At 46.2% G+C, this 55,000-nt stretch overlaps 1 protein-coding gene across 1 annotated transcript; it reads left to right on the top strand.

The window, feature by feature from the left end:
* Positions 1–13,819: 13,819 nt before the first annotated feature.
* LOC146186007 (cytochrome P450 3A24-like) lies at positions 13,820–43,939 on the top strand. Its single transcript, XM_084605610.1, has 14 exons — positions 13,820–13,887; positions 21,832–21,928; positions 22,103–22,155; positions 26,861–26,957; positions 27,450–27,566; positions 30,058–30,146; positions 30,927–31,072; positions 33,564–33,682; positions 33,901–34,042; positions 35,010–35,170; positions 36,721–36,812; positions 38,372–38,515; positions 39,601–39,763; positions 43,785–43,939. The coding sequence occupies exons 1-14, from the start codon at positions 13,820–13,822 to the stop codon at positions 43,869–43,871; spliced, it is 1,575 nt and encodes a 524-aa protein (XP_084461736.1). The 3' UTR covers positions 43,872–43,939.
* Positions 43,940–55,000: the final 11,061 nt, after the last annotated feature.

The following is a 55,000-nucleotide window of genomic DNA, read 5'->3' on the forward strand; positions in this document are numbered from 1 at the left end:
CTGAATCACCTTTGACCTCTGACTTTTGACCTTTCTGATGTCTTTTCAAATATTGTTCTGGAGAGCGATGAAAATGGAGAGCTTTGTGATTGATCGCATTATATACATCACAATGCACTATCACGTGATCGAAACAACCATGACGTCAGCTGCGGCTGGGCAATATGAGCGCGGAGCAATCTCTACTAGACTCAGAGCCATACATGGGAGACGGCGGATACAAGAGTGCCCTTCGAGCTCTGCAACGATGTCGTTTAGTGCTTGCTCAGTGGGAATCCTGCATAGATCTTGTCTTCACCAAAGGAACACCACAGTGAGAATTCCTTAGCCAAGTTGAAACAATCACTCACAATTTCTATGACCATAAGGCTACGTACATTGCGCTTAGCCGGAATGAAAATCCAAACCAAGATTAAGGAAAATAACAAGCTGAAATCTTGTCTAAATAAACAGTTCTATCAAGCGTAACCATGTTGTGGCGTTCTCGCTGGACATCTATGTTTAACTGTGCTAAACCTCTGCTAATCTGTATTGGGGGTATTTCACATAATATGGAAACTTACGGCTGTATACTAATAGTATGTGTGAGATAATACAGGCACGAATTATATTATTGTAGATAAAACGAGTACCAAAGTACACTCGGACGATGATCCTCAGGGGTCGCCGCTGACGAGAGCCGCGGACAGGAACCGTTAACATATTTTGTCTTACCCCTAAAGGCGCATCTTACCCGTAAAGCAATCGGTGTGTTGTGATAAATTATACTTTCCCTAGCATTCGTGTTTAGGTAAAGGCGAATATATATGTTGGTTGCTGGGTAAAGCTCTCAACAGTTATCAATTTTTGTAGTGAAATGCTTCATATTTTTGCGGCACATAATTTCTCCAATCGTTTTCGTTCATTTTCATAACCTGTCTTGCCTTGAGAGCAAAATAAAATCGCTGAGTCAAAGATAAAGAGTTCTCCAAGCATTGTTACCTGGAGCCCTTGGCCCCCTGTGAATTGCTTACATATTTTTTTTTTCTAGGCGCGTACCGAAACCCCTTCGTTTTATCAAGGAAAATTTATGAAATCTAAAGCTCTCGCTTTATTGCGTTATTCCACTAACGACTCTACAGTAGTTGCAGAACGTTTCTGGGATTGAGATTCCCGGCAAAATATTAATTTCTTCTAGGTGGGGCCAGGTAGAACAATAGAATGATAAATACACGAGAAAATATGGGTGCTCCAATCCACTCGGTCTGCTACTATCCGGCTTGATACTGGGTCAACGCAGAAATATTGTTTCTGTGAATTCGCATTCCTTGACTGCATATGCTATGAAATGTGTCATCGGCACCAATGCATCTTAATACCGAAACAATTGATGCAGCTGCAGTTGTCTGATGCAGCTGCACGTTCCTAAAAGCAAAACTAGGGAATGCGGCCAATGAAATAATATTCAAAAGATTGCTCCTCGCTTAATGTGATTAAGGGCATATCGCATCTGAGCGAGGCGCTACAGCCTGCGCTCATCGAAGGTACTTGCAATGCAGGGGAAGTGAACCAGCTGCGCTACAGATTGTTTGCAGCAGACACCTCGTCTCTCTCGTATATGCATTACTTTTTCCCTGATAGCTGAATCATCCGCCAAGTTTTTAGGTGGTCTTCTGCAGCGTGACATCGGAAAACCAACCACCAAAGCCGAATACAAAACCAAACAAAGCAAACAATCGCCCCCACAGAAACACATCAACCGCACAGGTGGCCTCCCGGGCGCACTTTCAAAAACAACCGCTTGGCAGCTTTTAGTTGCGCCCCTATTTTTTTAAGTCAGTTGATAGTCATGACGCCGGAATTGCAGCACTTGGATTTGACACGAGGCGGCCAGCACCAGGCGTACTGACGACAGCTGGAGCGACGTCGAGGAGTAAGACGGATCACTTCTGTTCTTTGTCAGTGTATTGGTTAAGTATAATCAGGTACATGCCGGGAGGGTAATTTAACCTACTCTTCCGGCAGCCGGTTATGAAAGCCGGGAGGCATGATTTGCAAAGGCTTATTTTGGAGGCTAAATTTGATTACAAGTAGTGTAATCCTCATCGACATAACCAGCTTGGAAAACCCCCCTGCGGGGGGTTTTCCGACCTTATCTTAACCTTCCCGTTAACTAGGTCCTGTACCAGCTATTTCCAAATGATCACCGCGAACTTTCTAATTTCCTCCACCCGCGTAAATTTCTTCCAAATTCTGCTAAGCTTGCCTTCCCTCGCAATCTTTTCGGTCGCCCTAAGACACATCTGTTATTTTCCTTCGCATAAGATGGCCCGTCTGACCCATATATTCTACTTGATTTCTAAAAGCGTGGAACTGGCTCCCTTTGGGTCCCTGATCGATTCGGCAAGCCTCCTGTTCATTAACATTGATTTCTTGTTTAAGTTGATTTGATTTTGTTAGCTTCCAGAACTAGTTTCGTTAGCTTAGCCTTCGCGTTTCTGCCACACGGGTGAGTCGCTATATAATTTCCTTTGAGGGGTATTGGTAACCTGCCATTCAGTACCTGATAGTACTTTCTGAATGCGCTCCATCCCAGTCTAATTCTTCTGGTGATTTCCCTTTCGTAATCCGGACCCGCGGTCTTTACCTGTCTGAAGTATACGCACTCCCTTAACACTTACAGCGCCTCACAGCCTATCGAAATCAAGTGCCCCTCTCCGAGGTCATTGAAGATTACTTTATTCGTCCGCGTATTAGTTTCAAGAGCTACGGTTAAGTTTAACTAGTTTTTCTGTACAATTCGAAAAAACAAACGAATGAAGAATGTAATGTCTGAATGTATTTTTCAGGTTCTACATTTCTACATTTCTGCTGCCTTAAATCAATAGAAACAGGATTTAGTGCATTTGCACTGAATTTAAAATTTTCTAAACTGCTTCTAGTTATTATAACTAAGCGAAGCTAAGATGGCCAAACTAGATAAGGTGTAAGCGCCGAGGAATTAGTGAACGTGGAGGAAACAAGTTTTGATTTAGTTGCGGGCAAGCTACTGAACGCGTGGCTAAACACGTCAGACGACGATAAGTCCGCGTCAACGGTATGTGTAGATGCCATAGAAAAAGCTAGAAACTGAAACAGCGCATATTGAAAAACATAGAAGAGGACTTGTCTAAATGGATAAAAATGGGCCACTCTGGCACTGAAAGCGAGAATGGGAGGGCAGTCCATGTTGAAGACTGCTCTTGTTCCTGTGGCTTTTGATTTCCATATCTACTGATGGCTCATCTGTTACTCTGTTTATCAGCCCTTCCGCATATCCATTTTATATACTACCACAGTATTCGGCATTTACTAAGCGAAAGCGTGATTCGGCTCGCAATACGTCCGTAATGACGGCTAGACACTGTTGCTTACAGGTGCATGTCTACTCGACGTTTTTTGCGTGGAATCGTTCGACCTCAAATGCAAGTTGTGTGCCACTTAAGCGAAAAACTTTTTCTATATTTTAAGCCGGTTGCGCATCCACCTGTTTACGAAGGAGCAATAACTGCAAAAAGCCCATATGATTGTGAGCGCCAGCATGGAGAAAAATTCGTTTGTTCATACAGCGTAGAAACGGCCTTTCTCATTGTCCCTGCTTTTTTCGATGCAACCAGTACACTAGATATTCGGTTACTCTATCCAAAAGCTTGGCGGCCATTATTAGCAATAAAAATAGTCCAATTTGTTCCTACGTGATACCGCTGCCGGCCGGGAGCAGAATTCGTCGGCATACATGACTGGCTGCGGAGCTTTTCCTATGTTCATTATAGGCTGTTAAGAATCGTCGATTTCAAATTACTACCATCAGAACTATACACAGTGACCACTGCATTCGCTGAAACTTGCGAAAGCTCTCCGCGTCGTCGCTACAATCCCGCACAGGAACTCGGCGCAGTCGTGAGATCTAGTCATCGCGGATGGGCGCCGGCGTCAACTGAAATCTGATCTATGTTTACCACTTTGTGTCGTAAGTCGTGTTGCATGAAATGAAGGGTCGTATAGCTTGTTTGTAATTCGGTTAAAATAAGAGAGAAAATATGCAGGTCGTAGTATCATCGACGTGAAGGTTTTCTTCGGTATAGGTGCTGCCGCGATTGCTCCTGAAGGTCAGTTCAAAGTACGTCATGTTATTGGGCTGCGTCGTCGCTAGAATTCGCTGACATTGTTCCTAGCTTCATACCTCACTAATGATTGTTGTAACGATGAGTTTCGGTAGCGAGAAAACCCTTTAACAACACTTTGGAGCTAAAATAAAATACATTTTGAGCGTTTCTTGTATTCAATGCTGCGCTGTCGGTGGCCTTATATACAGAAGTATATGAAGTTCTTTTCACCACGAGGAAATGTGTTTCTAAACATCTTTGTGCTAACAGGCCGGATGTGAAGTTTGCGAATTGCGGAGCATCATTTCGCAGCTGCCCTCTGCGCATCGGCTGTGCTGTGTTCGCCGAGATTTTCTCAGTTAATTTATTGTTGCAGTCGAGACGGCCGGTGGGTTTGTCGTCGACGGCTGGACGGTGCACACACGGAACAAAAAACGCGTCCTCCTACTTGGGCTGGCTATTTAAATCGTTGTGGTGACGCTGAGGTACAGATGATCGTGGCCCCCCGCATGGTTATGATACGCAAAACTTTTCCTCCCATTATTTTGGATCGCTGATAATTGGTACTCATACCTTTCAGGCACTCGCCGGGTCCTAGTGGACCTCCGCAGGGGCCCTGGTCCTACTGGCTGCTGTGTGGAAGTCTGTTCGCTTACTGATCCCTCTCCCGAAGCACCGCCGACTGCACGGACGTGCCGGTGTCTAATGTACCTTCACTCGGTGAAATTTCGGGCACCATCTCGCTTTGAGGATCTGCGTTCGCAGACAGCGGCATCTCGGACCACGGAATCCTTGAAGATTCCACTTCACATCTTATATGTGATCTGCGTGACAAAACTGAGGAACTCCGCCTACCCGTACCAGGAAAGTCACTTTTGACACCTTCTTAACAATTTTGAAGCGGAAAAGCTTCACTACGAGGGTCGCAGCCAAGCTTCGCGTGGGCCGTATGCTGCAAAAGCCATATTCTGCACATGCGCGAAACCGAGTGACGTCACGCACAGCGCAGGTGGCCGCCGTCGCCGCCGCCGACTGCGCGCAGCCCCCTCGCCAAGCTCTGCCGGCGTTGCCTAGCACCGCTTAAGAGGTGTGCGACTCCTCCTCATTAAAAGAAATAATAAAAGATTAGTCTATCTGGGAATCGCACCGCCATCACTTGGATCCCCAGCCGAGCGCTTCACCGCTGTGCCACGTCCCGGGTCGTGAAACGCTCTTCATAATTCCGCTTGTCTACCGTGAGGATGATAGCGGGATTCCGCGAGTGACAGATACTGCGATTGGCGCGCAATTTGAAAGTACAAAAGACTAAAAGAGTTAAGTAAGTCGATTAGAGTGACGTCAAGGATGTGAAGTAACCCATCTGCCGTGAGCTATGAGGACCAAGCGGGAACGAGTGCGCTCCAACGCCGCCGGGCAGCGCTTCTTGTCTTCCGCGAGTGACAGATGCTGTGCCTTCCCTTTCCTGTAAACGAATTACAAAACACCAGTGAACTTAGACGTGCTTGACATGAAAGCCAAGGAGAGTTTAGCTGCTGGCGAATGGCGCAGATGACTGGAGAAATCAACTTCTTCTGATCCCGAGGTAGTCACTGCATTTTGATACGTATATCCAGGCATTACAGAGTTAAGCCATCTTTCTTTTTTTTTTTTTCTAAGCCACCAGTTTACCCTTTCGTATAGCTTTCGTATAGTTTACCCTTTCGTATATAAGTATAGCTCTTCGCCTGTCGTAAACTCGTGGCTGTTTCCCCTTCTCGCATCTGCAGTGAACTTATTTTTCTCACTTCTGTTTTTCCACACTGTTATTTTGCATTGTTTCAGCATGGACAGTTTGGTTCATATTTTTCGTTCAAGACAATTTCCAGGGCGCTGATTCTGTGGATGAGTGAGACGTTGTCCTGTATAAAAGCAGAAAATTATCAGTGCGGTGTTGCAAGGACCGCCTTCAGCCGGCTCTCTCATCTTCGAGTTGCAATTTCAAGATAACCCTCTTTGTGGTCTGCACAAGTCTTTCCCCTGCACCGTTGGATTGAGGGTGATATGGTGGCGTTAAAATTGACTTTACACTATTCTGCTCAAAGAATTGTCGAAGTTCACTGGATCTGAATTGCAGGCCGTTGTCTGTCACCACAACATTGGGTAGGTCATAAGCCGCAAAACTGCCCCCTACCGTCTCCACCATGGCCAAGGCTGATGTGTCATGCGTTACTTTTATGCCGAACCATTTAGAGTAGGTGTCTACCAGCAGCAGCACCGATTTCCCTCCTACTTGCGCAAAATCCAAATGAACCATTTCCCAAGGATTTGCAACTATTGGCCAAGCTTGAATCGGTACTGACTGCGCAGAATTCTGCCCACTTTGACAGACCTCACATGTTCGTACTATGTCCTCCAAATCTGTATCAAGATTTGGCCACCAAATCCATCTTCGAGCCAGCATTTTTATTTTTGTCATTCCTGGGTGGCTCTCATGAATAAATGACAGAACACTTGGCCTCAGGGCTGTCGAGATAACCACATTGTTCCACAACAAACAACCGAGCTCTATCGAAAGCTCACGTCGATGATTAAAATAAGGGCGGTATTGCTGCTCTGTTTCTTGCGGCCAAGCCCGCCACGTCATGTCATGTAGACTACTGCCCTGAGAAACATTATCCCTGCTCGTTTCTTCAGCTACTCCCTCGGCTGTTAAGGGAACCTCCGATAGTGACGAGAAAACTTATTTCTCGTTCGTCGCGAATAGTTGTTTCCAACGGAAGCCTTGATAAACCGTCTGCGTGGCCTACTTGTTTACCCTTCTTGTTCTTGATCACATAATGATATGAGGTCAAGAAATTTTTCCATCGCTGCACTTTTGCAATCGCTACTTGACTGACATATCTCCTCAGATCAAACAACTGCGTTAGCGGCTGATAATCAGTCACTGTTTTTAACTGCCTACCGAGCAAGTACTTGTGAAACTTTTTAATGCCAAAGATTATGGCTAAAGCTTCGCTATCAATTTGTGCATAGTTTCTTTCGGTCGCTGTAAGCGTGCGGGACGCGAAAGCGATCGGCCTCTTATCATGAACCTGAGCACCGCTCCGAGGCCATAAGCCGATGCGTCACACGTCAGGCGGAGCGGTTTGTTTCCATCGTACAAGGCTACCACTGACTTCTCGCTTAGAAGTAACTTGTATTTCTGAAAACTGCTCTCACACTCTTTTTTCCATTCCCACGAACAGTCTTTTCTGAAGAGCTTGGTTCCAAGGTCGTCGCGGTTTGAGAAAGGAACCTAGCGTAAAAATTCACCAGTCCCAGGAAAGCCTTTAGCACGGAGGCGCTAGTCGGGGTTGGAGCCTTCAATAAGGCTTCTACTTTATTTTTTGTGGGATGAATGCCTGCTGCATCATTTTCATGACCTAGGTAGCGGACGCGGTGTTTCAGAAATTGACATTTATCGGCGTTGGCACGTATGTCACGCGTTCGTAGTCTCTGTAGCATCTGTTCAGTACGTCTCAGGCACTCGTGTTTGGTGTTTCCTGTTCTCAGAACATCATCGAGATAGCACACTGTGCCCTCGAAGCCAACGAATATCCGATCTATTACCGATTTGAGAATGGCAGGGGCGCTCGCGACACCAAACGGTAAACGCGTAAAGCGAAAAAGGCCGAGGTGTGTGTTTATCGTCGGCAACTCTTGCGGAGGGCTATCCATTTCAAGTTGCAAGTACGCCTTCGATAAAACCAGTAGACTGAAACAAGTCCCCCCTGCCAATGACGCAAACACATCTTCCGGCAACGGCAGCGGGTAATGAGCTACGGTTATACAGGGATTTAGGGACACACCGTAGTCGCCACATAGCCTGATGGCTTCTATGCCACTTTTCAAGACTGCTACAACAGGCGTTGCCCATTGGCTTTCGCTTACCGGGTACAACACACCTACTGCTTCCAATTCCTTCAACTCTTTTTCAACTTTGTCATTCAGGGCGTACGGCACTGGCCTGGCTTTACAGAATACAGGTTGTGTTCCCTGCTTCAAAACAATCGAGCCCACGAATCCTTTTATAGTTCCAATTGGGCCCCTTAATACTTCCTTGTACTTGTCTAGCAGCCCTTCCTGTTTAGTGATTCCGTTCACTCGGAAAACCGGTGACAAGTTTAGGCGAATGTGATTCAACAAGTCTCGGCCAGGCAGTGCCGGTACCATGCGCCTTTGCTTATTTGCAGCTGCCACTAGCGGCAGTCTAAAAGAAGTGCCCTCATGAGTTAGTCACAGTGACCCTGCCCTTCAATGGCACACTTGAGCCGTTGCATGTTCCTAATCGAAATGGCACACGCTATGGCAAATGTCCAAAATGTTTCACAAATTCATATTCAGTAATAATAGGTACGGTACCGCTGAGCCTGTATCTAGTTACATAGGAATAGTTTGCCCGATTACGTTCATGTCAACTTTGCACGGATGCATTCTTTCTCCTAGCACGCACAATTCTAAACTAGACCCCTCCTCCAAGGTGAAATTGTTTTGACTTGTAACACACATGCTAGCTAAATGACCTGTCCGAGAACAATTGTAGCACCTTGCCTTGATGTGCCGACAGTCCTGCTGGTGGTGGTGACCCCCACAACGAAAGCACGACGATATCCTGTCCTTGTCAGCGGACACTTTCCTTTCGCCCACCGACCAGTGTCGCCGATTTTGGCTGGTCGACAGCTTAGTCCCTGCACTGTCGCCATGTTGCCACCTGACCTCCTCCTGCGGTTCCTCCTGTCACGCTGGGTCCTGGTAGCATCTCCCTCGCGTGGCTCTCGGCGACTTCCATAGGCTAGGCGATAACGCACGCTTTATCCCACGTTAAGCTTCTGTGGTCTTCAGCAGCCAGAAGCTTGCACCGAATAGCCTCGCAGCTCACACGCACAAGCTGGTCCCTGAGTGCCTCAGACAAAAACGTTCCAAACGAGCAGTTTGTCGCCAATCGCTGCAGTTCTGTACGCTGAAGTCATCGACTGTCTCCCATGGTCCCTGAGTGTGTTTATGGAAGTCATACCGCTCTGTGACTACCGAACGCTTCGGCACGTAATGATTCAGAAGCGCCTGTTTTATCTCTTGATAAGTATTCTTTTCGGGAGTGTCCGGGAACATCAAGTTCAGCAAAGTGGTATATGCGCCTTCACCCAGTGCAAGTGATAAGCACGTCCGTCTTGCTTTGCTCGTCCAGCTTATTCACTCTCGCGAACGCCTCGAATCACTCAAGGTCGATAGGCATGTTACCTGTCGTGGGCCAGAATTCCGACAGACGCACAATGAACGGTGCTGATTCTTGGGCGGCGTTCATAACGGCTGCTGCGTTTTGCTGCTTGAATTAGGACCGGCAGGTTCGTAGTATCCTCGTCGTCATTGTTAGGGTCAAGACGCTGGCGAGTACGGGTTTATTGTTGACGGATTGAGGGCACACATACGCAAAAACCAAGAACGCATCCCCCTACATGGGCAGGCAATTTATACCATTGTGGTGGCGCTGAGGTACAGATGACAGTAGCCCCCTGTTATTGATATAAACAGCGCGAACACGAAAACAAGGGACAAGAAACACGAAAGCCACAGTACATGCGCTGACTCACAACTAAGCCTAAGCCGTTTACTGCAAGGCCCAAAAAAACAAACATGAAGAAAAACGAAACAGTCACGTGAAAAACCCCTGGGTTCACCTGCTGCATAAAAATTACTTTAAAAAATCACTTAAAAAAGACACTTCTTTCCTTGAAAGAGCAAGAGACGTCTTGCTGATACACTTATTGTCCGTTGAAATAAAATACGCTTCCACTATCTCTCTCGTTATCTTCTCTTTGTGGCGATATAAAATCTTAACACTGTCAAACTTAGGAGTGCATTTCTTCTTCTTCTCCTTCTTCATTATTTCACATGACTGGCAATGGGATACTAGAAACGTTTTGTCCTTTCCAATTTCCAAGTTGTTACAGTGTTCCTGTAGTCTCTTATTTATACACCGTCCGGTTTGTCCTATATAACTGGCCCCACAAGAGAGTGGAAGTCTATACACAACACCTGTCTTGCATCCAACATAGGGGTTTCTATGTTTCACCCCACATTCCTTCTTCTTCTCTTCTCTTTCCCTTTGAACAGCCGGGCAGATCCTCTTCATCTTGCAAGACAGGTGTTGTGTATAGACTTCCACTCTCTTGTGGGGCCAGTTATATAGGACAAACCGGACGGTGTATAAATAAGAGACTACAGGAACACTGTAACAACTTGGAAATTGGAAAGGACAAAACGTTTCTAGTATCCCATTGCCAGTCATGTGAAATAATGAAGAAGGAGAAAAAGAAATGCACTCCTAAGTTTGACAGTGTTAAGATTTTATATCGCCACAAAGAGAAGATAACGAGAGAGATAGTGGAAGCGTATTTTATTTCAACGGACAATAAGTGTATCAGCAAGACGTCTCTTGCTCTTTCAAGGAAAGAAGTGTCTTTTTTAAGTGATTTTTTAAAGTAATTTTTATGCAGCAGGTGAACCCAGGGGTTTTTCACGTGACTGTTTCGTTTTTCTTCATGTTTGTTTTTTTGGGCCTTGCAGTAAACGGCTTAGGCTTAGTTGTGAGTCAGCGCATGTACTGTGGCTTTCGTGTTTCTTGTCCCTTGTTTTCGTGTTCGCGCTGTTTATATCAATAATGAATAAGTACCAACTCGCCCAACAAAGTATCTTAGTAGCCCCCTGCTGGCTATAATATAGAACATTTATTAACTTAATGAAACGCTCGCTTTACTTTCTTAACAAAACGGCAGACCTGGCTTTCCGTTTACTGCGGTAATAGATTAAAAATTGTTTGACACTGCTTAAGTTTATGAGGGTTTATCTGGCGACCTTCCGCAACCCTTATTGGAAGAAGGATCGAGCTATAGCTTCCACTGTGCATGCGGGTTGAAGTGTATATGTATTAAGCCTGGGCAGCACGTTGTTTATAAATTAGCAAGTAGACCAGTCCCTTTGGGGAAGAGATCTTGCAAATAATTCCAGGTTAGCAGTGCGTTGTCTACAAAAAACTTAGTGTGTAGCGCTTTTAGCACCATATATCCGCCGAGTACCCGAAATAAAGCAGACAACAAAACAGAAATGCTCCACAGATATCCTGAGGGAAGCTGGCTTCACTGAAATGGGCTGCGAGAATTCAGCTTGCATGCAACTTTTGCTTCATCTTTTTTGAAACATTCACCTTCCGGCCAGTAATCAGAGTGTTAACGGACTCTGGCGGTGAAACATCTTATAGACTGCTGAGGTTTCGCGATGTATAAAAATGTAACACCATTGCAGTTGAATTGTTTTTTATTTCAGCCATATATGCATATAAAAGCTCAACTGGTCATCTTCTGTCATATTTAGGTCATGACATCTGTTCAAGGAATACTGAGGTTTTCGCGATGTATTAAATGTAAGAGGATTGTTGCGGTTTATTGTTTTTTTTTTCAGCCAAAAAGGCCATAAACACAGCTCTACAGATAATTTTGGTTCACACTGCAGTCATGGCTGCGTCTGAAGAATTCTTGTTTTCTGTGTGTGTGCAAGTAGAAGCAGGTCTTATAGCACATAAATACACGATCCATTAAAATGAATGATAGAGATTGAATGTGGATTCCATATGAGATGTTTATATGGAAGCCACTCTGAGCCATAGATGAGTTCATAGATTTTGCGTGAAATCAACACGTCCGAATACTAGTTGTGCATGTCTGTTTTGCAAGAACCTCAGTTGTACAGGTTTCGCTCAGATATAAAGTGATAAGGGGACTTACAGCACTTTGAAAATCACAGAAGAAACAATATACGAGCGGATTGGTCCTCTCCCTTCACCCACCTCACACGAGGTGCCCTAGTTGCCGCGTTGAGATCCACGTTGCCGGTCTGATGATTTTCAACGGCTCAACTGATCAGGGTCTTAAAATGCAAGGCCTTGAAATACCTAGAGTAGCAGAATATAAATATCTGGGGGTATGGGTAAACGAAGGATTGGCATACATTGAAAAGCATGAGCAATCACTTAAGGCCAAAGGGCGAAGGAATGCCGGGATAATGAAGCATAAGGCATTGTGGGGATACAATAGGTATGAGGTTTTGAGGGGTATTTGGAAAGGAATTATGGTGCCCGGACTTACTTTCAGAAATGCGGTTTTGTGCCTAAAATCAGAGGTACAGTCGACATTAGAAACAAATCAGAGATCCGTTGGACGATTAGCACTAGGTACCCACGGCAAAACTACAAATGAGGCGGTACAGGGAGATATGGGCTGGGCTTCTTTCGAAGTACGGGAAGCTCAGAGTAAAATATTATATGAGGAACGCCTGAGGAAATTGGACAGTAACAGATGGGCAGCTAAAGTATTTAAATACCTGTACCTAAAAAGCGTTGACTCACAATGGAGGAAAAGAACTAGGAAACTAACTAGTAAGTATGCTAGTAACAAGGACGGAGAAATAAAGAGCATTAAGCAACAGGTGAAAAACGCAGAAGGTAAACATTGGATAAATTCGATGGAAAAGAAACAGAGTGTGGAATTATACCGAAAGTGAAAAATGCAGATCAGGAAGGAAGATTTCTTTGATACCTCAAGAGGCAGTGCCCTACTTTTTGAAGCTAGATCAGGGTGCCTTAGAACACGCAGCTACAAAAAGAAATTTAACAATGAAGGTGACGCATGTGCTGTATGTGGAAACTCCAGTGAAACAATTGACCATATTATACTCGAATGTAATGGTATCTATCTGGAAGTTGGTGCAGGCGCAATCACTGTGAATAAACCGGCGGTGGAAACTAGCAAAAACGACTGGAAGATTGGTGGCTCAAAAGCAGAGAAGTGACATAATGTTAGTAATGTAGGAACAAAATTTTATAAATAGAATGGTGGTTTAGTTAACTATTTTAAATCAATAATTAAGATAGAGGGAGAAAAATGAGCATGACAGCTACTGCTACCACCCCGTTTCAAAGGGGACACTCCTATATTCCATCCATCCATCCCATGAGGCGGAAAATAACGTATGTAGCATAATTGTGAGAAGATGGCGCATTCGATGTGAAAGGATTTCACCTCAAAGCATTTCGAAGCTTGGCTTTACGGAATAAACTACCCAATTATTTATCCCGCCACATTGAAAAAATATATAGAGATAAAAAACACCGATTATAAGAAAACCGCGGTTGTCTTGTGGCCATCATTTGTGTCGACTGTAGCATCCTGGAGGTTAGGCGCGTGAAATCGTTCCGCGTGGGCAGCCAACTAGCGCCAAAAAAAAAGCATTAAACGATAGGTGATCAATTCTACAATGTGTTTCGCTAAAAGACTATAAATTCGCCTTATATGAATATGTTGTTTAGCACCGTGTTTCATTATTGTCAAAGCTTATTTGTTTATTTTTTTCGGCTTATTTTATCCGCCATGTCTTCGCTTTATGCAGAAGCGTCCGCAGAGAGAGAGCCCGCTATCTACATTGCATCTGCGTCGCTCTCCTTCATAAGGTTTTGTTTTCCTGAGATACCTGTGAGTACCCTTTTTCTAAGTTATTGTGTCAGGTAACGCTTGGAGAAACAGCTGGGTGGCGGTAAAGTTTAAAGAGTTAAACTTTTGCTTTCATCATTTTAGCTTGCGTGACAGGCCTGAAACGCTGTTACAGGTTTCAAGACGGAGGGCTGCGTCATGATATTCCACCTAAGCATTGCAGACATCATCATTGTCACTGTGACGGCTTGCGTGCTCCTTTACATGTGAGTAGCTTGAACTGTTTCTTGAAAGATCATATATCCTTCTTAGATGACGCATCTGGGCTTCGATTGCGCCGCATCTTACGCGGACAATTACCGACAAAGATGAGCACTAGCCTAGGGGCTCATTCGTACATTTTCTGATGTTATGCTGCTATGCCGATATCCATAATTGTCGCTCAGAGTGAAAGTTTGGTGAGGAGAAAAAAAAATTTACTAGTAGAGACACTTCGTGACTTAATGAAGACAATTCAATAAAGATTCTTTAAAGAAATTTTATTTACTATTTTGTTTACCATCTCTTTCTATATTTGCATCAATCCAGACACGTCCAAATATCAGCGTCAAACACCATCCCATATGTGCAATAAAAGGGCGAGGATTCAGGTCGTAGATAGGCCCATTTTTTATACTTCTGTCAGACGAGCTGCGAAATAGTACTGTCAGATGCAGAACCAAATCAGCATGGCACCGCCATATATTTAGAGAAATATATATATGGTTTGCTTGTTACTAATGGGCCAGAATTAAATTCAAACAGGATGTCACACAACTTTCCCGATTATCTGTTTTATTCAAACAGTTTCGGACGGTGAACCGTCATTCTTCAAGGAAGAATTGAGAATTCTCAATTCTTCCTTGAATTCTCAGACTATTCATATTTATTGAGAAGGGTAGCAATGTGTCCCAGTTGGAATGGACTGCAGCCACGTAGATTGGCAATACGTCGCCCAGTGCTCGGTTGAATTTTTCAGTGAGACCATTACTGCGGGGCAGGCCGTAGTAGTTCGATGAGCGATATTGTACTATTGCAGGAGGGATGAAACAAATTCAAATAAAAATACACGACCACGCTCGTTCAACTGTTTCTGCGGTGCTCCGTGACGAAGCATGAAGGGGTGTAAGATGAAGGCGGCAACATCGAATTACGTAGCAGGGTAGGGCGGCGGTCTTGGCGTGCCAGGTAAGATGATCTACTGCTACAATGACCCAGAAGTTTCCGGCTATAGAGTAGGGAAGCGAGCAGTAGAGGTCAATGCCGACTCTGTCGAAAGGTCTGGAAGGGAAAGGGAGAGGCTGCGTGGGGCCACTCATATGACGATGGACTATCGGCAGGAGCGGACGAACTTGCAAACGTAGGTGTACATTCAATGGTAGTAGCAACACAGGCGAAGCCGAATATAATTATTGAATGCTCCAGCGTGAGCAGGCGTGAAATGAAGGGCAGATTCCCGATCGTGAGTGTCGAGGAAAGCCAAGCGGCCTTTTGCGACCGGAAGAAAGATAATTTCGGCGGTATAAGAGGCCATGACGAATTGTGAAGTGAGCAGCCTGGCGGCAAATTGCTCCAGGCTTCAAAATGGTAGAATGGTGCGAAAGAAAGGCGAGAAGGAACGCGATCCAGAGCTCTCTGGGCTGCGCGACTGCCATGTTGGTCAAAAACAAAGAACTGCAGTCGATGGCGCAATCGCAAACACTTTCAGAGGGGCAGAGGTGGCACGGCAATGCGTCAGCGTCAATATTTTTCCTTTAGAGCGATACGCCAAACGAATATCATATTATTGAAGCGAAGCCGTAAGGCACATCGAGTGATGCGTCCAATGGGATCTTTAAAGTAGGACAGCAAGCACAGGGACTGGTGGTCAGTAACGACTTCGAATTGTCGGCCGTACACGTAAAGTCGGAATAGCCATATCGCCCAAACTATGACAAGGCAGTCCCCAGTAAATGAGTAGTTTAGCTCCGGCTTCGTCAAGGTGCGGCTCGCGTGCTACAACATGGTCAACACTCCCTGGTTTACTTTGTGCCAGAAGAGCCCCGATACCGGTGCCGCTGGCATCAGTGTGGATCTCAGTTGAAGCATCAAGATCAAAATGCCGTAATATTAGCGCTGAGGTAACCGAAGTAGTTGGTGCAGTGTGCTCAACGCTTCGTCACATGCAGAACACCAGCCGGACAGGTCGCTGTTTCCACGAAGGAGGGTTGTCAAGGGCGCGATGATAGAAGCAAAATTGCGGATGAAGCTTCGGAAGTAAGAGCAAAGGCCGATGAAACTTGAGTTCCTTCATCGTAAATAGTTTTTAGACTGCAGTGCCATACGAAGCTTGGCTGACGGGAGGCACACCGTCTTCTGAGACGACATGGTCCAAAATTGTCAATTCGCGTGAGGCAAAGTGATATTTCTTTAAATTTATTTGGAGGCCAGCTGCTGTAAGGCATTTCAACTCACATTTCAATCACACGAAATGCGTCGGGAAATCCAGCAAGAAAACAACAATACCGTCCAAGTAGCACAGCGAGGTCTTCCACCTGACGCCGCGCATTGTAGTGTCCATCATGCGCTCGAACGTGGCAGGTGCATTACACAGCCTGAACGGCACGACGTTAAATTCATATGCAGTCCGTCTGTTGTCAATAAAATTGGCTTGACACGGTCAGCATAGGCCAGCGGCACCTGCCAGTACCATGAACGAAGGTCTAAAGGTGAAACAAAATTGGAGCCTTGCAAACAGTCAAAAGAGTCATCAATTTGGGGCAGGTATAGACGTCCTTGCGGTTGATTTTATTCATTGGACAATAGTCAACAAAAAAATGGTTGGAGCCGCCTTTTTTTCGTGACAAGACAGACGGGGGAGATCCAAACTGCGTGAAGGTTTATTGACGCCATGCTTAAGCCTAATGAATGACCTGACATGAGGTCGCGGAAACGCGATACGGTCGTTGGCGCAGAGGCGAGAGGGTACTGATGCCGATCAGATAGGCAACAACCGGTGTGCGGCCTGAAGCATGCTGTGACAAATCAGAGGAACGGAACTGGTCAAGCAGGGCAAGAAGCTGGGTCCGTTGAGTCGGCGTGAGCTTGTCAATAGAGCTTGCCAAGATGCCTACCCGGCGTGTATCAGCAGAAGTAGCAGTAAGCGCCGCTAGCGGTATGTGGCAAGGGCTGTCATCAAAGTTGACGCATTTAAAAAACGAGGGGAAAGGCTGGGAAGGTCCTACACATTCGTCACGAAGAAAAAAGAAGCAGAAACTGAAGGTATCGAGGACGGCCATGGCGCTGCCGCCAGCTTCAACAGTTAGCACGGCAAACGGCAGGGGTAGACAGTGGCGATGCATGAAGTCGTCGGAAGGCGCGGAGATGACAGGCCCGTCAGAGCGACAGTCAGATAAACAGACAGAACGACGGCAGAGCATAGCGGGATAGAAACATTGTCAGCCACAGTGAGTCTGGCGCACGTGGTAGGGGTATCGGTCGTCGTGGCATCACAGAAGGTAAGCAGCGCTACTTCAGCACGACTAGTCAATGACGGCCTCATGTTATCATAGCAAGTCCCAGCACAAGCTGATGTCGTGACAGCATAATGAAAGTAGGATAAATTCAATGATGTAGAGAGTGCCCGAATACGAACGCTCGCTATACAGGTGGCCGCATGGTAGATGAGATGAGAATTTGCGGCAAGAAGCAAAGAAAAAAACTATATAGCGGCGTCATCACTTCGCGCCTCTGGTCGCACAATATCTCGCTTTCGCTTAACACGGACACAGCAACACCGCTCTCAACAAAGGCAAGAGCATCAGTAAAGGTCAGGTTCTTTGTTGTCTTCTATTGTTTTGCACCTTTTCAAGGTGCTCGTCAATTCGGCAGGCGACGTGTATTTCAAACACACACGTTCAGGCAAAGGACGACGTACTTAAGTAACACGACGAAAATTAACTTTATATAACACAAGCACAAGATGCAGAAAACGTACTTACAAAAGAGAGGCGACTACACTACAGGATAGGCTAACTGAATGAAAACTACGCGCTGCTCCACGAACTGACACGCTAACAGCAACATGAGCGCATAGCTTTTTTTATGACTTCTATTTTTCTGATTTCTACTTTTGAGTTTTTATCTTCGTTTATGCATTTCTCGCCTCCGAGCCTCTCTTTCAGCCTCTGTCTCTCAAAGCTTCATTAAGTCCTTACTTTTCGTCTTTGCTACGTAATCCTTCCATCTCAGTGCAACTACGGGAACGCTTACGGACACACTGGTCCATCCAGAAAACACTGATTTTCTGCTGGTCACGTTTACTAATCTAACTACACGTCATCCCCACGTACCTCCCGCTTTAGATGCCTGAACCACGCACACCAACGGACGCAAGAAATCCCACTCACCTGAGCAACGGTTGCGCCTTCCTCGCCGTGTCGCTCCTCGCTGTGGGGCACTCCTGATCGTCGCTACCACTGACCGTCACACTGGGGGTCCCTGGGTCCTTGCACGCGTCGATGAGGCTCCTGCCCCAAACGACCGAGAGATCTCGGCAACTCAGCAACGGTTGCTCATTCCTTGCCGCGTCGCTCCTCGCTGGTGGATATTCCCAGTCGCCGCTGCCTCTGACCGTCACCTCTTGGGGTACCTAGGTCCTTGCACGCGGCGATGCACTCCCACCTTGAACGACCGGAAGACTTCGGTGAGCGCCGATAACGTTGCGACTGCTCTAGTAACGGGCTGGGCTTGCGGAGTGCTGCAGCTGCCAAATCGTCCTATCGGGCTGCGCGAGTAAAGGTCAGGTTCTTGTTTTCTTCAACTCTTCTGCACCTATTCAAAGTGCACGTGGATTTGACTGGCGACGTATAGTTCACACACACATACCATGAGTCGAAGGACGAAGACTTGCACTAAACGACGAAACGTAACTTTATATAACAATAAAAACACAAAGTATAGAAAAATTATTTACAAAAGAGAGGCGTCTACACTACAAGACAGGCGACTGAATGAAAACTACGCGCAACTCCACGAGTTGACACACTCAGCTCATTGCTATTTTTACAACATATAAGTCGGCGCCTGCCTGCTATTGCTAGCTTCGTCGACGATCAGAATCAAAACCCCCGATGGCCGCGCAGCGCACTCTTAAGTAACCAGCGCAAAAACCTTCAGGCGCAAAGGAGGAGTGGGAACAGCTCAGGGCTGTCAAAGCTATGCCTCCCCCCTCGGCTCACTAGAAAGACCTGGAAACTAGTAGAAGCCATCGTCAGCGCGCACGGCCTTCTTAATGGCGCCAAGTGAGGAGAAGGGCCAGGTCCGTGCATAGGGATGCACGCGTGAGTCAGCCCATGTTGACGAGGGCGAGGAGGCGCAGCGCGCTGGCCGAGATTGCGCAATCGGTCGCGTTTCCGTCTGGAAGCTGCTCGAACTTTCCATCGCTGCTTTCTGTGGCGTGCACGCCGAAACATTACAGAATAAGCCACCGCGGCCTTACAGCATCGATGCCCTTCTCGAACACATTTATCAAATTCGGCGGCGGAAACCGAGGGCTCAGATCGTTCGACGAAAACGCAGTTCTTGCCCCGAACTTCAATCCTTAGTTCTCCTGCGGCAGGTTCAAACGACGGTGCATGGGAGACAGCGAGCGGCGACGAACAGATGGACGGTATTCGGAGTGGAGGTGCTCGGCTGTTTGGGTCGGGGTAAAATGCCGAGAAGTGTACCATATGCTTGATGGTCGGCTTCGTCAGAAGAGGTCACGACGCGGCGGCGGCAGTGACGCATCGCGTGTCCAGGGAAGTCACAGGCATATCAAATCGGGAAGTTGTTGTCTGGTGTTCACCCTGGTTGGAAACGTTTAGGGCACGGCAGAACCGCAGGAGCGGGTGTGACTCGAGAGGGAGCTCAAAACACTAGCGTTGGCTGTCGGGCTATTTCAACGTAAGTAAGCAGCGCAGCATTGGGAGGCGCAGTAACAGGAAGCCCTGCAATTGGATGCAATGCAACGGAAAGCGAGTGACAAATTGACGGGATCGCATCAGACACTTGCTCCCGGATCATGTGTTAAATGGTCGGTGACAGATTTGTGGCGGGACCGGAACAAAGGGAAGCAGCGACAGTTGCCGAGTGACCTCCTCATGGGCAAACTACTTGATCTGGATAATGAGAAAACTGCTCATTTCATTTCTCATGTCGATGCTGTTAAGAGTAGCGATCTGTGCTTAGGGCAACCGGGAGAAGATTCGTCCTCGACGCAGCTCGTTGTAGCTTTGGCACAGGTCGACAATCTGTCGGAAAGTGGGGCTCTTGACAATTATCACGAGACAGGTGTCGTTAATAATGCCCTCATGCGCTTGTTTGTATCCAGGATGTTTTTGGTGTAGTTGGTGAAGCTTTCACCATCCTGCTGGGAGCGAGAGCGAAGACGCTGCTCAGCACGACGTTTGAGCATGGCTGGACGCCCGAAGATGTCAATAAAGGCGGTCTTAAAAGCGGACCAGGTGGTGATGTCCGAATCATGCTCTTTTAACCATAGGTCCGCACATAGGTCAAGCAGAAATGACATTTCTGAGCTTCATGCTGTCGTTCTACCAGTTGTGAGCGGAGGACAGCCAGTCCTCCAGTCGTCCATCCCACTGAAAATGGCAGCACACCATTGACGAAGTGTACCTGGACAAGTTGCGATTGGCGGCGACGAAACGGCTGTTTGGATGCCGTCAGATGGCATCCTAGTACCAAGTGTTCGACTGCATAGCTCAAGAATAAGTCCCCGCACGCTCCACTAAGAATACAACCAGCTTTAGTGTAGGGCGAGCTTGTTTACTAGGGCTAGGTCAAGAGAGCCGCTTGCAGGTTCGGGCTTGTCTGGCTGGTTGTGTTTACCAAATAACATACGGCGCATACACACACACGGAGATCGGCCAGGAATTGGAGAGCAACGAATTCGTGTCAAAAATTTTGCATGGCGGTACAAACAGACCTGTGACTGTGGCCAAGGGTGGTGGAGCCAAATGATAATAATATCGGGCTACTTAAACTGAGGCCAAGCTGTTACTAAGACTTTTCCACCAACCGTCTTCTCAACGTTGGGAAGCGGCGGCAAAACAATCAAAATCATCTAATGATTTCTGTTAACGATTGCTCGCGTCTCATGTCGGGGCGCTGGCACCAGGTCACCTTCTTCATTAGAAGTAATGCCCTAGAAATCTCACCACATTAATTTCGCATTCACATTGTATAGTTCATGCCATTATGTAAAGGCGGCATTTAAGGCGCTCAGTTTGGCAGTCACAACACACTGCTGGCGAGAAACGCGCTTGTGCTTATCGCATCTTACTGCATCAGATATTACACTTTTACGACGTCTGCTTGAACAAAAAATTTATAAGGTCTCTTAGATGTCTCTTAAGAGGAGAATGGCGAAAGCCTACCCTTCCTATCCTATAATTTGCCTCCCATCGTTAGCCTCTTGTCGGCATTCAATGCAGTGCTACATATAACTATAATTGGTTTACAGGAAAGGTAAGACGCAGTATCTGTCACACTTTGTCCGGCAAGTGTGTTTAGACGGTACACCATCGCTCCTGTCGCGTGGCGTTTCTTGGCGCGCGTTCAAGTGTGGCATTGCATATGGCAGAGACGTATCCCGCCACGGCCAATCAGAACGCCGCAAAAGTGGGACACACTTCGTCCACGACAGCATGAGCCATTAAAGACTTTCGCCTTAAAGCTTATGGACATGACTCTGTCACATGGAGATAAAGAATTCTATTAGTAAGTACAGATAGTAAGACCCGCCTAAAAGCAATAGAATATTATAATTGTGACCTATAGCTCAAGCAGCGTTATTGTGCAATGAATGGGTACACCGCAGATGATTTTCCATTTTACATTTGGCCTAGCCCTTCTCGTGTGAAGTGTTGCTAATGAGTTCACAAAAATGCGGGATGCTATATTTTGAATGCCATGTGGTAGCCTATATTCCAACTAAAAGCGTGAAACTTTGGGCTAGAAATATCGGAACTGCTGCACTGTGAACTCGTCAGCTGTAAGTGTTCAGCAAACGTAATCCTTGATACCTGCACATATATGCACAAATATCTTTCAAAACGAGACGAAGGACAGCTTCAGGTTATGCTCTGCAAGACACTCCATGAGCGATGGTGTTGAACTCTTGATGCTTACAGGTATGCCACAAGACACCGAAATTACTGGAAAAAGCAAAATCTGCCTCACGAGGAGTTTTCTTTGATATTTGGCCCTGTCAAGAGTCTACTATCTAAGGTAACATATTGCGTGGCGCAGAGATTGATTAGTATTATTTTTATCCGACCTTAACTGTTTGATAATTATTATTATGCTGCAGGCGGCGTCTCATTACGCGAAGATATTAACGACCTCTGCGAGAAGCGAGAGTAATTTAAGCACTGTGAATTCTCAAACAGTCATTTTTTTCAGCCTCTGTGCCTCAGCGATCAGGACAGATATAAACAAATGGGCCGTCTATTCGGGTAAGTGATATCTTGTTACCATTTTATGAGCACGCCGTCAGTTACAATATACTTATCCAAACTGCTTGCTTTTATTGTACTGTAAAATTCTCGCTCTCTAAACGGCAGCTCACTCACTCCACAAACTATATCAATCTAGAGCGAAAGGTCTCGCCTTGGTTGCGCAGTGGTTGCGGCGCTTGACTGCTGTACCCAAGGGTGCAGGATCGAATCGTGGCCGCGGTGGTGGGTTTTCAATGGAGGCGAAAACCAATGAGCTCGTGTGCTGTACGATGTCAGTGAAGTTAAATAACAGAAGGTGGTCGAAATTTCCGGAGCCAAAACTACGTCATCCCTCAGAACCTGGGTCGCTTTGAGACGTTAAACCTCATCAACCAAACCATCTGTCATCGCTGTGTCCCTTAATCGCCTAATTTTAGTGCTTCTTCTGTGCGCTTATACCCGTCGTTTTGCTCGCGACACATACGCAGCCTTAGCTCCTCTTAGGCGCTTTCCAGGAGGTTCTGCCAGCTACTGAGGACTCTGCCGTCAATCGCTCAAGCGTAGCGAAAATTCGGTGTCACATAAAGTCCATAAAAAGCGTACACTTGATTCTGGTTTATCTACATCGCTGTACACATAGTTACCTACGATAATCAATAGTCAACTCCTGCTATTTTCTGGAGTCGAGGTCTGAGTTCCGGAAGAACTGTAGAAAGATGCGTGATGCATCCTTAATGTCCTGAAGTGAACTGTGATGATGGACTCGTGCCTTCTTGAAGAGGGCCAACAAAACACAACTTTCCTCACGCTCGCATGCATACCCAGCCTACTGCTTGCAATTTTCTTTTCGTTCACGTTTGCGGTCGCGTTTATAGCGTGGGTTTCGGACTGTATGCTTATACATGTACGCACATTGTTCCTCCCGTCGCAGACAGACATGTACGCACATTGTTCCTCCCGTCGCAGACACAAGGACACAATTCATGCCTAAATACTGGCAGACCAAACGATATAATGCGTTTAAGATGGAGGTTCATAGCTTGTTCGAAATTCTCCGACAAGATTTCTAATATGCAAACTTTCCAGATGCAACTGCGATCCGACCACTTCTTTATGGCACCATGATATTCTCCGTTCGTGCTCCTCCCCTTTGCTATTCACCGAGAAATTGACCTAGAGGTGTCGGCAGCGTTGCTGCGATAGTGTTGATTGACAGTCGGCAGAGTTCATAGAGCAGTTCGTTTACGACTGGTTTTGTGGAGAAGGAAACATGCCCTCTGCCATAGATGAGTGATTTACTGCTTAATGTTCACAATTGAAAAAAAAAGGTTAGTAGAATTGGTCTGTGCTGCTGAAAAGAATCATGCATTGTTGGCAAACAAGGAATGCAATCACCCATCTTTTAGATTAGCTGTCATCGTTCTGCAAGCGTTTTGCATTGTGACGTGGTCACGTAACTGGTATTTTCGCTGCGTCACACTTGCACATATGATAGTTTTAATTTTAACTTCGTCGTTTCGCCGCTGTGTGCATGTCTAATAGTTATGTGCTGATCAAAGTGGCAACTGTAGTGACACAATGCTGTACTGGGGCGAAAATCGTCATTCTAAATGCACTTTTTCTCTTTCTCAGAGCTGCGCGTTGCTCATCTACTTTTTCTCGTCCTCTAGTTTTCTAAGACGACACCACTGCGCCTGTCTGACATGGCAGGTGGACTCCAGGGCACGACGAACTGCGGGGCGATATGCTAGTGGGGGTATCGTGTTCTGACCTGCCTTAAGAAAGCAGAAATGGCCTGGATCTGTATATCGTTCGTTACTTGACTAGTGTTACGCCAATGCTAGCAGCGTACTGCCCGGCGGGTTCGGTACCCATTTTGAGTGTATAGCGCCTGCCGACGCTATAAAGCGGAGGCGCTGAGATTAGCGTTAGAGGAAAATAAAGATGTACAGCGCGTGCTCGGAACGCAGCCACAGCGCGGGCTGTTCAGAATGAGAAGCCTGCCACGCTGGTCATCTTGCTCTGGTGCTCCATCGCAACAGTGGTGACCCGGACGTGATCGCGCTTTGACCATATTCATCTTGACCTGGTTGGACCCCTTCCCCCCTCTCAGGGCTACAAGTATATTGTGACGATGGTTGACCGATTCACCCGTTGGCCCCAAGCCATGCCGATTCCGGATATTACTGCGCAAACAGTTGCCAGAGCTTTCGTTTCAGCATGGGTTTCCCGCTTCGGCTGCCCCGGCATTGTTACCATGGATCGCGGCTGTCAGTACGAATGTGCCCTCTTCACTTCGCTCACACGGCTACTTGGGCACTAAACACTGCCGCACCACATCATACCATCCCTGTGCCAACGGCATGGTCGAGCGGCTCCATCGCCAGCTCAAGGCTGCCCTCACTGCGCGCCTGGATCGCGAGCAGTGGGTCGACCACCTCCCTATGGTGCTCCTAGGCCTACGTGCCGTCCTGCGTCGTGACCTTGGCTGTTTGGCGGCCGAACTCGTCTTCGGTACATCCCTGTGGCTTCTCGGAGACTTGTTCGTACCTTCGGCTCCCTCGTCCCAGCCCCTACAATACCTTCATCACCTACAAGACTGTCTTCAGCATCTGCGCCCAGTGCCGCCTCGCTTATCTGCCCATCAAGTCTTTGTGCACCCAGATCTTGATTCCTCGACGCATGTGTTTCTCAGGCGAGACGTTGTAAAGGCGCCTCTTACCCTCTCATACGACGGCCCGTACCGCGTCCTCAACAGGACGACAAAGTCAGCGACAATCCTGCTGGATGGTCGTGAAGAGGTCGTCTCTCTAGATCGCCTCAAACCCGCGTACCTCGAGACACATCCCCAGGAGCTCCCCTCAGATGTCCCCGGCTTATCTGCAGACCTGCTTGCCGCCGTGGCACCCCCATCTCTACTCCGACGGCGTGTACCTTTCGCCGTTCCGTCTAGGCGGGGGGCCCCGCCCGCCGACGCTATAAAGCGGAGGCGCTGAGATCAGTGTTAGAGGAAAATAAAGATGTACAGCGCGTGCTCGGAGCGCAGGCACGGCACGGGTTGTTCAGAATGAGAAGCCTGCCACGCTGATCATCTTGCTCTGGTGCTCCATCGCAACAAGTGCATATTAATTCTAGGTAAACACAGGTACTAATCCGAAATATTCCCCAAAATGATGCCACGCCGACTGTGCAGGACTTTTCTTCGCACAGGAGAGCTGACTGTCGGCGTGAGTTCGCCGAATTCACTGCGACTCTGGGTAGAGCTGTTTTTGCAACCAGTGTCAAAGAATTTGACATCGTGGCTCTGAAACAATGATTTCAATACCGAAAGACAGAGGGAGAGAGAGTTGATATATTCTAAATTAGTTGAATAATCGTTTTTGACAATGCCAATGAATTTGACTTTGTGACAAAAGCTTCACACACTCGCCAAATTTCAGGGCCTTTCATGTAATATTTCATTACGTTCACGTGTAAATCATTATTCAGTCGCTCGAAGACGCTACAAAACTCTGTACATAGCTGCTCTTAGGTTTATGAAAATGTTCTGATGGATTGTACGCGCTATAATTACCGAGCATTGGTTCACTCGCAGACAAAAACAAAATTTTAGAGTTATTTGCAAAGAAAGTGGCTTGAATAAAACTGTTACCGAAGAGAAGGGTTTCTTCGTGTTCTCGCGACTATGAAATTCATTATCTCCGAAGTAATCACGTCCAAATAAGAAGGAAAGCGAGATAGTTGAATCAGTATGAAATTAAGGGCTATTTTACCCCGCTTTTAAGAAACAACGGGTTTGCGCGAAAGCCACCAGCTGTAATTAAAAAAAAAAAAAGCTATTTTAATCACCTAGCTTGGATGCATATTTATGTAACGCTGCCGTGTAATATTTGCAGTCGGACTCAAATCATAGGCTAATTCTGCTTTCTCAAACGTTTTGCTGGTCTCTGATGCAACATTTACTGATTGTCGCTTTTACGCATGCGTAGAAGCCTTCAAGTGTAGCAGCAAAATAAGAAGCGCTTCACGTCCCGAAGCGGCATCGGCTATGAGAGGTGCCATGTGGCGGGCTTCGCTAACCTTCGCCACCTCTGGTTGTTCAACGTGTATTGAAATCACCCAGCACAGACGTTCCTTGCATTTCATCTCTATCGTAACGAGACAGGGATCGTTCGCACGTCCCAGAAGTCAGCAGTCGAGCGCCCTGAACATTGAGACATCGCGATGTTTGTTTTATAGCGAGTAAAGCATATCATCTTACTTATATCTTTAAAAGCTGAATACTAATGCAAGCAGCATGTATGCGAACTACTTGATTGTGCGTACAGTGGGCCAGAATACCCTATCCAAACTGCATTTTTCTCGACAGCAGACTTCACCACAACCACCAGCAAAACCATCATGTAGAAAAGATGGCACATGTTCCCACTTCAGTTCAGTCAATCACACAAAGCTATACAAGCTTTTGTGTAAAATAAGGATACTGCACTCATTCCTTAAGGCAGGATTGAGGCGTCCGGTTATAAGATCTGGCGTTTCCTAGTTCAATAACAAAAGAAAACTGCATTAATGTCTTTTTCATGCTATGCAGACTGATTACTTTCAAACACGACGAAGTATTTTCGGCACAAGCCAGAAGTCATACAGCTGTAATACATGTGCTCTGAAAGAGCTTAAGCGTAATGAACACGTTTTTTTTTTTTTTTTTTACATATTTCATCAGCATCTATGAACGAGGGGAACCTGTCCTGGTAGTAGCCGACCCTGATTTTATAAAACAGGTCCTTGTGAAGGATTTTCAGCTTTTGCCCAACAGATTGGTAAGTGAAGCTTAACGATTTATGCCTGCCTTCCTGATAAATCTCAAAAATATCGCACGTTAATGCACTGCGGAAAACATACCGCTGCAAATATCAGGGTTCTGAATTCATTACTCGCTTAATAGACTATTTTCATATTTATCGAGGTACAGAATAATTACCTTTTGCTATATGCGTTTTGAAAGAAAGACTCGCTAAAGGACATTATAAGGACAACTATTTGAACAATATATTTGTGTCCACTCCTTGGAGCAATGTAAAATGGAATAGAATACGAAGAAACTCTGCTGAAAACATCTGTATAGGTACAGTCCTTGCAATAGGGCGGGATATTTTTCTTCCTATTGCGTTAAATTTGAGAGCAGGTTGTTTGGCGTTCTTCGTTCGTTTTGAAACCCTTATCATCTCAATACCTGGCACAAGCGTAAGCTTTCAGCTTTCGTTGTGGGCCTTTAACCTTGACAGCTTTGTACTGTTTGATTTTCACTGCAGCATCGCCGCAGCTCCCATCCTATTTTCGACAACATGATGCTAATAGCAAACGTGGAGCGGTGGCGGTCAATTCGTGCAGTGGCAAGCCCGGCTTTCTCAGCTTGTAAGCTACGCAAGGTACGCAGCTATTGTAACATAGCTCTTTCTACGCTGGCTTCAAAGCAGAGAGTGCCCTTTTGGTCTCTCCGTAGTGAACAGTACTTCGCGGTTTCAAAGGGACACTGCAAATGTACAGGGTTCATCCAGACTCGATAGCTAACTCAAACCCAACTGGCAGCACTTTCTGTCCGCCTTGACAGCGCGATTATTTTTAAAGCTAAAGCTTCATTACGACAAGTATTACCCAAGGTCAAACTCTCCGATCACTTGACCTTGAAAAAGGGTAATGTGGCATCGATCAAATTAAGTGTATGTGTGCAATACTCTATAGCGTCTTCCCAAAAGTATGCATCACATTGCTTTCCCCAAAACGTTACCAATGAAAAAAAGTGAAAACCAAAATATCGCTGTTTGAAAACTCTATGTTACAGAGGTTATCGCGGCTACGTACTCTCAAGGCGATCGAAGCTTAAGCGCCTGTCACCCGTTCATGCTTGTAATTTATTAACGATGCGGCACTATTGGCGCGCACACTCCTAGACATCATTAGAATGTGTTTGTGTGTGTGTGAAGGGGGAGGGGCAGCTAATCCGGTCTCAAAAAAGATGTCCTCGACTTGTGTGACAAGCTCAGCTGGAACTGAGCTACCTGTAGTGACAGATGAAGGTTGGGGGGGAGGGGGGGGGGGGGTCGTTTGGTGCCTAGCTTTCGCCGGTTCAATCCAGAGAAAGGATCGGAGTGAGAATCAACCAACAAAACGAACTTTGCGCAAAAAGACACGATAAAGAGAAATTCATACTAACACTTAAAATACACAGACAAGAAGTTCACAAAGAGCAATGCAGAACATCAACTCAAGAGCCTTTAATAAACACGGAGGCTTTTGCAATACTGAACAATACACGAGAGAGTCACAGCAAATAAACACCAAATTGTTCACCGGGCACTGTCAAAGATCGACATCTGAAGAATCACGATGTGGCGGCCCCGTAGACGAGCGCCGCTCCCTCGCAGACCAGTGTGCTGGCCGAACAGCGGGTTGCCCGCGGGAGCCCAGCAGTAGCACTGAAGCACTCGCCGCAACGCTGGCTAGCTTGCGGAAGCGACGCGACAACAATAAATAGGACGCGCCGCGTATGCTTATGACAACGCGCCAAGGCAGGCGCACATACACGTAATTTCCACTGTTCAGCGTCCTCTCCTTTCCCCGTCGAGATGCACGCTGTCAATGCTCAGCTTTGGACCTTCTGGAGACATCCAGTTGCTTCTCCGGACGGGGGAGCCATTGCCGCCAAGTGATGAGGAGGGGGTGACGCCGTGCATGCAAGGCTATACGCGCTCCTCGCACGGAGAATTGTAGACATTTCTCCAATCTTCTGGGACCTTCTGGGACCAAAAACCGCACGGAATGTCGACGCCGTGCGGATTTCAGAAGTACAGAAGGTTGGAATAGACATCGCGGGTGTACCTGTCGCGGCAATTCTTGACACCGGTAGCGAGACCACGGTGATTAGAGAAGATAAAGTGCCAGTCAAAGAACGCCAACCATCTGGCAGAATCAAACTGGTCTCTGCTTTTGGCGAGAAAATCGACGCTGGACTAGTTACTAAAATGTGCGCCGACTTCGTGACAGCGTCCCCTTAATTCAAACCGCAAACCAAGAATAATCATACCTAACATAGTTTTCGCTCTTTTCATTAGGTTGAAGCCAGGCTTTAATCCCCACTTTTTTATTGGATAAAGAATATCTGGCCTGTAGTTATTCTTTCTCTGGAATATAATATATTCATGTGACCCAGTATAGGAAAGGTGACTGGTTACCGTCGTCACCAACGTTTAACGCGATAGTGAAAAAACCAGCGTGCTCCAAGAAATGCGGCGTCGGCGTTGTCGGGGCTATGAGCGAAAAATCACGAACATGCATATCTCGGTCTGCTGAATGACATGACCGGAAACTGACAGGTAGGCGAGTTCTGTGACGACACATAACCAACATGATAGTGCCAAGTTTTCAGAAGCCGCAAAATTGTGCAAGTTTGAGAAGGGGGGCGGGGGGGGGGGGGGGGGGGTGAGACTAAAAACTAACATTTTGAGACAATTGCATCCCGAGTCAGACGTGGTACTCCTGAGCTACGCAGGCACGTACTTAAGAAGGTGACCTTAGGTAGAGTTACGCAGGTGGGCGAGAGGAGGTGCTACCACAGAATGGAAACTGCACCCATCGCCGACATTTAAGAGAATATCGCGATTTCTACTCACCCCATAAAGAAAGGCAATAAGGTAATAATTGACACTTGATAAGGAGAGGAGCTTAATTTAAAAAAATTTAACATAAATCCTATCTTTCCCTGAGCAACAGGTTTGTATTGTTTAATTTCAACAGCTGCTTGCTCGATGGACAACGACAAAGTTCAGGGAAGCGCTTGAAATACGTTTGTGGGGAAATAATGGCGTGAGCGCCTTTGGAAAAAATTCCCCTTGATTTGAATACTTGCTCAATTCATTCCAGATTAATGCTTTGATTCAGGACTGTGCACGGATCACATCTGAGCATCTCGAAACAGCAGCTGAAAGAAATGATGAGATCGATGCCAAGCGGTAAGTGAACCCTCAGATACCGCATAAGCAAAAACGTAATTTTGCACCGTAATATACGAGCACGTTTAATGGCATATGCTGACGCTGAGTTTGATAAAACCGCAAGAAATGATTTACAGATAGAGGAAGTGCTCATTCGAGAGGTCAAAACTGTTTTTATGTGTATCTTATCAGTTTAGTCTGCTGCTCTGAAATGTAAATGCAGTCAGCTATCGCACTACTTGCGTTCTTGCTATCTGGATTGAAGGTGGGGTGATTTACTCACCGAGGTGCTTAAAACTGCCTTTACATGCACAGTTGATTTGATGCACCATCAAAAATGACCGTAGCTCCTAGAATATGCTCTGCAACTCTGTAGTACTTCTGTTATTCTGTTTTGCAAGACTGATAACATTCATCTATAATCATTTATGATATTTGCGCCTCGAACTATTCCGCCCAAACTGTTAAAAAAAAATGAAGTGTTTCTCTACCATGAGACGTTTTAACCCAATTTTAAACACAGTGAAATGAAGATAAATTAGCTTGTTAGATTAGGTCAGCATAACTGCCTTAGTTTTCTACACGCTAAGTAATGCTGATAACAAACCGTTTCTTTTAACTATACTCTGACATCGGCCGCTAACCTAGCTGCCAATTCTTTCGTTTCATGGCGCCTTTTTTTATTCATCGTTTTCTTTTTTATAATTACAGCAACGGAGATTCTAGTACTGTGAACGTCTGGTCGTTCAGGACACGGAAGCTTTGAATTGTTCCCGCATTTAAGTAGTACTCTTGCAGGTTCTATGGCCACTACTCTCTCGACGTAATAATGAGGTGTGCGTTCGGGACCAAAGTCGACTCGCACACGGATGCTACGAACGAGTTTGTCACACAAGCTAACAAGGCTTTCTCAGCAGAAATGTCATGGAAGGTGCTTTTCGGAGGTACATTCTGTTTTTTTGGGCTCTATGCGTTCAGCGCGTAAATTCAATTGCGATAGAACGAATCCAGAGGTATCAGTGCTGATAACAGACTGATGATGACCTATCTACCGCCAGAGGAATTGCACTGCTACAGCCTAAGATCGAATGAAGGAAAATTCAATAAACTGATCCATTTGTACACAACTCAGACAACAGCGCAAAAGCAACAGAGAATTATAGACAGCTAAGCGTTTGCTACTAGGAAATCATCAGCTCAGATTTAGATTATTAAGGCTAAAGCCTATTATGGCTCACGACTCTCCGGCGTGTCCGCGCGTGCGTCCGCGACAGCTGTCAATCGTCTTCAGAAAGATTAGGATGGTTTCAACACTGATAGTTAATCAATCAATAATTTAATAGCAGGTTTATACGCATCAGTTAACAATAATTAGTTAAGTAATCAAATATAAATAGTTAACTATTTAGTCGGTCAATGATAATTAGTTAGTTAGTCATTTTTGAGACATCTTCAACGCACGCATTGTACATTCGCAGTGTCCTTGTGCACAAACCTCAACCGACACGTAAGAACCACCGCTACTGCGCAGGCGCAATGACGTCCCAATTCCGCAATAGGATCTCGCCTCTGCACACTTCAGATCGCCAAAGTGACCCGCGAATGTTTTACGGCAGTGAATGACTGAATTAAAAACAACTGTTTTCATTCAATCCAAATTTAAATCCGGAGCTAGACAAAGTTTTCCTGGCAAAATGGTGTCTGTCGTTGCCACCTCAACCATGTCGATGAGCTTGCACTGACCTTCCGGATCATGCTTCCCACTGCTCGGACGATGTGTGCGGGTTTATAGCTGGTGCGGTTTACCACTACAGGCACAACAGATACAAAGCTGCTTCGGCCGAGGGTGTAAGCGGGTACCGTCTATAAGGAAGCTTCTGGACTGAAGTTTTCCTTTTGAAAAACAGATATAATGCTGACATCTCAGAAAACTGCTATCAAATTTAAAGGAATATGTAGCACTTCATACAAAGATTACTGGAATGAATGTTGCGCAGGTGTGGACAAAGCTTGTTTAAGTAATTATAACGTTCCCCCAATGTTCTTGGAGGGAAAACTATATTTCAAGCACTGAGGAGGTTCACCCTGGGAAAGCGATACTAAAGATTATACCTGTACATCTCGAAGAATTTCAAACAATATATTGTAGACAAGTAGCGGCAATTTTGAGAATGAACTTCGCATTACGCTTTAGGTGGAAAGCGATGAAATCCCAATTTTTAAGTATGATTAATATTGCAAAAATAAGTACTTTGTTTTTTCCTGCGATAGAAAAAAAAAGTAAAGCATAGCAATTCTTATTTCGCAAGACCACAGAAGAATGCCGTGTATCTGATGATCCTAAAGAATAACAAGGTATCACGCATGAATATATTCTCACGGACGAGACGAAGCACAGTCGCAGATGTAGAGGGTACAGTAGAGCAGCCGAGGTTTAATTGCCAAGCCCAGCGCTAGCTCAAGCACATCTCTTGCAATCGCGACCGCCTTATAGTAGTCGAGGCTCAAAGCGCAGGTAGCTTGTGTCAAATGCGTGGCATTAGTCCTCTGCCAACGATGAGCATTGTCTAGAAGCCATAGTACATACAAAGCAGATGGAAGCAAAAATAAAGAAAGTGTTAGAAAAGTAAAGGAGGGCGCTGCGGCATTGTGCGCATATATAGAAAAGCACGAAAAACATATAGAGACATTAAAGGTAGGAAACGAAAGCAGTTCAAAGTCAGCATCCCTGCTACAATTACGGCTTAAGTCGCATCACATCACATTGTAAGTGCGCGGTCGCCGACGACCGATGGCCCAGTTTCATCAAGAAAAACTTCATAATCCACGTTGATAACACGGCGAAGCACTTCATAAGATCCGAAATAGCGGTGTAGCAGTTTTTCCGGTAATTCTTTTTGGTGCACAGGGTTCCAAACTCACATAAGGTCACCTGGGTTGCAGATCACTTTCCTGTGGCTAAGGTTGTAGCGCCTAGAACCCATGCCTTGTAGCTTTCTGATTTCCAAGCGGGTGAGCTGGCGAGCTTGCTTGGCTTCTTCGACGAAGAAGCCCGCACGTCTGGTGTCAAGTCATGATTGGCGCACAGGGGCACTGCGTCCAGCATACTCCACACTTCTCTTCAGTAGACTTTTTATTCACACCTGCAGCGAAAATGTAAGCTAGAGTAGGTAGAAACATAATGAGTCGCTTCATTTTCATACTTGTATAGTAGCGGCAATCTAAGCGCAGGGGGTGAAGTGTTTTTCCCACGTCTTTTCTTTTGTTCTGTTAAGCTTCACTCAATTCTGATTTCAAAAATCAACTTAGGCAGACTCGTACTCTTTGATCGCCTGAAAAAATATAGTGAAAAAATTTATCGGTTTGGCCCGTTCCTATCATAGCATCTTGCATGTTATCAATGTATCGAACTGAGGGTGTGCAATCTTTTTTCAGTACTCTTTCCTGGGCTCGCAAAAGCGCTTCGGCTTAGGTTAGCGAGGGGCACTGACCCATACGAATACTTCGGGAGTGTTTCTAAACGAATCATCAACCAGAGGCGCCAGAAAGGTCAGGTATGACATCCGCTCTTTTCGTATTCGATTTCTGCATTCATGCAAACTCTTATTTTGATTACTTTATTAGTTTGTAGTTAAACGTCATATGAAAGGCAACGCATTGTTAAATAACGACCGCAATGCCCATTGTTGCCTCTTATTTAGGTGCTAAAACCAAGAGATGGCATTCATGGGCGCATGAGATAATATATGGCCCTTTATTTTATTTTTTTCAGCGCCAGGAAGATTTCCTCCAGCTCATGATGGACGCCCAGGACGGCAATCTCTCTGCGAGCGCTGAGATTTCAACCGAATCGGAAAGCAAGCTGTTCGATGTCGGCTCGGAGGCAAAGCTAGAGACTTCTACTTCCACAAAACGTACACAAGGTTTTTATTTCGGCGAATTCATAAAATTCACTTTTGTCCAAATGAAGAGGCATTTCCTGTAGATAGGCCCCGGTGTCACGAATGCAGTCGATCAGCCATAAATTGGCAGATTTTTTCAATACTCTAATGGTCATGAAACTCCCGGCTACGTTTGGTTCGGGGACAAAAACGGCTACTTGAGGCGCCTCCACTGATCGGGAGGCCGTGAACGGTAGGCTGGCGGCATTTGTACGGTTGAAGCTGAAATTCTTGCTTTCGCGTCCGTGCTAATAATTCATAATTCTTTAACTACGCCAAATTGAAGATGAGATCGTTTATAACTTGCACATTGGAAACCAAAGCTCGTTTGGTGTTAAAATGAAGAAGACACCGCCGCCAGAACCGCATCTGGCCCTTACCGATGATCTTCTGGCTTGCGCGAAATTTGTTTGAGAGTTGGACGCTGAATCATTGCCGAACGGCAATGTTTTCAGAAGCGATCTCCATTGCAATGTGGCACTCTCAGTACCAGTTGCGCGTACAGAAATCATCGAAATTCGTCGGCTACCGAACACCAGCCGAAAACCGGAGAGAGAAACCTCAGCGCTAAAATCAATTACGGGCACTTCCGGCAGGAATTCCTCCTTTCCACTTAGCGGGGCCACGGCCGTTGAAGAGGTTGTGAATGCGCATTATAGGTGCGCATGGATCACGCCCCTCGAGCCATCAGCGCGGTTGCCAGCCCTACTACTTGCAGCGAACTGGCTAAACGGAAGCTTTGAGACCTTCCTCTCTGAATACAAAGACTTCACAGCATACTGGGCAGAGTGCATCGCCAAATAATTAAGACCGTGTACCTCCCCTGTCGATTTGGAAGGAATTATTTTGCTTTCAGTTTTAATAGTTGTACGCATCACGCCCTGTACAACAAACACGTGCTAATGTTTCGCGCTGTTCGCTACTTACTCGTGTATACAAGGTCTGACGGAACGAGAGGCGCTGGCGCAGTGCGTCCTGTTCTTCATTGCTGGCCTAGAGACCACTTCATCGACGCTGGCATTCGCTGCTTACCTGCTCGCCCTTCACCCAGAAGCGCAGGAGAAGCTCCGAAAGGAAGTGGACGACTGTTTGGCCACACATGCAAGTGCCCTCTTCTGTCTATGCGTGACTAAAGGCTGATGAAGGAGTGAGCTTGTTTTGCTTCTGTGACGCTAGATAGGCTACTGAGGTCTGGTTTAAGTGGACGGAGTTACAGTTTGCTTAAAATGACTTTAATTTCTAATTTCTTTACTTTTATCTTGAACCATAAACTACACATCCAGGCCAGGTTTCAAAGACAACCCTGCCTGACTGCGCGTATTTTTTTATTCGGTTTGTTTTTAAGCAGGATACTTACTATCCCGGCTACAATTAAGTCGTGAGCTTTCCTTGTGTCGGCGAATGCCCTTGATATCTTCGCGGAGCCTCACCTCGTCATCGTAAGATAAATACATTTTCTTAACGAGGCTGGCGTCTTTACCACTTAACCGGCGCGGTAGGTGCTTACGTGCGCTCGTTAAACCGGGTGTAAGTCGGGTTAAATGTATGCAATTTTTTTTGTAAAATTCACCTGGGTATTATCTTAGCAGCATTGCACTCAAGACGAGCAGAATTAGGAATGTTCGATAAGCGCTTTGTGCTTCATTTGGCTCAACCTAGAGCCTCAGGAAAAAGGCATCTTGAGGGATAATTTTGTACCGGTAGAGGTTTACGCCTGCCAGAACAGAGGTTCATTTCTTATTTGAGATATGCGCGCCGGCACTCGGGATGTAATAGTCCGGTTCAATATTCAATATCGTCACGATCATAAAAAAATTTATTATTCACAGATGAGTGCGGGGCTCGCAAGCCCATGGGCACCCGCACTGCACCACTATGCTCAAAATTCCTGTTCCGAAGAATCATTACTTATAAACATTAAAAACGAAAGATAGGTGTGTTGTAGAAATGTAGCTATACCTATACGTGTCAACGCAATAGCGTTTAAGGCCCCGTTCACCAGAACATTTGACGTCGGCTTTCTCAGCCTCAACATTGACGTTGCAAGCGAAAAACTACGACCATCACTTTGGCAGGTGGTAGCTGGTAGCTGACATAGCCGTCCACTGACTGAGTGTAGGTTTGCTAATGTTACGTTTCGCAGGAGCTCCCGACTCGGGTCGCTCCTTTCATATGGGAGGAGGATATCAAAGTCAGCCTGCCATAATCCTTGTATTGTAAACCAGACGCATCACCTTACACGTTCATACAACCTGGTTAAAGCGGGGCTCTATATGTCGGACGGTAGCCTACACCTTCAAAGGCATAGCTTAAGTCCCCCATACTTTTTTAGGTCGCAGTCCTCTTTAGGTTTTCATCTAATAGTGCCTTTTTGGAGGTTCGACAACGACCCTTGATTACATTAGTGCCAAATCATACAAAAATAAAAAATTAATAAGCGACTTTCTTGATTCGCTATAGTCATGCTGTGTCATTGACTTTTTTGTTGGCGTCAAGATCTGAAATTGAAACAGTAATAACTGTCAGAAGTGTATCCCCAACGGGTACACCGGTCATTGTTTGCAGCAGCATTTAAAAGGAAAATTTAGTTAATTCCGGGGTAGGCGAGGGTGATTTCTTTTTCAATGTGTTATTTCGCTTTATTTCCGAAGGGTGCAGAGCCAAGCTTGGACGTCATATCTAGGTTGAAATACATGAATTGCGTGGTATCAGAAACGCTTCGGTTGTATCCCCCAGCGACTAGGTAAGTGGGAAAATCTCCAATTTTTTATTATAAAGCATGAATACATATCCACAGTATCCTCAGTCCTACATTGGAAAGTTCAGTGAGGAATATAATTTTTGTACGCCATGCAATTATAGGGAACCTTCGAAAGTGCAGAAGATTTGCGCTAAAGGAATAGTTATCGAGATGAATCTCAACACAGACAGAAGCTAGGGCACAGAAAAGTCTGTGAGACTTTCTCAGATACTTTAATCTCGAGGTAAACGTCGCTTCTTGTCTTGGGCATGGAACTTATATCCACCCCATTTTTCTTTTGAACCGTTACCAAGCCAGCGTAGTGGAGAATAGAGAACATGTAGGCGTTATAGGATTCCAACACTTGTCCAAATTTCACTGTCACCTGGTAATAATTATATTTATTAACGATGCACCACTATTGGTGCGCACACTCCCAGACACCCTTAGAGTGTGTGGGGGTAGCTGCTCCGGTCTCAAATGAGATTCCCTCGACTTGCGTCGCAAGCTCAATCGGAATTCAGCTACCTGCAGTGACAGAAACGGGTGGCCGTTTGTGCCCAGCTTTCGCTGGTTCAAGACAGAGTAAATATTAAAATCAGCATTAACACACAAAACAAACTTTATAAAGCAAGAGACCACACAGAGTAATTCACACTAACACTTAAAATACACAGACATGAGGTTCACAGAAAGGCAATGCTAAGCATGCAACTAAAAAGGCTTGCAATAAAACAGGCCTTCGCAACACAGAATGCACGAGAGAGTCAGAACAAATAAACATCAAATTATTCACCGGGCACTGTCTCAGACCGATGTCTGAAAATTCACGATGTGACCATCCTAAGGGCTGGCGCCGCTACTGCCGCTATACCTCGCATATCAATGGCCTTGCCGAACAGCGGGTAGACCCCAGGAACCGAACAGTCGCACTTGACGAATCACTGCAACACTCGATAGCTTCACGAAGCGATGCAAACGCGACCTCAATTTATAGGGATCTCCGCGTGTCTGTTACAGCGCGCCAAGACAGGCGCGTACATACGCCTAACTTTTGCAGTAATAATGACCTCTCTCCCTCCCTTCGAGACGCCGGTCGTCACTGGTGAGGTGTGGCGTATACGTCTGGAATGTACTAAGGTCTTCCCCGCCGGATGAATCAAACGCGGCGCGCTGACTTGCGCTGACAACTAAATGAGCAGTCCTTTGCCCAAGTGTTCGTAGCAGGGTCTTGCGCTGCATATCTAGGTAGACACTAGCAGGGCTTTTGCCTCACTGACAAATCTGACACCCTTGTTAGCTCACCTCTTAAAATGAATGCACTCAAACGTCATGCTGAAATGTTTTACGTTCCACATATTTTTATTTTATTATCTTCTTCTACTGCTTACATTACCTTAATCTGATATCTATGTGGTGTAACCTATTCACGGTTTCAAACTATCCAAAATTCTGTCACTACTAAATTTTCTTCCTCATGTACAATGTCTTAACGGTTGTGTTGTGGTCAACAGTTGATTTGCTGTGGTCAACTGTTGATTTCTATTTCTTGTATCCATCAGGCTGGAGCGATGCGGCTACGATGACTATGTTCTTGGTGACGCCGGCGTCAAGCTTCCGAAAGAATGCTCAGTTGTGATTCCGGTCTACGCAATACATCGGGATCCTGAGCTGTACCCTGATCCTGACAGTTTCAAGCCGGAGAGGTAGACACCAATCAAATTATTCCGCCATTTATATTGAGCTGAATGAGCCGTGGTCAGATGTTATTGTGTAATTTTTAATGAAAACTGAAGAATACGGCACCAACTGGCCGGATTACAGAAACCTCTAACATAGCACTTTAGTAAAGGGACAATGCCGTTGAGAACTCTGCAGTTCAGATAAATTCAGCGTGTGACAAGTTATATTCTATATGGTTCGATTTAATTTATTTCCCCAAATAAATAGATACAAGGTGACAAAAGGAAAAAGCTACTCTTAGCCAGCTTGACTGGCTTCTAGGTTCTTTTATCTCGATCTTTTTATATTCATGTGGCGTATCGATGGAAGTTCGGGATAAAGAATGTCATGATGAATACAAGAGGTTCACTGCTAACACTACTATGGCTAATGCTCGCTCTATCTAATTTTGCAGTTTTTATTCTACTGTTCACTGTAAGTAATAAAGCTGAGTTTTAGAAGAGAACAGCGCTCATGTCCATCAGTAACATAAGTATCTATAGGAAATATTAGGGTATGAAAACTTTTGTGACCCTGACTGATAGCCTCAAGCCTAACGTATAGGCAAAAACTAAAGTCTGGAATCGCTGAACTTTCTGGTTTTGTATGTCACATCTTTGTATCATTGAGTAAAAAGAACACAAATGCCTGATATTTATTTTATGACCATTACTTTCTTTGCCGCGACATTTTACTCACTTGCACTGTGGGTTAAACGTTGCACTCTTGATGCGCGAGTTTCAAGGTTGGCTGCACTGCTGCTTGCCGCGCAGCGTGGAATGAAGAGGGCAAGTAACCAACAGACACAGAAGTAGGCCATAGAAAAAAAGTGCGGCGGAAAGAGACTTTGTGTGCGTGGCGAGCGTCAATGTTACCCTCTTTTGCCTCAGGCCTCAGGGAGGACAGGCATCTGCCAGGCGTTTTCATACGCCTTTTACCTGTTCCTCCTTAATTCATGTACTGAGTCAAAATCTCATCAATAAAAGAAAACAGATAAGTATTAACGCGCAGCACTCTGCAATGAAAAGCTGACTCCCCCAACTGCCGGTTTTTCGCATTTGCTCTTCAGGTTCAGCGCTGAGAACGTAGAGTCGATCCGGCCGTACACATACCTTCCTTTTGGTGCTGGACCGAGGAATTGCATCGGAATGCGCCTGGCTCTGCAGTCCATCAAGCTCTGCCTGCTTTACTCCTTGCACAACGTTCAGTTTGTGCGCACAAAGAAAACACAGGTAAGAGGAGCAAGAGGAGGAAAAGAAAACTTGTTCAGGAAAGAACAGCCCTTTTGTCGGAACGTCTATCCTGTACGTGTGTTTGCAGATTTAAGACAGAAACAGTCCATCGAAAATCACGCCGCAGATCGGTGGTGCCAGTTATACAAAGGCGAAGCGGTGCTTCACTTAAGGCTTGTGATGGTATGAATAGAACAGACAAGTTCTGGGAAAAGAGTGTCCTGTCATGACTATATGAAATTGAAACCAACAGAAAGCGACTGCAAAGAAGGAATAGGAGAGTGCGCTTACTTTAGTGTCTTAGATAAAAGCTCCCGCTCAGCCTCTTAGCCGCTTAACCGTTGTTTGTGCAAACACGACATTTAAAGAAAACATAATGATCGAGTATCACTATTAGTGGTTTCCTATTCCACGCAACACGAACAGGTGAATTTCACTGGTCACTGTACTAGATAACTAAGCCATCACCGTTTCACGCTAAGCGCACAGGACACGCTGTGCCTAAAATCCGTCGCCCTACTCCAGTTTGAGGCAGCGTTGAAGGACAAGTCAGGAATGCACCACCGTAAACACGTGACGCCGCATCCAGCGGCCACCGTAACTCTCTGATCGGATGTGTCTTAAAAACTTGTGGGAAACGTAATGTACACCGTGGATTTAAAATGTGTGTGTAGTGTGTGTGATAGAGGTAGTGTTGGTTGATTGACTGAGGATAGTTGGTAGTGCGGTTGGTTGATAGATTGATTAGAAAGCAGTGCTTGGCAAATGAAACCAGCATGGTGTAGAACGATAACCTTGTGTTTCTGTCGCTAAGTTTAGGCACGTGCAATAGAACCTGTGGCGGATACTAGGGCGGCAGCACAGTCTGCCATTGTAACAGATGTGCGTAATAATGTGTATCCTTCATTTGACACTGTTCTCGTGAAAGTGGCCTCCGACGACCAGGGAGACTTCAAATAAAAAAAAAACAATTTTCTTTCATCATAAATTAAATTGACTGGTCAACTACTATCTCAATCAAAATGTTGCGGGAAGCTTATATAGTAGCTGGTGATGAATACATTACGTGTGTGTTTTCTGCCGAATCAAGGCACTTATTATAAGGCAGCGCACCAGGAAGCATGTAGACAGGAAGGGGGACAAGCGCTGAACTTACAACATTTTATTCAGAAGCGCATCAAAATAAATACGAAATGTGTTTTCTGGTGCGCTGCCTAATAGTCAATGGCATACAAACTTGCCCAATTATCGGCTTTAATAAATCAAGACACTTGGAGCGCTTAAAACTCGGGACTGCATCGAAAGAATTTAAAATTAACAATTTATAGCTAACGTTTTGATCGCGATAACAGACAACCAAAGCCGTGCGCTCAGCCCCCACGTGACCGTGAAACACCGGCTTCAATGTTATATAGCATATGTGTTACTTTAAAATTATTTTTTCTTAACAGATGTATGGCTCCTCATCCACATACCGCGGTTTCCGGCCAGAGCAAGCCCAGGGCAGAGCCCGCATGCACTGCGCGTCTGGGCTTTCACGCTGATTTAAGCAAGAGCACAAGTTATAAGCACGAGCGTTTATAATGTGAAAATCCGCATTACAAACATTGCACTAACGCCCAAACTTCCCTACAACCGCAACCTCATAGTTCGGAGTCATGACGCCCGGTGCCTGATCCGAACCAGTACACACGCGCTCACGGTGAAGCTAGGGGCGCTTACAGGCCACACGGCCAAGCGAAGGATTAAAGCAGATGCATGACACACACGACGGAGGATAAGGTTGCGCGGAGCACATCTCGACGACACAGGTCTCACGTCGATGGATGAACGCGCCGCCACCGGCACTATCAGGCGGTGACGGATAATGCACCAAATCAGGCCCTCCCGACAACCCGTGGTTCATGGGCAAAGGCCGGGGAACCCGGAGAGAAAACGTACGCACCTCCTGCTGCCCAAGTCGGTGGTGGTCTCCCCGTTCGCTTCCCGTGAACGGTCCCACATCGAAACAAATCTTAATACGTCACCGGGACGTGGCCCAATGGGTATGCCAGACTGACACAGGCAGAAAAGAAGGGAACGTGATTTGCAGCAGTTAACATAAGTGTTCCCTTCGCAGGGGGCCAGCAGTATAACTGCTATCTCCCTCATCTCGCCGTAACCCACAGGTGGTTTGTATAGCCAGCAGAACGGCAGCAGCGGCCGCGTGCTTCGTGTCGCTCCAGGAGCACAATGCCCCCATGCCGTAGCCTCCTACATTACCCATTCCAGTTTATGGGCTCCAAGTGCAAAGAATACAGACCCTCACGTTCAAGGGCGCAGCGTGAGGAAGAATAGTGCTTCGCTAACGTTTCCACGCTGCAGTAAGAGAGTGGCTGCTAATTTGAGCCGCTAGTGGCAGCACGTTATTCAGGGTGCTATGCTGTCTGCCGGTTCTGCTGGCATTCTACACGCACTGCAATATGGCACTCTGTGTGAGCAAAAATTCTTAAGTATTCCAGTACGCCAGTTTTACTTTGTTAAGTGCCTAATTCCGGAGCTAAGTGTCACTTCTTGCTGTCCAATAACTCATTCCTAATATAAAAATACGCATCGCCTGCTCGAGCAGCTATGGAGATGGCACAGAAGGCGACTACAGTGGCAGGTCGCCTCGCGTGACAAAGAGCCGTTTACTAAACTATCGTCAAAAGCAATTTCTGGTACCCCGCTGACATGGCTATGGGGATGTAGAGGACCAACTGGAGCATTTCATATCACTGCAACCTCAGATTAAAGCACTGCTCCGCCGTCTTGAGCCTTGTATTTTATGTATTTAGCTACGGCAAGGAGAGCATATATAATAAGGCACTGACGAGGAATGACAGCTTTGTGTGTCGCTGCAGTCGCGGCAAGGGGCCCCACTAGGAGAAAATATCATTCTCCAGCGCTCCTGCAGACAGAATTTGAGGCGGAGTGCCATAAAGTGACCTGCCTTCACCATACCAATAATTGTCCAAACTACGCAAACATGATATATGCATCGACATTTGTGCATGTGGAAAGCGTCATTGCAGAAAAAAGTCCGTCCAGTATTGGTGCTGCTCCTTGATGCCGCACCGTGCGTGTGTCTCGCATCGCTGTCAAATCGACTTTTCCACCGAACATAGGCAGCCAGAGTGGATGGGTGGGAGGTCCAAGCTGTCATCGCCGCTACGCGTCGAGTGGCTAAAATAAGTACTCGCCACAATGAATGAATGAATGAATGAATGAATGAATGAATGAATGAATGAATGAATGAATGAATGAATGAATGAATGAATGAATGAATGAATGAATGAATGAATGAATGAATGAATGAATGAATGAATGAATGAATGAATGATGCGCTTCCCCTCAATGAGGCCCTGGCATCACATCGTCAGAATCTCAGGCACTGATCTACACTCAGAACCATCCAAAGCGCTTTAGGTTATGGCCTTGAGGGGCGAGAGCCTTATTGCAGAAATTCCCTTCAACGCTGTGAACGCCTCGTTATTCACGCGCGGCGCTATCAAACCGGCCTCGTAAGCGGTAGCGTAAAATAGGACGCTACGCTGAAAGTCCAACGTCAGTGTCAGCGTTATGAACGAAAAGTCGCGGTCATGGCGCTGGCAGGTGGTAGCTGACATGGCCGAGCATTGATTCATTCATGGCTTGAGCCACTAATTGAGACCGTAATATACCAGAAAGCTGGGAACAGCTTACAACTCGGGTCTCTCGTTTAAGGTCGGAAAACATAATAAGAGTCAACCTTCCACGGCTTTTGGACGCCGAGTCAGGCATGATACCCATGGGCCACGCAGGCACGTTCATACGTCTTGGTTGAAACCGGCCCTTATATGTCGTATAGTAGCCTAAACTGTGGCGTCATACCCTTAAAGGCCCAGAACGAATAAACGGACATAGAAAATGTAGAAGGCTATGTATAGCGAGAACATCCGCTAACACATCACGTCAGTTTAAACGCGCCAGAGCAATAAACTTTTTGATTTATTTCTTCCAGGTACCATTGAAAATCAAGAAAGGTCTAGGTGTTCTGACCGCAGAAGACATCACCGTTGGAATACGCAAAAGGCCTGACCAGAAATGACTGTAGAAGGCCTTGCGAAAACAAAACCAAAACTGATTTGACGATGCAGTAGATTTGCACTCCACCGTAAGCAGCTAAACAGATGTACTGCGTAAATAAAAGCTTTCGCGTAAAGAAACACTCGTGCAATGTACATTCTTTTTAAAAACGTTGAGCTGCAGAATGCGCAAATGAATGTGTCGTCCTGATACTCACAAAGAGGTTAACTCTCTAACCTCAGCGAATGCGACCGTATTTCGTTATGTTTGTGAAGCAAAGCGCTAGTCAGTTTTGATTTCAGTGCATGTCGAATACCCAAAGCATTTATAAGTAATTCATCTTTTGACAGTCACATTTTTGTCTTACCCTCTATAATGTGAAGGGAATCCACTAATGCTAAATAAGCGCCTCTACACGGCTCAGAGGCATACCCTCTGGGTTCTCCACTTTTGAGAAAGTCTGTACATCAGATGAGGGTACGTGTCAACTGAGAGAGACAGGAACTGCACCTCCCTCGTCCCAAAACTTAAATTGAACAAAAATATCATATTACTCGCGGAATATAAAGCCAATGTCGAAGAAATTGAGCGCGTGGTTTCATATCAAGAAGAGAATTGATAGGGTTAAGCATAACGGCTACGCGTATCTGTGTGAGCTGAGTGGTATTTGAAGATGAAAGTGTGGAGCAAAAAAAACTCCGGATCTACGTCGAAAGCGCAGGTGCTAGGCTTTGCTTTCTGCCTTGCTTTTTTTCCAGAGCATCAACGTAAAGCAGTGTTACAGTAGCAGTGTGAGAAGTCATGATGGCCGGCGGCACGGCTCTGCTCTCCAATCGCGCTCGCAGCCCCGATCCGTTTTTTGCATTGCCTTACAAGCTTACAAGATTTGTCGTCGTTCTTCTCAAATTGCCACTTTGCCACTGTGCCCAAAACGTGGCGACACTTCGCCACAACCTTGGTCATCTGCCCGCGGTGCGGATGCCATGGTTCAATACAATATATATATATATATATATATATATATATATATATATATATATATATATATATATATATATATATATATATATATATATATATATACAGTATGTGTGTATGTATCTATAAAATCGCCCTATACTTCGTATTTCTGATGCATACATTTGTGGCCAATCGCCCTTGTAAGTGCCACAACAGCAAAGTCGACTGAGCACAAAAGAAGGAGAACGAAGTAAACGAAGTAGGGAACACCTCCATTGCAGCAATGGGAAAGGCAAGTATTTTGATTCCTTGAAACTTGCTGTAACGACGTGCATAAACTGGTGTAATAGCTAACAAACGAAGACGCAGTGTACTATTTCATCCGTAATTATTTCGCTTCCTGAGCAATTGATGGCATGCCAGTGTAATTTCCCCGGTGACGTAGCAACCCTTCGCTTGCCTTTATAGCTCCCTGTCCAAGTTGCCAAGTGATAGTATAGCTAAATACCATTCTTTGAACATCGCGCACTAGTTACCCTCACAGCTAAAACCTAAATTTTCTGCCCATATACACGAAGCCTAGCGTCAGATGTTCCGTCGCCTAGTTTTTCAAGTACCCTGACAGTTTTTTTACACACCAGAATAACACATGTTGTCCAGGTAACGATTCTTATACCAACCTCTTGATCCCATGCGCACGTACCTTGTGGAACTCGGGTTTGATCCCGGCCACGGCGGCCGCATTTTGATGGAGGCTTAATAGATGTTGCCCGTGAACTGTGCTACATCAGTCCACATCAAAAAGCTCCAGGTGCTCGAAATAACCTAGCTGAATCCCTCCACTAAAACGTTCCTCATAGCCTGAGTTTATGTAGGTCGTTAAAGCGCACAAAGTCATAATATTAGTTGTTGAATTTACCTGTGCAATAAGGCTATTAGGCTGAACGGCATCTCAAAGCTCCTGGCCATGCACTATTTTAGGCGCTTATTGATTTCTCAAAAATTATGCCAGAGGAGTTCCACTTGATATTCTTACCCAACACTATAGAAATGTACCTATGTGGTCTTTACGGCCTACATTTGTGACAACAGAAGGAATCGCCATTTCTTCTGTTGACAGTGGCCTTAACTATGTCCCTTAATTTTCACCAGGGTACCGATTCGAGAGGATATTTTAAGACGAAGAGGGGTATGTCTGCCGCAGCTACCACCGTGAGTATTCGTCCCGCGTAATTCTTGGCCGCTTATCAATCCGCAGCGGTTTGCTTGTACGAATCCTGTTTCTTACGTGCGAATTGTATCTGTTCAGCGCTCACTAGACAAATATACTTTACAAGCACTCCTTTCATCTTTAAACTTCGTAGGAATTTTGATCAAGTTCATTTTTCCCCGCTAAATATTACTCTGTACATATATTATAATCGCTTGTGGTCCAAAATGTAACCCAGGCAAAAGCTACATGCATTAAATACCGAAATTCTTTTTGGAGTTACGAGAGCACCAAAAATCTTTTTTTGATCGTATTGACCAAGATGCCTAAGTAAGGAGAACACATTAGTGAGTCTAACTTCATATTTCTTCACCCTTCACAGGCGATATCCTTTAATATTCTGCTGATGCTAAACTTTGGGAGTTACTTCTTTGGCCCTTTCCAAATGCTGCACTACCTGAGTTTCAGCTACATGCTAAATGGTGCCTTCATCATTCTTCATGGCATTGTGGGCGACCTGGATCCCACCAAAAAGTTTGTAAGTACACAGAATCCCGAGCGGCATCCACTTTACGTTGTGCCTTCTTCCTCGGTAGCTATCCGCACACACACTAGTGGACCGAGGAGGTTCCTTCTTTTAGAAATGCATATTCTTGATGTCCATCCCTGCAGCAACGATGTGCATGAGTTAGAATAATCAGTGAAACATACTGTCAAAGCGTTAGTACGGCCGCCTTACATTTTTTACTACACCATCTGTGTTCATGTCAGGCGTTCGTTAGCACCATAAAAAATAATTCTGCCTCATGAAAGTATAAACAGAAAACATTTTCAAAAGATTCAGTAGTTTTTCATGTAGCAAGCCTGGCACATACCCGTCAAATATTCGAAACTAGCTTACAGGTCGCGTACACGCTAATTCTAAGGTTGTCAGGGTAGGCGTCATTTGCTCTCAGATGGGAAGAAACTTAAGGGATGAAATCATCAAACCGTGATGGTTTACCTTTGGGCATATTTATTTAAATCCTTATTTTTTTACCACATTCAATACTCCATTTTGCATATTAGCACGGCTGAACATAACACCGGCAGGCGGTATTAGAGAGGCAGGACCACAAAATGTGGCACAAAAACCAAGAAGCAATGTTTCAATAGAATGTGGCAATTCACTACATCGAAATTAGTAAAAAAAATAAACATTTACATGGCCTTTACACATTCCGAACAGGTATTACGTACAACCAGCCGAACGCTAGTAATTCTACCAACAACCGGTGTCTTTCTTTTACCTAGCTCGCACTACGCTTAACGTATCACACGAAGCGTCTATTATTAATTATAGTGGTGAGTTATTTGTGATAGGTCCTGAGGTGAACTGACTCATAGCCTGCGCAAGTGGGACCAGAAACAGTGCGAAAAAGACATGTCCTCAGCAGTCTTCCTATTCCACGTATCCATGTATGTATGTATGTATGTATGTATGTATGTATGTATGTATGTATGTATGTATGTATGTATGTATGTATGTATGTATGTATGTATGTATGTATGTATGTATGTATGTATGTATGTATGTATGTATGTATGTATGTATGTATGTATGTATGTATGTATGTATGTATGTATGTATGTATGTATGTATGTACGTATGTACGTATGTATGTATGTATGTAGGTATGCATGTATGTATGTATTGAAAGGGGGTGTTTCTGTCCTTTAACAGGGATAATAGCCCTCTCCAAGTTGCACAAAGAACCACACAAGAGCACAGCCAGTCTAGGCCTTCCACAAGCGAGCTCGAGCAGCGCAGCGGCACTTTGTCGTCCTTATCCTCGTCTTCGTGGTATTCTCGCCTACTTCATCCTTGTCTTCGTATATCCTCGTGTAGTTCACTATAATTTCCCCCGGGGCGAGGTGGAGCCATCCTGGCGACCTATGGTGAGGGCAAGAGGAGCGGATCGTAGTACGTTTTAAGGCGGCTCACGTGCACAGTTTCGCGGCCGCGATGACGCATGTCCGAAGAGGTAGTGAGTGGCTCCACGATGTAATTCACAGGGGAGGTTTGACGGATAATGCGGTAGGGGCCGTGATACTCGGTTCGAAATTTTGATGACAGTCCCGGTGGGGTGCCGGGAACCCAAAGCCAAACAAGGGATCCTGCAGGAAAAACGTGTGGCGTCTCATCTTTGTCGTGGTGATGCTTTTGGCGGCCTTGAGATTCCGATGTAAAACACCGGGCCAACTGGCGACATTCCTCCGCATGTTTGGCAACGTCTGAAAGGAGAGTACACTCGGAGGAGTCAGGACGATATGGTAAAATAGTGTCCATCGTGGACGACGCCTCACGCCCATAAAGGAGGAAAAAAGGGCTAAATCCAGTAGTTGACTGCGTGGCGGTGTTGTAAGCGTATGTCACGAAAGGAAGAACAGCGTCCCAGTTCGTCTGATCGGCGGCAACGTACATCGTCAGCATATTTCCGAGAGTACGATTGAAGCGCTCAGTCAGCCCGTTAGTTTGAGGGTGGTAGGCCGTTGTGGTCCGATGTATGACGCGACATTCGGCCAGTAGAGCTTCAACGACGTTGGATAGGAAGACGCGTCCTCGGTCACTTAGCAGCTCTCGCGGTGCGCCGTGGCGAAGAACAAAATGATGGAGTAAGAACAGGGCAACTTCACGGGCAGTAGCGGCGGGTAAAGCGGCGGTCTCGGCATACCGGTTGAGGTGGTCGATGCCGACGATAATCCACCGGTTCCCAGAAACCGTGCAGGGAAGTGGCCCGTAAAGGTCAACGCCAATGCGGTCAAAAGGCCGGGCCGGGCATGGAAGTTGTTGTAAGGGGCCAGAAGCACGAGGTGTGGATGACTTCCGGCGCTGACAGGCGATGCAGGAGCGGACGTATTTGCGAATATAACCGTACATGCCGCGCCAATAGTAGCGTTGAGAGATTCTTTGAAACGTCTTGACGACACCAGGATGGGCACACTGAGGGTCGGCATGGAAAGAGGCGCAAATTTCATGTCGTAAATGGCGAGGAATGACGAGAAGCCATCGTCGACCATCAGTCATATAATTGCGGCGGTAGAGAAGACCATCTCGTAGGGCAAAGTGTGGTGCTTGACGGCGTAAAGCCCGAGAAGGTGCAGCAGCGTTAGAAGTGGACACGACGTCGATAAGAGAGGCGAGCCACGGGTCTTTGCGCTGCTCCGCAGGCATGTCAGCGATGGTTAGAGAGGAGAGGACGGGATCAGCCGCCGTAGAGCAAGCAGGTTCATTGGAGAGGGGAGAACGAGACAGTGCGTCGGCGTCCATGTGTTTACGGCCAGAGCGATATGTAACGCGGATGTCTAATTCCTGTAGGCGGAGAGCCCATCGTGCGAGGCGGCCGGACGGGTCTTTAAGAGAGGACAGCCAACATAACGCGTGGTGGTCCGTGACGACGTCAAACTGGCGACCGTAAAGGTAGGGTCGGAATTTCGTCAATGCCCACACAATTGCCAAACACTCCTTTTCCGTAACTGAGTAGTTGCATTCGGCTTTAGAGAGGACACGACTCGCGTACGCGACGACGTATTCGTGAAAACCGTTTTTCCGTTGTGCCAAGACAGCTCCGAGGCCAACGCCACTCGCATCAGTATGGACCTCGGTGGGTGCTGTCGGGTCGTAGTGGCGAAGGATTGGTGGCGAAGTCAAAAGACAGCGCAATGCGTTGAACGCTTCGTTGCACTCGACCGACCACGCAGTTAAGTCATTGTTTCCTCCGAGTAGTTTCATCAGGGGTGCAATTATTGAAGCAAAATTCTGCACGAAGCGCCGAAAATAGGAGCATAGACCTATGAAGCTTCGAAGTTGCTTGAGCGAAACCGGCTTAGGAAACTCCGCCACTGCGCGCAGCTTGGCCGGATCAGGGCGAACACCTTCCTTAGAGACGATGTGCCCCAAAATAGTCAACTCCCTGGCACCGAAGTGGCACTTCTTGAGATTCAGTTGCAGGCCGGCGTCAGTAAGGCAAACCAAAACTTGCCGCAAGCGCTCTAGGTGCGTAGCGAAGTCGGTGGAAAAGACAACAATGTCGTCCAAGTAGCAGAGGCAGATGTGCCACTTGAACTTCCGCAAGATGTTATCCATCATCCTTTCGAATGTGGCGGGCGCATAGCACAGACCGAAGGGCATGTATGTATGTATGTATGTATGTATGTATGTATGTATGTATGTATGTATGTATGTATGTATGTATGTATGTATGTATGTATGTATGTATGTATGTATGTATGTATGTATGTATGTATGTATGTATGTATGTATGTATGTATGTATGTATGTATGTATGTATGTATGTATGTATGTATGTATGTATGTATGTATGTATGTATGCGTGTGTGTGTGTGTGCGTGCGCGCGTGCGTGTGTGTGTGTGCGTGCGTGCGTGTGTGCGTCTGTGTGTGCGTGCGCGCGCGTGTGTGTGTGTGTGTGTGTGTGTGTGTGTGTGTGTGTGTGTGTGTGTGTGTGTGTGTGTGTGTGTGTGTGTGTGTGTGTGTGTGTGTGTGTGTGTGTGTGTGTGTGTGTGTGTGTGTGTGTGTGTGTGTGTGTGTGTGTGTGTGTGTGTGTGTGTGTGTGTGTGTGTGTGTGTGTGTGTGTGTGTGTGTGTGTGTGTGTGTGTGTGTGTGTGTTTAGCCGTTCCGGCCTGAAAGCCGCAAGCACTGCTACAAATAAACTGCGCTTCATCGTGTACCATCATATAACGCCTCTGGGTGGAATATTTTCCCAGTTCACCTTGCCGATTCCAACTTTCATATTTACGACCATTTTGTTTGATGCATAATTTCGTTGCTTTACGTTTGCCAACAAACACTACGTATTCCTTAAGTGTGTTTGCATTCGCGGTCTAATTATCTAATTATGCGAAAAGAAGCATAGCAAGATAAGTCGCCTTCTTGGCCCGTGTTGCCTCCGTGTTGTCAAGATGCTGCACCTTGCAGCGATTTGCTGTACAGTTCTCCCTTCAAGTTTCGTCACGCACTTACCAGAGTCTTTCTATTTGGTGCTACTGTATTAAATCTCAGACAATTTCAAACATGGTGTCACGTTAAGATGATATTCCAGACCAAGAATGCAATACGTTTCCTGTGCCCCAAGTTGCCGCGAAAGAGATAGCGCTATAGGCGTATCCTTTTTTTCTTTCTACTTTGTATTTAATTATCTTCCACCCTGAAACGATAAAATACTAATCAGATCAACATCAAACTGTAAAGGTGTAAAAAAATCACCCTTTCCTTGACCTCGCCAACATTTGGCTTCATTCCCTCGCATATATTATAATATTGCCGTTCTCGCGCATGGCGGCAACCATCGACTCCTGTCTCTTGCGCGTTCCTCTTGTGAATATGATATGGGCCGCATTTCGTTGCCGGTCACGCACTCTCATTGGCTCACCCCAAACGCAGCAAGGAAGATGGAGTGCTCCGCATCGCCGCCATGTATAGCTTTCTTTCCATCAACTCCATACTAAGTAGGCATGGCAACGAAGCAAACGGCAAAATAAATTCGGAGGACGATTACGACGTTTCCAACGCGAAATTAAAGCGCAGCTCTTTATTTTATTTACAAAGAGAAAAAGGACTAGAGGGAAGAGTGCTGTTGCGGGCACCCAGAGAGGGAGACAGGGAAAGAACGTCGAGAGCATTTGTTAGTGCTGGCCTCTGCGAGGCCTCCGGTCTGCCCGGCGGGCCGTATCGGATGTTCGATGAGGAAGCGGGTTAGAGCTCGTCTTCTTTCTTTTGATCTGAGAAATTTTCTGTGGCTCTTGAATCTGGCTCGGTTACCCTGGCAGATGTACCGACGGCGACACGCCTTAATCATCGAACGGGGGCATAAGAGCTTCGCTCTAAATAAATAGTGTACAACCGTGCCAGATTATCTTTGTAGCACATTCGTGAGTGCAGTGTGGTACAGGGCTTTAGTCTTTGTTTTTCTCTTGGCCATGTGTATGAGTTGAGATCAGAGCATGGAGGAGTTTTGTTTTTGCTAAAGGATGATAAGCCATTCAGTATCTATTAGTTTCGCCGGCGGGCACCATTTCGATGCTTCATTAGTTTTACTTTACTCGGAGCCCTTTCATATCAGTGAGAAATAGAAAGTGGGAACACATTTCTACAGGCGATCCTGGTTTCACATCAAATTGCGTGTTCAAATTCTGCGGCGAGTTTTTTGGTTGCATTGAGACCTCAGTAAGTTAAATGTGTTCAAACGAACAAAGGAACATTCGGGAATGAAGGATGTTATTTATCGACTAATAACAGGTCGACACGACATGGTAGAGTTCACTACAATACAATCTCTTTTCTTACAGTTAATGACATACTACGGCAGCGGGGCACTAATGTACCTCATATCCAGTTTCATGTCGCTCTCCTACCTGTCCAATGGCCACCTGATGAGCACTGCAATCGTTGTGAGTATCGGTGTTGTATGCTAAATTATGATTGCCCTGTGTACACATGACATAATTTTACCACATCTCAATGCGTTACATCAGTTCTGCTTTCATGCGAACTCTTTAGACCTATTTTGGCAGTTTAATAAAAAAATTTGGGGGAAACTTAAGCTCTGCCATTGAGGGTTAAATGCCAAAGCGTTTCACACACACTGGAGTAGTTTTCTCAGCTTTTGTATTTATTTTTTATATATTTTCTCCTATGACCTGCCGAGCGGTGATGTCAGCGCTAAGCTAGAAATTAGTGGCTGCTGCTGGCCCCACGGGGCTGGGACTGGCAGGTCACTGCCGCCTGCGGCTGCGACTAGCCTGCCATCATATCTTTATCTGCTGTAAGCCGTCATTGCACCCGCTACCGTTTCGGTGGTGGACGACGGCTGTTGCGACGGGTGTCTTTCTCTCCCTCTTTATTTATTGCGAAAGCAATGCTGCTAGCACTTCGCCCCGCCGGGGTGGTCCAGTGGTAAGACGCCCGACTACTGTGCCGGAGTACCCGGGTTCGAACCCGACCTCGGCGGCTGCGTTTCGATGGAGGCGAAACGAAGAGGCGTCCGTGTGCTGTGCGATGTCAGCGCACGTTAAAGATCCCCAGGTGGTCGAAATATCTCCGTAGCCCTCCACTACGGCTCCTCTTTCCCTCTTTCCACAATAACTCCCACCTTGCTCCCTTCCCTTACGGTGCGGTTGCGGTGTCCACAAAAAAACACGTGAGACAGTTACCGCGCCTTTCCCTTCCTATATAAATAAATCAGTTTGCTAGCACTTCGAGCCTTTGGTGTGTCGAGGCGCCTCCATACATAACCGCTCATATGACCATGTGACGTCACGCCAAACTGGGAGACGGCGCCCCAACTCGCGCCTTCGGATGGGGGCGGCGAGTCCATACACGGCGCTGTGTCGCAGCCAAGGGAGGGCACTCACTGTTTGTGACGTCACGCTAGGGGGATAAATGGGGCTGTGGCTCGGCACCTCACAGTAGTCGGGGCGCAGCCTTACGGTATGTCGGATGATGCGTATAAGGCCCATTTAAATGGGCAAACAAGAAATGAATTAAGCTACTAGAAGCAACCAGAAGTAACCAACAGCAGCATCCGTGCTTTCGCGTTACTCGAATGAAGATTCTGCAGTGCTCTAATTTTTTTTCTTTCTTCTCTATTTTCTTTCTTTTCTATTTTCTCTTCTGTCCACCCGCCGGGATGGTGCAGTGGTTAGACGCCCGACTACGGTGCCGGAGTACCCGGGTTCGAACCCGACCTCCGCGGCTGCGTTTCGATGGAGGCGAAACGAAGAGGCGTCAGTGGGCTGTGCGATGTCAGTGTTGTTGTTGTGGCTGTAGGAAGAAAGAAAAGAAAATGCACGGGCCTGCTACTGGCTCTATAGCTGAGCCACCTCCGCTGCCTCGTGCGGACCGAAGAGAAAATAGACAAGAAAGAAAAAAAGAAGAAGAGGGAGAGAAAGACGCGCGCCGCAACAACAGGCGTCGTCCGCCACCCCCTAAGCGGTGGCGGGTGCAATGACGGCCTACAACAGATAAAAATCAGTGGCTGGCTAGCCCCCGCCGCAAGCGGCGTTGACCTACCGTCCCAGCCCCGTAGGACCAGGAACTGCCACCCTTCCAGCGCGATGTCAGTGCACGTTAAAGATCCCCAGGTGGTCAGATTTACTCCGTAGCCCTCCACTACGGCTCGTCTTTTTCTCTTTCCACTTCACTCCCTCCTTCCTCTCTTTTCTTACGGCGCGGTTGAGGTGTCCACACAAAACAAGTGAGACAGTTACCGCCTTTTCCTTCCTATAAGTAAATCAATCAGGTGGTCGGGTTCGCAACCGGGTATTCAAGGACAACAGTCGGGCATTTTGACAACGCAGTCCAGGTGATCATACAATACGTGCATGCGATACTGCCACTTTCCATTCCTATATTTATAAAATATGGAAAAAAAAACGCAGATGCAAGGGCGGTATTAATGCGGATATCGCGGCTACTCACAGCTTTCGCTCGTATCATAAAGTTTTAGCTGTACTTAAACCCCAACAATATTTTGTATCATCTTTTGCTGTAGCAGAGATCATAGTTCGGCTTGATAGGAACCAGTGGACGGGCATGAAACTGCTTGACAGAGCCATCCTGCTAAATCACGAGTTGTGCGTGTTTATCTGTTAAAAGGAACCAATAGCACCAGATTCGGCTGAATGGTGAGGAAAAGATTGAAATTCCTGATTCCTTGTTTAAGAGGAGGGAAAGGACGGAAGGTGGGTGCCACGAGAAGAACTCAGAAGTCGGCTTTCACGCTCTAAACACTGTCGGCCACGCCTGGGGGAATGCAAAACGTAAGTTTAATAATCACACAATAACAACTTGGCTGGTGGATACCGCAGAAGGTTGATTTAGTTCGAGGCAGGGACAAGGGAAGGCTTGAGGTAGGAGGACAAAGAGTGCGATGGGATCAGGACTAGCTTAAGCTATCATAAATTTCCCGTCTAGCATTCCGTG

The sequence above is a fragment of the Amblyomma maculatum genome, chromosome 6, assembly GCF_055883805.1.
Source record: "Amblyomma maculatum isolate TAMU_Amacu chromosome 6, ASM5588380v1, whole genome shotgun sequence".
NCBI lineage: Eukaryota > Metazoa > Arthropoda > Arachnida > Ixodida > Ixodidae > Amblyomma > Amblyomma maculatum.

Coding starts and splice junctions, on each gene's coding strand:
- LOC146186007 (XM_084605610.1), top strand. CDS start 13,820: ATGATATTCCACCTAAGCATTGCAGACATCATCATTGTCACTGTGACG. Junction 22,156..26,860: donor CAAATGGGCCGTCTATTCGG/GTAAGTGATATC, acceptor ATATTTCATCAG/CATCTATGAACGAGGGGAAC. Junction 30,147..30,926: donor GATGAGATCGATGCCAAGCG/GTAAGTGAACCC, acceptor GTACTCTTGCAG/GTTCTATGGCCACTACTCTC.